Source organism: Adiantum capillus-veneris, unplaced genomic scaffold (assembly GCF_014529385.1).
Source record: "Adiantum capillus-veneris isolate H3 unplaced genomic scaffold, ASM1452938v2 Hic_scaffold_938, whole genome shotgun sequence".
NCBI classification, from domain to species: Eukaryota; Viridiplantae; Streptophyta; class Polypodiopsida; order Polypodiales; family Pteridaceae; genus Adiantum; species Adiantum capillus-veneris.
The window spans coordinates 1-57,083 of record NW_028221895.1 but is presented as its reverse complement, the minus strand read 5'-3'; the positions used below and the strand labels follow the sequence as shown (position 1 = coordinate 57,083).

At 45.1% G+C, this 57,083-nt stretch overlaps 1 protein-coding gene across 1 annotated transcript; it reads left to right on the top strand.

Annotated features, from left to right (window-relative positions):
- Positions 1-22,721: 22,721 nt before the first annotated feature.
- LOC147416474 (tobamovirus multiplication protein 1-like) lies at positions 22,722-40,409 on the top strand. Its single transcript, XM_086508331.1, has 6 exons — positions 22,722-23,342; positions 39,624-39,714; positions 39,796-39,848; positions 39,926-40,018; positions 40,127-40,198; positions 40,287-40,409. The coding sequence occupies exons 1-6, from the start codon at positions 23,193-23,195 to the stop codon at positions 40,392-40,394; spliced, it is 567 nt and encodes a 188-aa protein (XP_086364457.1). The 5' UTR covers positions 22,722-23,192; the 3' UTR covers positions 40,395-40,409.
- Positions 40,410-57,083: the final 16,674 nt, after the last annotated feature.

The window sequence follows — 57,083 nt, the reverse complement described above, 5'->3', positions numbered from 1 at the left end:
AAAGAGGAAGCAAGCAGAGGATGATATCGAGGAATATGAAGATTGCTTGGATCATATTGATTGTGAACAGGTTGTCGACAAGGATTTTACATCTATGCTTGTAGATGGACTGCATGAGGAGATAACTCCTACAATTTTGATTAATGTTGACACTTCCAAGGGTGATTTTCCCGAGGATGCTATGTATGAAGATCTACAGGATAAAATTGTTTTTCATGATCAAGCTGAAATCCCAACAGGTGAAAATTCATTTGATGATACAGGTCGAGAGACTCCCAAAGTTTTTCTTGATGGCTATGAAGCTAGAGGGGGTGATGATGCTGAATCATCCTTGATACGGCATAAAATGCACAGGATTTTTCATTTGCTTGGACAACGTACCAAATGTGGCTGGATTTGGATGCTATGCCTATTGATGCTTATGTCAGTGATGTCTTGGCTGCCAGTAAAAGGGAGTCAGATATCTTTAATGCTTTCTCATAACGAGCTTAAGTTGCCAACAGTTTACGGGTGTGGGTGCTGCACTATGCTTCAGGTGAAGCTGTAGTATATTGCGGAGCCCATCTATGCTATGTGATCTCAATGGTGTTTGATCCAGGAGATTCTAAGGATGTTCATAAGCAAATTCAATATGGATGGATACTGATCAGTATGGATAGTAATTGCGTACTATTTGAACCGGGGTAGCATATTTGCACCAGAAATGCTTGACGATGATTGATACAGGAATTGTATGCTCATGTGGATATTATGATGCCCCAATGTGTGGACAATTCCTTATTATCCCATTTGATCCTTGGGGTTACTAAGTGCAAGTTGCAGATGGTGAGGATACCAGATCCTGATGTAGCAGGCTACATGAGCAAGATTTGTTTTCTAGATTTTTTGCTAAGTTAGAAGTAGTGTTTCGTTTTGCATTAAATAAGATAACATGGATGGCTTCCTGCTAACTTCTGTGGACAATTAATAAAGTTTCTTCACATCTTTGAGTTGGTTCTGCTAACAGAACTTGAAGTAATAGAACTTGACGGCCTTCCGTGTGCAGAGAGACCAAGGCATACTTGAGCTTGACAGGGTTCCTTAAGAGAGAGCTTAATGGTCAAGCCATGTGCATCATTGACTGGAGCACCTGGCGGGGTTCACTAAACATGATTTTTATAATTGAATGCTTTGAAGATACGGCAGATACAGTTTAGAGATTTTTGATGGATGGCTACCTAATGATTAAGCTAGAACATTGATGATAGGGTATAAGCCTTATTCATTTTTCATACGTTTACCAGTTAAGTGAGTCTAATGATGGAAAGAACTTAAGTTACCGTTAGCAGATGCATATTGAAGTGCTATTGGCACAGACCGGAGGCTGTGCAGGTTCAGAGGGGGTGAATGTCGTGCAGCTCCGCAGCCAGATAGAGAAAAAAAACAGAGAAATGCAAGTTAAGCTTCTTTGAAGCCTACACATTAAGTGAGTAGTGATCAGGGCTTGATAAGAGGACAAGCTTAATAATTAATGTATGCCAGATGCGGCTTAGAAGGGCCAACAGATACCTCAACGATGCCAAAAAAAATTATGCTTGCAGAGACCACAAATGAGAGATTATGATCTAGAACTGTAGTGCTTGAAGTGCTCTACCGGCCTGTCTTTACGGCTCGTCGATTGGAGCTGCCGTGAAGAAGTTATGTCACTTTGAAGTTAAAGTCGATTGCAGATCCGTACGGGATTGGGCAACTGCAGCCAAGGTGACAGAGATGAAATGAATGCATGGGCCTTAAGTGCTCTACTTTTGGAGCACGTCGGTCTTTTCATATCAGTGATTAGAGTTCCGGTTGCCAAGATATGAGCCGTTAAAGATTCGACGAGGGTCGGTTCCGTGCCAGTCTGGTCGGCTCGGTCGAAGTGCTATCTAGGATTTTTTGACATTGACCAAGTTTCGGGACGTCATGCAACAATGGTTTGGTTGATATGTTGAGCTGACAAGAATTATGTACTCGAGTTTGCTTATAGCAGGAAATTTCCAACACAGCTATGGCTTGAGCAGTACGAAGTCGAGGGTTTTTGCATCTTAATGGCTTGCGGCAAGGTTTGCAACACTAAAATGAGCAATAAAATTCATGATGATATTCTCATTAAAAACCAATTGTTGTGCTTGGCAATGCGGTGCCTGGCAATGCTTTACCAATATGTATGCTTAATGGGGTGTCGACCCAAAGCAAAGCCGCCCAATGCTTGGCAGTGCTTTGGCCGACATGTATGCTAAATGTGATGCCCTTGCAAGCGTCTTGGCTCCCGATGAAGAAAACTGGCAAAGCCTTGGCTGCTATGCATGCCAGCTGTGGTGCCGTTACGAAAGCACAAAACGTTAATGTTGAGGTCTTAGTCGAGAATGTCGTCTTTTTTAATGCGATGATTGCCGGCGGTGCCTAGGTTGATATGCATGCCAAATGTTCTGCCTTTATGAAGTTTAAGGGCCGAGAGGCCTCCCATATGCACCAAACGCCAAGGGGCATGGCCACCCTCCCCAAACCAAATTAAATGGGCGCCCAATGGCCACCCAATAGAACCTGTTAAGTGTGAAGCTAAGCAAAGATGGCGCAAGCAAGCACCCAACGAGCGCAGGAAGAAGAAGAGGAGGACGTAGCGTGCGCTGCGATGCTCTGATGAGCGCGAGCCAGAGACGAAAAAGGATCAGGATGGCATAGCGCCCTGATTCGGTGCCAACCGCGACGCGTTTCATGCTGGTCAAATTTCATAGCTGCCACGTCATAGGCCCGGTTTCCATGCCACGTCAGTGGCGCCGGCTCCACTACTTAGGGAAAAAACGAGCTATTATTAGGGGCTTTGCATGCGAATTGAAGATATAAGGAAGGAGGAAAAGCCAACGAGGGATAGCAAGAAAACGAGGAGAGGGAAAAAGGAGTTGCAGGATAGAGAGTGAACGAGGATTGCAAGCCAAGGAAGGCAGGAGAGAAGAGCTTGGTCGAAGGAGACAGGGGCAAGAAGCTTGAACGAGGAAGAAAGATAATGAAGGAAGGAAGGGTGAGCTTTCGCTCTCGATCTCCAATGAAGCTAAGCAAAGAGGAGCTTTCGTTCTCGATCTCTAGTCCAAGCAAAGAGGCAAGCAAGGGGGAGCTCTCTCTCTTGACCTCCAATCCACAAGTTCTCTCTCTCTCAATCTCCAAGCCAAGCAAGGCGAGTTCTTCCTCTCTATCGATCTCTAATCCAAGCAAGGCAAAATATGTCTCTCTCGGCTTAAGCAAGTACGAAGTCTCTCTCTCGAGCTAGTTCTCGAAGCTTTGGAAGGCAACGAGGGCCAAAGGAGAGAGCAACCAAGACACCCAAGCAGTCGTAGGAGAAGAAAGGCAAACTCGAAACCAAGATTCGGCATAACAAGCAAAGCAAGGGAGTAAGCTTAAAGCAAGCAAGTAGGTCGAGAAGAAGCTTGTCGAGGCCGAAGCAAGCCGAGGTGAGAAGAGGATTACAAGCAAGGTGGAGGCTTGAGCAGGCTAAGTGAGAAGGAGATTTACAAGCAAACGAGAAGCTTGAAGTAAGCAAGCAGGCTTGAGATGGCGAGCTGGGTCTTGAATCAAAGCAGGAGAGGAGAAGGCATGCACTAAGGTAATAACTGAAGTTTGATGATCGAGGCAGTGAATTGAATTGAAGCTTGCAGAATCTAATGGAACTTGAAGCAGATAAAGCGACAAGAGAAAATTTCCATCACCATCATCCGTTAAAGATTGAATTAGCCTTTTGTTAAGTCCGGTGTATCTAACGGCCCGGTTAATACTGTAAAGCGGGAGCTTAAACTCCTCATTAGCAGATGATCCAAGTGACGGCGTTGTTAACAGCCCGCCTTGGCTAAGGACTAAGTTGTACTCAATTTAATAATCAATTAATTGATGATTGCGGTGATTGGCAGAGCTGTCATTGTCTCTTGTTCTCTCTCTTTCACACCTCCCACAGCCAGAGTCCCGGCGCCTGCCCGACTCACGTAGCGAACACATATCCCCCGACAACGATTTAGTTTGAGTCAGTCCCCCCTCTGAAAGGACCTTTATTATAATCCTCTCCAAAGAGAGGTTTGTTACAATACATGTTTGTGCTCTTATGGAGCCTTGCTTGAATCAAGAAGATAGCGTCTTCAAGATTCCATTGTAAAATTCTCACTCCCAAACCCTAAACACCCCAGCAGGGAGAAAGGAACTAGGTGGAAAGTGGAACATGAAGGTGGAAAGAAGTATTTTTCAAGAAAGAGAATTGATATTCCGTGTACATTTGCTCATGGACAAGATCTTAGTGTAGCTTAGTAATGGAATAGTAGGGATGGAGAAGAAGAAACTTCCATTGTCTTGGATTTGCATCCATAGCCAAGAGGTTGAGCATAGAGTCCGTCTCTAGAGCTTGTTGGATTGCGAGAGCACACACACAAGCGAGAGAGAGAGAGAGAGAGAGAGAGAGAGAGAGAGAGAGAGAGAGAGAGAGAGAGAGAGAGAGAGAGAGAGAGAGAGAGAGAGAGAGAAGCACAGAACACACAGAGTGGGTGGGGAGACTGTGAAGTGGCAGCTCCCCCTATACAGTATACTCACTATAATTATAGGGTAACAGTGGGCGGGCGCCCATGACCTGGGCGACCGGTCAAGGCAGGTAGGCTTTAACCCCAACAACCTCCCACTTAAAGGCCAATGTGCCTTTATGCAAGATCTACTAGTGTACAACCAATAGAAGGTGAGAGATTCTCTCAACATATGCCCACTGACTCTCGATGAGCTAGTGCATCCGGCTCTACTGATAGACAAACATCCCGCTGCGGAAGCCACACAGAGCTAGCTCCAAGCTCTGCAAAGAGTCTACAAGAGCTCATGCACTCCTGCAAGTATCGGTCCAATACTTGCAAACCTCCCCTATGCTCTATGCCGAGATCATTCATCGAACAACTAAATCAACCCTGCTGCAAATTCTCCCACTGCAGCTGCTATGTCGGGCCTCGAGATCAGCATCTCGTACATGAGGACACCGAACGTTGATGCAACCTTGGCAACCTCTGCCACCTCCAACTCAGAACTCAACTCATGGCAATCCTGTCCCCTATCATAGAGACCGTGGCACTCTGACTCCGAGCTCTGGAGTGACTCCTCATGCCCACCACATATCACATGTGTACCAAGAGTATCCATCTGTCCTGAATCTGCATCAAGCTCTGGCATAAGCATATCAAGAAATGACTCCACAATAGCCGACATCTCAGCATCCATGTGAGTCATCTCTGTCATCACCTCTGATGACTCATCCTGCTGTGACTCACTAGAGCTGTCCCACTCTACTTGTGCATCCGTAGACGCAACCTGCACAACAAGGTCACTACTAAGCATCCTGCAACCCACAAGCAAAAGAGACTCGCCTGCTCTCTCACTCTCTACCTGGCTGCATGATCACAGAGACAACACCGTCTCTCCCTGATCCACATGCAATGGGTAACCTGTACCACTCCTGGCACCTCTCGCAATCACTAGCGAACCCAAATGCATCACAAAATCTCGCTCTCGTAGCGAAATCTGACATCCACAATCTCTAAGCTGACCAATCGAGATCAAACTCACTGTCAAATCTAGTACATAGCGCACATGTCGTAACAAGTAAGATGCACCACTCGATAATGACAGTCTCACATCTCCTGCACCTGCTATCGCATGCACCGATCCATCGGTCAAATGTACACTGCCAAGCATCCCGCTAGAATAGCTACAAAACCATTCACTATGCGGCGTGACATGAAACATAGCATCTGCGTCTAGCAACCACTACGAAGGGAGTGCACTATCCACATGTATAGCATCTCGTGCATAGCTCGAGGTAAAAGTGACATCCCTGTCACTAGTATACTCCGACACTACATCTGCCTCAACTGGCAAAGCAACTGAGTCCATGGCATCACTACATACATCTCTGAGACTGCCATGCCTCTTATGATGTCGCATACGACGAAAACAGCTCCATCTAACGTGTCCAGAATGACCACAATACCAACATATCACCTGTCGGCGTACTCGTGAATGTACATGTCTCACACGAGTCCTTGATGACTCAGATCTATGATACATATCATGTAATCTGCGCCAAAGTGTTCTCGAAGTAGTCTCATACATAACAAGAGCATATACAGATTCCGCAAGGTGCAAAGAGAGCGTAGATAGTGCCATCTCCTCTAGCTCCTACCACTGATCGTCAGACATGTTTGAAGGTCTACCTGCATCACCACTCAATGGTCGATGAAACCCTCGTTGTGTCAATGCATCAAGCATACACTCTCTCCATGCTGCAAATTTTGACCCATCAAACATGCACATTTCGGAGAGATCATAATCTGAGCGATCATCTGTCTCTGCCATGAGCAGAATGTAGCAAACTAGAAAGCAAAACCACCTCACCAACAACACTTGGAAACTGTTTACAAATATGGCCAGAAACAAAATGTAAAACCTGTGAGACACACTCCAAAATAGAGCTCCCGCAATGTCAGTACAAGCCTCGCTTACTCTAGTATCACACTGCAATCTGTGAGCTAATCACCAAGCCCACACTGTGCGGTATCGATGCATACACATGCACAAATCTCCCACCTGTAGAGAATACCGCACGCAAACTCTGAGTGTAACCAACACTCTCAAAGCCAAAAAACTGAGTGCCAAAATCAAGCCAAGCTAAGCAAGAAACATGCACATTATGTCACAAAATACTGGGAAAATTTTGCCAGAATTTCGACGTAAAATGCTATCTAACCCAAAATAACCATAAGTTGATCAACCGCTCAACAAGAGCCAATGCGCAATCAATTAGCACTCAACATGCATGATCAAATCCCTGCAAATATGTGCATTAAATTGCCTGCACAAAACCTGTGCTACAAACCTCTGTCATAAAACCAGCCAGCAATGCAATCAGAGTGACCACCTGTGAGCGCATAAGCGGAAAACCTATCCGCAAGCAACAAGTCAATGCATGACTAATACCTTACGAACACTGTCACAACATGCATAAAACTCTTGGCACAAATCGGACAGAATCTTATTTGTATGGGGACTAAGTCACACCCAAAACAACAAAGGAAATAAGATGCCAAATCCTATGGCAAAAAATCTGGGAGTAGCTCAACCAGATCACTGAGCATACAAAGAGCTCCCGCAGTGTACATACATGAGCACAAACCGGCTAACAAGACACTGCCATGCATGAAATCGAGTCACTGTAGTACATCTGCCATCTGAAGAGAAGTCACATGTACACCTGTGGCAAAGCAAGGTACCAAAGCCAGTAAACAGGACACTGCAACACCTCTGGAACTGAAATCCAGGAGACTAGAGCGTAACAGCTCTCCACAATGTCATACATAGCCTGGCAAAGCACAAAACACGCTCTATGCCAACCCAGCACCTAGAGCAATTTGTAGTGCAAACCCTGTACCTGTACTTCATCTCTTGGCTTCAATCTGGACGAGCGTCGTCAATCTCCTGCGCACTCCCCTCCCTTCAGAGGGATGACTGGCTCTCTTGCAGCGAGGACAGCTTCCTCCATAGATCCACTTGCCGATTTTGGTTAGATAGAGTACCAGATCGTTAAAAAATCTGACACCACCCCAAATCTTCCCCTGTTGCTGCTGAAGATCACCTGTTCCTGTCTGTGGGTGTGGCTGAAATTCAGCCCCTGTACCTACCCGCCAGCTTGTGCTAGCCCTGCAAGTTGGTCCAAATTCCGCCTGCGAGCTCCTGCAATGCTTGCAACTTCGCCTCTCTGCTGCAAATGCGAGTGGGCTGAACTGAGAACTCACCCGAAGCTTATCTGCAAGCCATTGTATGGCTGTCCGCAAGCTCCCATTGCTCTCTCCGCAAGCAAACACTCCTGCAACCCTCTCCTGCAAGCTCCGAAACTGTTTATGGCTTCAAGTTTCCAAACGGTGCTGAGCAGCGCGACACACACACTAGATTGTGTGTGTGTGTGTGTGTGTGTGTGGACACTACACACACAAACCCCTTTGCAGAGAGTGCACAACGTTGCTTGATTTGGTCTTCAAAAAACCTCCAGCATTGCAGTTTTATTTTGAAGCAATTCCCCCTGCTCTGCTCTTACTTTGAAGCTCTTGCTTTGATTTGATGCAGGTCGTTGTAGACCCCCCTTGAATCTTGCTCCGAGCCTTGTGCAAGCTCTCGACTTTTGCTAGTCGACGTCCAAGCTTTCCAGCTATTTCTGTGCTTAAGCTTGCAATCGATTGGCTATCGATTCCGTGCTCGTGGCAGCTTCAATCGGTTCTCAAGCTACCCAAAGTTCTGCAGAGTCGATAGATCTCCTCATGCTCCCAAAGCTCTGCCCACTCTCAAGCTTTCAATTTGCTATCTGCAGAATATCTCATGCCCGACTCACCAAGCCCCAAAGCAAGCTCACCTCTCTACGGGTCGAGGCTGCTATAGCTGAGATCTGCATGCTCGCACACCGCAAGCACACTCGTATCGCTCCCGTCAAGACCGCGCGCGCAACCACGCACACACCATCGTCCCTAGCTCTGATACCACTTGTTGGATTGCGGGAGCACACACACAAGTGAGAGAGAGAGAGAGAGAGAGAGAGAGAGAGAGAGAGAGAGAGAGAGAGAGAGAGAGAGAGAGAGAGAGAAACACAGAACACACAGAGTGGGTGGGGAGACTGTGAAGTGGCAGCTCCCCCTATACAGTATACTCACTATAAGTATAGGGTAACAGTGGGCGGGCGCCCATGACCTGGGCGACCGGTCAAGGCACATAGGCCTTAACCCCAACAGAGCTCCCATGAGAGAGAGGGAGAGAGAAAGAGAGAGGTATAGGTTGCTTTGCCAAATCTTGGCCAATTGAGAGAGTGTGTGAGAGGAGCAAGGGCCCCAAAAGGGCAACGAGCCCTCTCTTATATAGCTATGCAAGAGTGCAACAAGTCTTAAGTTAAAATGCTTCACAGTTGACCAATGAGGTGGGAACACTTCCTAAAGCAACTCAAGCGTACTCTAGCACTTTTCCCTCTTGCCTTGCATGCTAGAAACCCCCCCCCCCCCCCTTCTTGGGACTCATCTTGGCAAGTGGAGACACCACACACACTCACACACACTTGTTTAAGTTCACACAAAGCAAGCATGTGTTGCCTTGAACATGTAGCCTAGTCAAGCTTAGTAAGCAAAGACTAGAGTACGAAAGAGGAAGGAACCATCTAACCTTAGTTTTTAGCTTTTCCTTTTCATTTAATAAAAGCCATAAACGTACCTTTTGATTAATTAGCTCAAGTGCAAGACCTTTGTACAAACCTTGATGAAACTGACCCAGGGTTATAGTCTACCTGCTAATTTAGGACCTGCAAAATTAGGATAATCTTTGGTTTTAAAAACTCACCCTTTGAACTTTAAAACTTTCACCTCCTGTGCAAAACTTTAGCACAGTTCTTTGGAGGTGTCAACAAGCTGCTCCCAGAACTTGCTAAATTTAGACAATTTGTGGCAAGTTAAAACTTCACCCTAAGGCTTCCTAGACTTCATACTTGGAGTCAAAAGCGTCATTCCAATGAATTGAGATTAGCACAATCACTTTCTATTTTTAAGGCTCCTATAATTGCTCTTGGTCATCTCCTTTGTCATGTACCTTTGGTCAAGGTTTCCTCGGATACAATTATCCTTCCTTGACATGTACATATGACTGAAATAATTAGTTAGCAATTACCCTTTCTCTTTTATGGACTTTCCCCCCTTTTGGTCCTAAGCCTTGACAGGGTTGGTTCATTAGCACTTCATCAATTTCATTTGTTCTCTTTTTATTTTCTCGGGACTTAAGTGGTCAATTTTAGTTGGAAAATACTTTTAGAAGGTTATAAATTAATATTCACGACATTACCTCTCCCTTAAAATCATAGTCCTCTTCAACTATGATGGGGTAGGAAAAATAAAGTCATAGCTAGTCCTATTGCTTTGTGTAGAGGATCCCTTTTTACCAGTCGGTGTAGCCAAAGTTGGTTGGTTCCATTGTCTAGACACCGGCAAGGCTGTGCTAGGCAGTGTGGAAAGGGAGTCCAACTAGGGCAAAGGGCCAGGGGCTATGCTATATAGTGGGTGGTTGGGTGGTGGACTCCTAGGTTCTAGTTCCCCTTGTCTAATATAGTGGGTGGTTGGGTGGTGGACTCCTAGGTTCTAGTTCCCCTTGTCTAATATAATGGGTGGTTGGGTGGTGGACTCCTATGTTCTAGTTCCCCTTGTCTAATATTGGTATCAAGAGCTTGGTTCTTTTTTGGGAAAGGCACAGTCGTGGAGGAGGGGAGCCACACAAACTTGCATGAGCAAGTTGCATGTCGGGGTCAAGGAACCGTGGAGCACCTCTCCCGTGAGGAGGACGACAAGCCGAAAATCCGTGGGCAACCCCCCTTGCAAGGAGGAGCCGCCGAGGTGGGACCTGCACAAAACCCAAACCTTACAGGCTCTACGGCATCGCGCCAGGTGGGGGAGTGTTTCTCGACCCAGGGCCGAAGCCCCTTGCACAACACAGTATGGCCTCATCTCCTCCCTCGCGCGCTACTGTAAGCGGCCATAGCCACTAAGCTTTTGTCTTTACACATTGCAAGGGCGCCCAACCCCTTGGGGATTAGTGGCCAAACCTTTTTTTTCAAGAGCAAGGGGAACTAGAACCTAGGAGTCCACCACCCAACCACCCACTATATAGCATAGCCCCTGGCCTTTTGCCCTAGTTGGACTCCCTTTCCACACTGCCTAGCCCAGCCTTGCCCTTGTCTAGTCCAGCCAAAAATGTCAAGTTAACAAAGGAGAGTGCCTAAAAGCAGGAGGACTCTTACATCCTTTGGAGATTCCCAATGGAAAATGGGAAAGCATCTCTATGGACTTTGTTGTGGGTTTACCAACTACTGTACGAGGTATGACTCGGTATGGGTGGTCGTAGACCGGTTGACTAAACTATGTAAGTTTATTCCAACCAAATCAACGGTTAAGACACCAGAACTAGCCAAGTTATTTGTGGACAATCTATACAAATTGTATGGTTTGCCAAGTAACATTGTCAGTGACCGTGATCCCAAGTTTAACAGTCACTTCTAGAGGGCTGTGTTTAAACGATTGGGTACACAACTGAACCTCAGTACAGCCGATCATCCAGAAAGAGATGATCAGACTGAACGAGTTAACCAAGTGCTAGAAGATATGCTAAGAGCATACGTCAGCAAAAAAACATTCAGACTAGGAAGAATACTTACCTATTCTCGAGTTTGCCTACAACAGTGCTAAGCATGTCACAACTGGATTTAGTCCTTTCATGCTCATGTATGGGTTTCAACCTAGGTCATCTATTACGGTGGGGTTGGCAAAGGAAAAGCTCCAAGAGGTTAAGGATTTTCTCCAAGACCACATGGATATGCTGAAACTCGCTCGTCAGAATGTCCAACAAGCACAGGATCGGTATAAGAAGTATGCTAATGAGAAACATCGGCAAGTTACCTTCGAGGAAGGGGAGAAAGTATTTTTACGTGTGCCAGAACATTCAAAAAGTTTGAAAACTGGGCCAATACCTAAATTATCTCCCCAATATTGTGGGCCTTTTAAAACACTCAAGCGAGTAGGTGATCGTGCCTACAAATTATTGCTACCTGCACATTCTTGTATTCATCTGGTGTTTCATGTAAGCTGTTTACGTAAGCGGTTACATGGGGATGACAATGTCATTGACCTGCAGATTTTGATTGATTTCATTGAACCTCCTACCTTACCGCATGAACCTAAATGTGTTCTCCGTTATCATGAGTTGCGTACATGTCATCATGTACGTCAACAGGCCTTAATCGAGTGGAAAGACCGACCTGAGGAAGGTGCCACTTGGGAAAACATTAGTGTTCTTAAGAAGAAGTTTCCCACTTTTGTTTTCGAGGACGAAAACTCTTCTTAAGGGGGGAGTAATGTCAAGACACTGGCAAGGCCGGACTAGACAAGGGCAAGGCCAGGCTAGGCATTGTGGAAAGGGAGTCCAACTAGGGCAAAGGGCCAGGGGCTATGCTATATAGTGGGTGGTTGGGTGGTGGACTCCTAGGTTCTATTTCCCCTTGTCTAACATCCATGAAGCAATCAATGAAGTGCTATGGGTGCCTACATGTGCATGACAGAGTGTTAGAGCACGTATAAAGGCCTTGGGTAGGCATGTGATTGCTGGAATGTATGTCTATAGTGGTTTTCTAGGCCAAAAGGATGCTCCAATGGGAGGCCAACCAAATTCACAATTTAAGGTGTCCAAAGTGTTCAGATTGTGCCTTGTAATGTGGTTCTTAAAGTGCTCTACGAGTTGGTCCAGATGGCTCCTCAAACGGAGCTACGGTGTGAAAGATATCACAGCTCAAAGTTGGAATGCTTTGCAAATCTTGATGGATAGGGCAGGTGCAGATGGATGGTCACGTGGCTGATGTCAGTGGATAGGCTTGGAGTGCTCAAGTTGTGGTGCATGCTAGCCTTTTGGAATCCTCAATTGGAGCTCATTATGGCTAGTTATGTCCAATTGAAGTTTGTCGGGGACCATTTGTGTGGTACTTTGACTGACTGGATAGGCGTGCCATCTGGAGTTTTTTTGGGCTTGCCAAAGTTCTAGAAGATTGTGTACAATGTGTGGAGTCAGCAAGAGTTGACGACCTGTTAATCGGAGTCACGTTTACCGAGATACATCTGGTCAAAGTTTGATGCAATGGCTAGAGGGGGAGTGCCATATGTTTTTTTTTTTTTCGAGCCCTAGGGTTGATGTCTTTGGAATGTCAAAAGTTGGCAGGGTTCTGAAGGATCAAAGTTGGGAATTCAGACTTATGCAAGGGCTTTACAAAAAGAGGATCTAACCCAAGGGCATGGTGTCGTGTCGTGGCACCTGTGTAATTTGAGCTTAAAAATACCCACCTCAATCTTAATGCTTTTGATGTGTGTGGGACCAAATGCTACAATGTACATAGTGTGATATATGCGAAAACAGATGCCATGGTTGCACGCATGTTCATACCTTGCCAGGAAAGCGAGGCCTAGGACGTGGCACCATTGCATGTTTTATCACATGCAAACATGCCTAAGTTGCTTTAATAATGTACAATTGTCAAGTGTTTCGAAGTGGCACGCTCATTTTACCTAGAAAGTTCAATGCGGGTGATCTTGGCCAAAAATAGTAGGTTTTGTGCGGGGCTGTAAATGATGTTTCCAAAATGCTTGCCAAGTGTAAAAATGAGGTTCAACATGAAATTTGACCCCGATGGGTTTTTTCCACAAATTTAGGGATTCTTTCTAGGTTGTTTGGCATTTTACAAACAAAAAACGTCAGTTTTGAGAAAATTGGACTAAAATGGCCATAATATGGTCCAAAATAGCAAAAAAAAAAGGTAAAAATTGGCTCAAAATTCCACATCAACAATGGTGCCGTTGTTGCTCAAGCTTAGAGTGAACTTACACAGCCAAGAATGAGCTCATTTGGGCATCTAAGCAAGGAGATACAGCCGCTCCAATCCAGAGTGCTAGCGTAGTCCCATGCTACTTCCACTACAAGTTCGAGGTTGTGAGGCCACCAATTAGAGTTTCTCCTCCTCAAATAACTACTTGGACTTCTTCAATGAATTTTTGAAGCTTCCATGAAATGGTCATGACAAAGAATTAAAGCGTCAATTTAGGGTTTTTAACAAGTCGAAAGAGCACTTTATCTGTGCAATTGGGAGCGAGGCTACCCCTGATCTTCACACACAACCAAGAGTTTTGAGTTGATTTTTGTTCTTTTTCAAAGTGAAGATTTCATTTCTGAACTTCTGTTCATTTTTTGTGTGTCTTTCGCTTCAAATATTTTGCAACTTTCTTGATTTTGCTGCAAACTCTCACAATCAGAGGCTGATGCTTTCCTAGTTGCACTTCGCACTTCTTGACACATTTTTGGTGAACATGGGTTCAAAAGATTCTTTGAAAGTATCAAATAAAATCTTTAAAGCTATGGAGAAATGAGAGCAATAGGGGGTTTGGTTTGATCTTGTCACAATGCAAATGTTTCAAACCTTTGTTGTGTTTGTTCATCAACAACAAACTGCTGAAAGGAGGGAGCTTTCCTCAACCAAAGCTCTGATTTAATGGTAAAGATGTAACAAAGTATCTTTGTGGGTATGTTAAGAAGATGGAGCTGCATGGAGTGCCCGAAGCAGAGATGGTACAAAGTTTTGAGCTAGCTATGGTTCCGGAGATCAAAGAGCATGTAAAGGAAATTAGAAATGAGCATGGGGCAACTTGGGAAGCATTCAAATTAGCCTTGAAGGAAGAGTATTTCATGGAGGACTCTGAACGGGTGACAAAGAGAACTTTTTTAGAGTGGGTAGTTAGGTCAAAAGAGGGACTTTCACCTACTGAACTATTAAGGGAATTTGAGCGACGTTATGATCAATTGTCAAGGACTAAAAAGGCTACCCTAAACTCAAAGAAGACAGGTCTCTTTTTGCAGGCAGTAAGCAAAGGGATTCTAGAAAAGTTAGAGTTACTACTTGAGGATAAGGATTTTGAACAGGGCTTAACGATCGAATGAGGTCGAAGATGTTATTTCATTGCTAGCTAAGCGACAATGACAAAGAGACAAGATGATAGTCAACCATACTCAAGCCTCGAGTGTTTTTTAGAGTCCCATAAATCATGTTATTGTGGTTCCAAAGAGTGACAAATCCATCCCATATGATATTGTCAAGGGAATGCAAGAGGTAAAGTTAAAGCTTACAAGGCTAGAAGAAAAGGAACAACCATCAAGTCAATCTACATGGCAAAGACCTCAAAACAAAGAAGGCTTTGTAAATAGAAGCATGGTGTGATAGTACTGACCATGGAAGGAGGGATTGTGAAAGTTTCAAAGATGCTTTGATGAAGGAGCTTGTTTTGTTTAAAGATGGCAAGATTCACTTGGGATATTTCTATCTTCAGAACCACATTGTTTGATCATTCAACTTTTCTAGATGAGGTTTAAGGTGGAGCATGTGGTGCCACACCCTTAGCCAACGATGACAATAGTTTGAGGAGGTTTTGTTGGAGTGTGGACTTCTCCTATCTCCATGTACTCTCCTTCCCTCATGGTAGTGTGGCCCTATAGATTTTGTCACTCCTTTGCCCTTTTGTGAGCTTGTCAATTACTATACCAATTTCTAGATAGGTTTGCAACATTTTATGGGCGGTAGTCTTGATGTTAGACAACAGATTTGTCGAGATCCTTTGGATGACAGTTTTGCACATAATGTCAACGTTTAGTGGGGACATCTAGTTCCTGCTCTTGCAGTCAGCAACATTTGGATGCTTCTTCCAAACATTCCTTATGAGAGATCCAACCCTAAGGCAACCCATTCCAATCGTCGTGGGCATGTTGCAGTTTCCCTAGCTGGTTTCTTTACTCTTCCTTTTAGTATTGGTGTCATGTTGTGTATTAGATATTGATTTCACAACTCAATAATGGGCATATTTCTTCAGCACAAGTACAAAGGAAAAATTGATGAAGATTTTAAGGAAGCGAGTTACAACAATGGGAGTATAGTTCCTCTTTTGAGTCCGTATATAGTTTGGCATATTGTATTGGATTGTACCTAGAGCGTTGATCTTGGCAGATGCAGAGGAGTGGTAGACATTTGGTTTGATCTCAGGGAGTTTGCTTCATCAGTAGCTAGGTTCTTTGTTGGACCCTGACTGCTTCTTTGGCAAACATGCTCCTTAGGTGATGACCTTTCAGGTCTTCCTATTTTTAGCAGTCCGAGTTTACCAATTGTGTGATTCTCTTTGAGTCTCGAGTTCCATAAGATTTAGGTTTTTCTATTCATTTACAGAGAAAGCAATTTTACTCTAGGTTATCTCAGATTTCTTTTCTAGTGGTACTCATTCTCTTTTCTCAGGATTGAGCGGGAACGGGGCTTCCTATCTCGGGAGGAATCCTCAGCTTTAGCTCTGGAGCTTTTAGTGACAAGGTTTTCTCTATTCCAATGTGGGGTCGAGTCAATTGTTACCTCGAAGCATACTTTCTCTTTCACAGAGGGCTTCTAGATTATTATCTTCAGTCAACTACCGATGCTCCATTCAGTGGAGTACCATGCAAGGTGTCTTCTACTCCTTGGTTTCCTTGCCCATTTCTTGCGGCTTCGGATGATGTGTTTTATCTTAAAATGCAGTTAGGATGTTGTTTTTAAGCCATTTCAGTGGTTGCTTTGTATTTCGGATTTGTGGTGTGATGGTTGCTCTTTTTAGTGCATCCAAGCAATATTTCCTATGCCTTGTCTTCCAAATTGATCCCCGCAAACTATACCATTCAGGACAACCTTATCCTTAGATTGGCATGTTCTTTTGTAGAAGTGGATAGTGGTCCTACTCGGACTAGGAACCAGTTACAATCAGCCGGTATTTTTCAAAGAGGGGAGACAATCTTCTTGGTTCTTCCAGATTTGGTTCCACATGTATATGTCCTTTCTTCAAAGAGGGGAGACATTCTTCTTCTTCCAAATTTGATTCTAGATTCCACATGTATATCTCCTTTTGGATCCACCTATCTCAAGTTATCCAATTACACAAGTTGAGACTATTGGAGAGTTATGACAATTATTCATGGTTCGAGTGTTCTCCCTTCAGAGGGGGACGTGGAGCCAGCTTGCGAGTTAGTTTCTCGTCGATTTGTGCAAACTACTTCCTTACAGTTCTCGTGGTTCCATGCGTAGTGAATAGGATTGACAGTCTATTTGGTGGCTTTCTATAGCACCTTGTTCTTCTCTTGCAAAGCTTGTGTGCATGGTCTCATGATCTTGTCGTGTTAGTTGCAGTCTCAGTACTTTTTGTTGGATGTTTTTTCCCGATTCAATTTGAGAGTAGGGTGATAGCCACTCGAGATGTATTCCAGACAGATGAAGATCAGTAGCAGTTTCACTTTTAGTTATGATGAAGCTCCTTCAAATACACTTTGTAGCTCATCATTGTATATGGTGGTTAGTGCAACTCTTGGGTTCTTTGTCATCAAATAGTTGATTTCTAGGTAGCCTCGGTTGTCCCATTCTTTGGACTTCCTGTAGTAGCTTGGAGATTTTGGCATGTAGTATTTGAACAGAGGTGCAAGTTTTTTATTATTTCCTCGAGGATGGAGCACTTTAGAGTTGGGAAATGATCTAGATACCATTAGTTTATGCCTTTACCCTTAGTTTTTGTGACATTTAATGGCCTAGTAACTTGTGTGTAGCGGAAAATAGCATGAACATAGTGAGCATTTCATTAGAATAGATTCCTAATGAGAATAACAAGAGTGCTTGGGTGGAGAGAGCAACAAAAAGCATAACACCTAGTTAGATAGCATGAACAATACTTCAAAAGAGAGAGAAATTAAGCAATTGACAACAGTTGAGGACCGGATTTGCATGGAGCCAGTCCCCCCTTCAAAAGGCTTTGTATTATGGTTTCTCCCATCAATAGAGACATTTTACGATACCTTTCTTTGTGTTCCTTCAATACTAGCTAGTGCTATGAAGATGGAAACTTCGAGCACTAAGCACAACACTTATTAAACACAACATCAATTCCCTTACGGTCTCAGACCCAAGACCTCACACACCTTCGAAGATGGTGAGAGCTAGTGGGGTATGAGAGTAGATTGAGAGAAAGAAGGAGTATTCTTACGAGAAAGATATACATCTCCTCACATAATCACTCTTATTAGCATAGCTTAGCTTAGTAATTAGCATCTTAGAGGAGATGAGCATGCATTGAAGCTTGTCTCTTGGTTGGATTTGCATCACAAAGCCAAGAGTTGTTGGTGTAGGCCTCCCTTCTCACAAGCTTGGAGTAGGTGGTAAGCTTTCCATTAAAGCTTGAGAATGAGAGGGAGAGAGTCTTCTTGCTTCACACATAGATTGTGTGAGTGTGTAAGTCAATAATCCTTTGAAAAATCAGGCCCCTCTCTCTCTTGGTCGACCCCTCTTGCTATTTGCTCATTCTCACACCTCATTGGACCTCCCCATGCCTAGCCAATGGAAATTAAGCAACATAAGTGATAGTCTTTTGACATGTGTCCCCCTTTCCCCTTTTGTGAGAGCTCTAGGTAATTACTTAATTCAACTAAACTCTCATTGGACCCCTTTGCCTCCTAGCCAATAGGAATCAGGCAAGCCATTGGGCTGCTGAATGCTCATTGGACCCCTTGGGAGACCATCCAATAGTCTTCTAGAGAGCTTAATTCTTATTGGTTCTTTTATTAAGTGTTTTTAAATTAATTAAACTAGATTTACTCTAGCCTAATTCTCATTGGTCCTCCTCCAAGGCCATCCAATAGGAATTGAGTACACCTTGTGGGCATCTGGGCTAGGGAGCTAACATGTGTCCCTTATTCCCTTTGTGTAAAGGGAGCTTGTGTGTGTGTGAGTTTCTCTCTCATCTCCTACTTCTAGGGCTCGCCCCCTCCTATGTAGGGATGGTTGAAGACTTTTGGGACACACACAAAGCATCCAATTTCCCTAGGCTTTTGACCTTTGGACACAACCTTTGAATTTTGGAACCTTAGCATTTTGGAAGTCTTAATGGACTGAACCTTAGGGTCTTTTGAGCCCATTTTTGCACATAGCTCTTTTGTAGACGGCCCTCCCTTTGGATCCCTATTTTCCCTCCTTTGGATCCCTATTGTGGCTGGTCTGCTAACTTAACCAATATTATAGCTTTTTCTCCCCTGGCACTTCCCCATATTAAATGATCAGTTTAACATGAGAAAATCATTTAGGAGAATTAGATATTGATTATTATGATAGTTTTGATGCATTCTCTTGGAGCAGTCAACAACAATACATTCTACAGATGTTGGTTGTGTGATTTGCAAATCGGTTGAGTTGAGAAGATTATTAATAGAGATGGATTAACTTCCAGTGGACAACATTATAGTTCTCGAACGTCTTTCGAGGGTAGTGGTTGGATGGTATATTGGCCAGGTACTATTCGACCTTGAAGCTCTCTAGCAGCTATCCTCGTTCACAAAGCTCTCTCTTTCTAGTTGCAGATTGCTCACTCTAGCTTCCTAGTATGTCTTCCTTGCCAGGAGCTAAGAGGGGGTGTTAGAGTTCATGCATCTCTTTGGATTTGTCCAATCTGTACCGGTTTCTCCCAGAGATAGGTGTTAGGGAGTGAGGGTTGTTTGGTGGCTATGCTCGGCCAGTAAGAGGTAGGTTTCTCATGTCGAGACATGTCTGAACATGTTTAGCCTTGGGTTTTGGTTTGGTTCCATGGCCATCTGTGCTCCTGCAGGCTGGGATTATTTTTTCCCACCCTTCTCATATTTCTCCCATGAGCCCTATGGGCATTTGCTACCCTCTCCTATTGTTCTGCTAATTTCTCCCTTTTTCCAAGGTCGTGGGGTTGGAGGACTCAGTCGGGTAGCCTGCCTTTGGGCCTATATATAGAGAAGGGGGTGGTGGTGGTGGTGGTTGGGGGGGGGGGGGGGGGTCATCTTGGTTGTACAACAATTCAGCCCTAGTGTGGGGGTGCCCTCTCATGGGTACTCCAGGGGGCAGTAGGTGGAGATCATCGACTACAAGCCCTAGCATTTTTCTCAACAAGTAGCCCTAATGTTTTTCACTCGAAAACCTAGCTTTTTTGCCTAGCAGCCCTTAGTGTTTTTTGTGAGCAACCATGACGGGGTTCGCAAAGAATGACGGGCTTCTCATGGAGGTGATGCTTTGCTAGGAGAGATGGGAAACAAGTCTTCCCCTTCTTGTCATCCCCTCAGGGCAGCCCATCCCATGATTATCTCAGTTAGAGGCATAACACCATCCTTGTGTGTCGGTCTAGGAGCACAAAGATTTCTCTCTCTCTCTCTCTCTCTCTCTCTCTGCCAGGAGGTGGATCAATGTTGGGGTTGTGGCTCGTGTTGTTTTCATGTCAGTGGTCTCGTGTGTAGGAGCAGTTGGCTGTGTTAGTAACAATTGCAAATGTGTGTACCTTGGGTCTAGCCGTGAGGCATGTCAGATATATGCCAAGACTACCCTTAGTCACTTGTATGAGCAGATTGTTAACAACATGGAGATAATTTCCTCTCTCTCTCTCTCTCTCTCTCTCTCTCTCTCTCTCTCTCTCTCTCAGATGTCCCGTTTCTTTCTACCTTAGTGATCTCTCTTCTCTACAGGTGCCTTGTTCATGTATCTGGAATTGCACGTTTTCTAGATCAAAGTCGAGGTGTCCACCGAATCAAGAGCCAGTTCTTGTCTTCATTGCATTTTCCGCTACCACCTTTGACAGGGTTACTATTGACATGTTCTATGCATCACGACATAGATGTGGTTGCAAATATGAAGCCCATTAGTAAGCCGCCTTACAGAATGAGTCATTCTGAGACTATCGAGGTGAAATTTCAGCTTGCTGACTACTTTCATAAAGGGTTTATTCAACCTAATTCTTCACCATGGGCATCTCCCTTTATGCAAGTGAAGAAAAATGGTAGTATGTGCATGTGCATCGATTACTGTGGGTTAATATGGTCACCATTAAGAATAAGTATGTGTTACCACGAGTTGATAATTTGTTTGACAAGCTCACCCATGCCCATATTTGGCTTGCTGATATACCTAAAACTGGTTTTTGAACAAGGTTTGGACATTATGAGTTTTTGGTTATTCCTTTTGGCTTAAGCAATGCGCCAATTACTTTCATGACATTCATGGAATGTGTTTTGAAACCATATATGGGCAAGTTTATCATTGTTTTTCTTGATGAGATTTCAGTGTATAGTGCATCTGAAGAATAACACTTACAACATTTGCTATAGCAACACAAATTATATGCTAAGGAAACCAAGTGTGATTTTTTGAAAGAAAAAATTCACTATCTAGGGCATGTAATCGTTGTTGTCGAATTACATATGGATCAATTGATTTGAAAGAGCTTCAGATTTTCTAGCGAGGTTTTGTTAAAAACTATGCCCAAATTGCTATTCCTATGGCTCACCAATTGAAAGCCAATGGCAAAGCATTTCATTGGGGAGAAGCTCAATAGCAAAGTTTTGATACACTTAAGGAGGCTCTAGCTAATGCACCCGTCTTAGCTATTGTGGATCCTATGAAACCTTTTGTACTCGAAACAAATCATTAGGAAAAATATGAACCCTAAAAGGGCCCTTTAGTGTCAAAGATGCTTTTGGAATATACTCTCTACACCAATGAAAATGGGCTTGTGGTCACGGTCCCACCAGTTTTTGCTTCTTTTTAAAAAAATGGCCGTAACCTGAGCATCTTAACTTCGAATTTGTCAAACCATATTGCATTTGGAACACATTGCCAAGCTCTTTCCATCGATATGTCACATGATATATGGCAAGTGTTGCCTATTAAGAAGCGAGGAAAGTGAGAAGTGTAGATACAGGGGTAATGCCATGTGGCCTTCTCAAGTTTTTAGAGTGAAATGAGTGAAATAGATATGGCAAACTCTCACTGTTGCAAGGAAGCAGTGCGATGTCCTCCCCCCCCCTCTTCTCTCAGGTTGACCGCCTTTCTTCTTCTCCTACCATACCCAAGCTCGGCAAGCTCTTGGGTTGTACCTTCCTCCTCACCCATATGCAGGACATCCAAAGTGCTCTTCAAACTTCGACAACCGGAGCTTGCAAGAGAAGCTAAGCCACTAGGCTTCTTGCACATCAACATGAAAAAAAGGAGACGAAGTAGTATCATGATGTTCACATCCATGTGTGAAGACATTACGTGGTCGCCATCTCATGAGGAAGGTTACATGGGAAGACAACCTAGATCAATCCGTGGCCGATGGTGAATCCAACCTAATAGACGTCTCTCTCTCTCTCTCTCTCTCTCTCTCTCTCATTGCATCAATGCCAATCCTAGTAGGACACCCACATCACATTCTTCAATAGGTATCTTCAAAAATTCCTTTGCTTTCATAGAAAACTTTGGTAAAAATTAGAAACTCCCTATTTGGTTTGGCACATCTCACCTCTCTCTATCTCTCTCTACGCCCCTTGTCATTTGTCTCTAGAGTGATGTTGATGGGTGTTGTCTTTATGTGTGTATTGTGTAGGATGTGAGTAGAGTTCATCTCCACCCTCTCTAAGGTGAGGGGGCCAATCTTGTGGCACCAAAGTTGAGGAGTGCTTTTTCCCCTCTAAAGAGACTTCATGTTTCGCCTACATCAACTTCTTTTCTCATCTGAATTCAATCATAAAAAAAGCTTGCAGGTCATGTCGTGCTTAGTAATTTGCCACTCCAACATGGAATTGATGCAAAAGAGTTGTATTGCATGTGAGGGCCAGTATTAGAGAAGGGTCAAACCAATCGCGCGATCACAGAAAAGTCAGCCCGTCGCTTTGACAAACGCTGAAGTAATTACCGAGCGCTGCATTATTGGGGTGTGCATTCGTTGGAATTAGGTGCTGCCATTCTACTAGCCCCCTTACCTTACCTCTTGCTAAGAAATCTGTTCAAGGGTAGGCTCTCTTCTCCATGTTCATGTACACGCGTGAGCCCTCAGATGCCTAAGCAAAGGTTTAAAAATGCCAAACCTCTCTCCGTCTTCAACAAATTAAATTCCATCGTAGGATCAGGGGCTGCAGCCGACGAGAGGAGGTGCAAGTTGCAACGACATGGTACCAGGGCAATGTTGTCGTAACAGCAACAGCGGTCGGAGTTTTGAGTATCGGAGACCAACAAGGACTTGTCCACGTGGCAGACGCCAATAATTATTAGACAGACGTGTCAAAAGCAGTAAAGGCCTCTGGCCCATCAGAAGCGTGGAGGGAAGCAAGGTTGCCTGATTTGGCAGGGCCAAGAAAGCGCGCTTCCTCTTCCACCTCCCTCACTGGCGAAGGCAGTTTTGGGTTGCCCGCTCTAGGGTTCCGCCATCGCCCGCGTTCTTCTTGTTTTCTTAGGGTTTTACTTGCTTTTCCCTTTAGGGATAACCCATATATATATAGAGCGGCGCAAAACATACATTGGCAGAGTCTTTTTTGTACGTTTCCTTGCCCTCCTTCCTGCTCAAGTTATCGGTTGCTTTTTCCTGGTTTCAGCGGCAGTTTTGATCCTTCCTTGCGGCTAACAACCTCTCTATGTTCGGATCCTTTCTACACTTCACCATATGAAGAATCAAGTGCCGGGGTGCCACCTCACATTTGCATTTTCCATTCGAGTGCTGTGTTAAACAATTACACAGGTCCACATGGAAGTCATCTGGATGCCTCGCCCCCATGCAGATCTCCCAGTTGTGAATTTTTTGAGAAACTGGTGGCAAAATGATTCAAGCACTTTGCAGGAGGTCGTCTTTTACACACTGTGCGCTGCGTACTCCCTTGTTGCCGTATTTGCATTGGTAAGTTGTTCTGCTTTTGTTTATGACACGATCACAGCATTGTTCTAGCAAACTTGGGGAAGGGCTCTTGTGTGGATGGCTTTGGTCTAGGTTCATGTGATGTGTGTATTTAAAGGAAGGCTGATTTTGGTGGTATATCTGCCTGAATGAACGAATAGTTTCAATGTGAAAGGGGCCCTATAATGTGATGCCATGGTTGTCTCGGTTACTATAATGTATGTGCTGTTCCGATGAGCTGCATTGATCTTTCAAGTGACTCAAAAAGCAGTTTTGGAACGTCCTGAAAGAAGTTGATATGCAGCTTCAGAAGATTTTCAGGTTTTGTTGTTTTGTTTTGATGAAGAGGTTGGTATGCACACATACATTGTGAAATAACATGTGATTTGCAACATGATCTTGTAAAAAATGATTGGAGCACCACAAATTTGTATCATGTCCTCTTGTCTTGCTCTAAGCAATATTATCATTGCTTGTCTTTTCAGTTGTTAATAGTGAAAACATTGCCTCGCCCTTATCATGGTACATGGATTTCTAAACAGTTATGTGGTGATAGTGGATTGTCAACTTTGGTCCATTTACCATCAATGCTATAAGTAAAATAATCCATGGTTAGTGGAGTTATGGGTAGGGGTTTGACGCAATTGCTTGGGCTAATTGTTTCATCTTCTGCCTGGTGGATCTTAGGGGCAAATTAGGGAGTGAGGGCTATTTTGTGTTAAGAGACCTTCCGGAAAGAAGTGATTGGTAGAAAAGTATCTCAAGTTTTCTGATTGTAATTGGAGAGAGTATCTTTTTTCTTAATCCGAGATGATTCCATGCAGTCAAAGTCTTTGCTTCATATTTTGATTTCATCCGAAGAGATGAGAACAATCTCTTAAACCTCACCCAATTGTGAGGTGTCTTGCTGTGCAGTAGAAGAGTTACCACGTCTGTGCATTGCCCTTGAGGTGGGTTGCTTCTTTTTGAACCTTGAAACCTTTGGAAAATGCCTCTTGAGAAAGCGGTGTCAGAGTGTTGGATAAAAGACAACCCGGAAAAAGCTTTGTATCAAGTTGGACACATTTTTTAATTCTTTCTTGCCCATTTTGACTTTACTTGGTTGGTGGCAGTCAAAGGCAGAGCCAAAGGTAGAGAATTTGTTATTTGAGTCATTCTCTTCTTGAATTGTCACAGCGCCTTGTGGTGCTCCGGAACTCCGTATTTTGATGCATTCTTTTGTTCGGCCGACTCTCTTCTTCGCCGCGAGAACTAAAACTAGAGTCCTTGTCCTCGAAGCGAACATGCCTACAATGTTTTCCTCTTGACCCCTTCTCTGCTACATTGGAAAAGGTGTGTTTTCATCCAAATTAGCCGGGAAAGACTTGGACTAGACTTATGTCCCTCGCGTGCCATTGAGTGTCCCAAACTCTTCATATGCTGACTCACTTCGCGCTCTACCTCCCTTTGAATTTTTGAGTGAGAATTGTCGACAGCGCCTTTTGGTCCTCCAAGACTCGATTCTTCGGTGCGTTCGTTTCTGCGACCAACTCTCTTCTTTGTCGCTAGAAATAGAACTAGAGTCCTTGAACACATCTACGGTGCTTTCCTCTTTACTGCTTCTTTGCTTGATTGGAAAAAGTGTTTTTTTAGCCCATGTTCCTCGTGTATTCGAGTGTCCCAAACCTTTTATAAACTTATTCACCTGGCACTAAGAATTCTTGATAGATCCTTTTTCTTTCTCCAGGACTCTATTCTTCGATGCTTCGTGTCCACGATTGGCTCTTTTCTTTATTTTTATAATTAGAACTAGTCCTTGTCCTCGAAGTGAACACGTCTATAGTCCTCTGCTAGATTTGAAAAAGTGTTTTCAGCTCAAATAGTCGTAGAAAGATTGGGACTTAGACATATGTCCCTTATGTGTCGTGGAGCGTCCTTTTTTTAACCCCAAGAAAAAGATCCTTCCATTAGTTAATAAAACTGCCCAATGGGCAACAATCTGCCCCTGCTAGAGACGGCTACATCAGCATGTGGAGAGACGCTCCCAATGAAAAAACAAGATATGCACAATAAGGCTAGTTTAGGAGATGGGAGGATGAAAAAGCCACACTGGTGGATGGTATTGCCATCCAGGCACACCATGAACCATGGCGAAGAAGGGCCCTAGGCACCAGAGCCGCAAGAAGTTCTCACGGTGCTCTTGCATGTGGTTGAAGCGCCCTGGAGTCTCTCAAACTGCCCCGAGTGTGTGAATCAGTTCTAGTCAAATGTCACAGTGTCTCTAGGGCTCTCCAGATAAACCACAGTATCAGGTGTAGATGAGCTCCCAACCATAGTTACCCGGAACGGGAACGGGAGGGTCCGGAACGGGGGGGGGGGGGGAATGGGAATGGGAACGGGGCCAAAACGGTTGACTAAAAGTAAAGCTTGAATTACCTTCATTCAACTTGGTCCCAAATCAACTCCTAAACAACCCCAAAACTGCCCTCAAACTGCCCTAAATATGTCCCCCAAATAGCCCCAGATTTGCCCCCAAATGCCTACTTTTGCCCGTTCCGCCCTGTGTTCTGTCATTCCGCCTCATGTTCCGTCCCGTTCCCCCGATTCCAGAACACCGTTCTAGTTACACTGTTCCGGACCGATGATCCGTTCTTGACTCCGTTTCAGGAATGGGACTCGTCCAGAACGCCGTTTCGGAACGTTTGGGCTGCGTTCCACCCGTTCCTTGTTACACTGCTCCTAACACCACTCTCTATCTCTGCATCTTTCCCGAGGGACTAGCTCAGTGGCTGGCTGGAGTGTGGATTGGCCCTCGTGTATCACAATCATCCTCCTGATTGAAGCCATTTCGAAACACAATGTTGGCCCGTGAGTGTGGACCAAGTTGCAACCCAATTGTACTGGCTGGCAATATAAAGTGCGGCATGAGCCTAATGTTAGACTTACACCACTGCTACTTCATAGGTCTAGGGAATACTTGTACGGCTAGTGTGCCTTTGGCCTGCTTGCCACCCTCTGTATATGCATTTAGACTGCTTGGTCCGGCCGCCCATTTCGTCGGGGCACGCTCATACTTTATTTATTTCTTGCTAGGTTGCGGGGGATTTTTCCAGGCTTTACCCTACCTCTTCTTGGGCACCTATTTATGGGGCCAAGGGGATACCCACTTCCACACACTCTCATCTGGTTATTGTATATAGGTCTTTTGCTCATGGTAGTCATGGGGGGCTGCTCGCCCCCTCTTCTTCTTCACGCTTCCGCACACTCGCGCTCACACCTAAGAATCCGAAGCCACACCTACTGCACTATGGGGTAGTCCCACAGATAGTGAATCACTGTCTCAAGTGGGTGGTCACAGGCGGCACATATTGCTGAGAGGTTGTGCACCAACCAACTCCCTACTGTAATAGCTTGATGTTCAACTAGCCACTAAAACATGGTGACTTTGCTCGGCTGCTTGCTGTCCCATAAGTGCTCCCAAAAACCTACCAAGAACTCGGAAGTGAGATTCTCCCCCTGCCAACGAGGCTTTTCAATAGGACGAATCTATCTCCTTGCTGTTAGCATGTGGTGATCCAACCGAGTTGTGTACCGGAAGAAAGGGATCCCCGGGTGATTGGTTTGAGTTAGCCTTGTCACATGCCCAAGTTGAAACTGGCCCGTAGGGCGGTAGACTTTAGCTTGCACCCGATCTTTACACTATTTAACTTTACTTTAACTTTACGACACAAAAGGAACTTCACGAATAAGCTTGTGATTGGAATTCAACACTTCAAAACAAAACAAGGCTTGGCATCTAGAGTGCTCCACCTGTCACCAGCGTGTGACTACTATCTATCCTTTTTGTTGATTTCTTTCTTATTATCTATTTACTTTCCCTTTTTGGAAACACCCCTCGGGAAATCTAACTGCCCTGCATTGCATAGCTAGTGTGGAACTGTCCAGAGGGAGTCCAGGCCTGAGGGCAAGAGAGCACTAAGGTTGGACAAAGACTATGGTTAGCCAAAGTGGGGTCATTGACTAGCCAAAGTGGAATCCTTTGCTACAGAGGCTACATTTCAGTTCTGGATGTGGCCGTAGTGTACAAAGAGGGTCGGATGACCTAGAAAGATACAATGGCAGCATCTCCTAAAATTTAGGGAACTGCTATTTTGGGACCTGAAAATGTGTTGACGTCATTACCTCTGGAATGACAAAGGGAACATTTTGTTGCTCTGCTGCAAAGTCAACTGACGCACCAGTTGAGATATTTTTAGCCGGGAATGCCCAAAGTCGGAAAATGTGCCATGTGGCACTCTGTGAGCATTCTGCTACTCCTGGCAAGAGAGGGGGCGCCTAAAATGAGAGAGGAGGCTGATTTTCAGAATTTGTCACAGGTTAAGAGCTATGGAGTGCTTGCTTTCCCTCTTATGCACAGTGCGGTGCCAGGAGTGATGCCCTGCACGCTACGCACTGCCCTCTCTCTCCCCTTTGGCAGTATGTTATGCCCCTCTAGTGGGCTCTTCATTTGACCAATGTACAGTTGTGTGGGTTCATGCGCGATTGCCGAGGCAAGAGCCTCTTGCACAGGTACTGGATTAGCTAGCGGCTAATCCCCCCGCAGGTACAGGTGAATTCGGAGAGGTTTCACGCCAGAAATCTCATCCGATTCAAAGGGCAAGTAGCCCTACAGGTGCGGGAGCTCGAGGACTTGCTACGGATGCGACCGGCACGCGAAACGGAGCCCGAAACAGTGAATTACAGCCTGCTGTGTATTTTTGCAGGTTTAGGGTTTTGGCCCTAAACGGACCCTAATACCCCCAGGAGGTTCGGGGACGCAAGGGGACCGTTGTACAGGTGATCTGGCGCATTTTCAGGCCTGAAAACAGAGAATTCAGCGTGCTGCAGATTCTCGCCAGGTTTTGCAAAGTGCCTGTATGCGTCGGGAAAGTCGGTCAATGCGTGGGAATACTGACTGTGAAGGGTCCTAGTACAGTTATGCTGCCGAAACCAGGCCGGAACAGTTGAAATTCAGCCAAGTTTGTGCGGGGCAGCTTGTAGGGATCCACAGCGTATATTCCCTCTTTTAAACAATAAAGAAGTACCGAAAGGACTAATAATGGGTGAAAGCTAAATCAAGGTTTAAAGTAAAGTCTACCGCCCTTTTTGGATTGAACAGGCCGGTTTCATGGTTCCATCGACGGGATTAAATCACTTTTTCCCATAGAAATGAGCCTTGGTCAGTTTTGGGCTTGAAGACACAGGGGATCATAGACCAGACACAGTGAATTGCAATTATGGCTGACAGACCAGATGATGTGACTGAAGAGGTTTCCTCTTCACAGGGTCAACAGACACATGAAGTGGGTGAGTCCTCAAGACCACCACAGACAGATGACGATATATTCAGGACCCAGTTGGCTACTGCTGTGGCTATGTTCACACAAGTAATGCAGAACCCGAGGTTTTTAGCCTTTCTTCAACCTCTTGTTCCGTCTCAGCAAGTTGGGTCACTGGATCATATTCAAAAGCCTGTTAAGGCTCGAGCACAGGTGATTCATACCGCACAGTCAATGGAAACACCTGTACACTTGACGGAGAACATGCAGTCTCCACAACCTATGCCTAACGTGCAAGAACAGGTGGCTGAGATGCCAGTATTTCAAGTTGTACCAGTTCAGCCCGCCACCTTTCAGCAACCTATAGCTGGTTCTAATGGGCAGGGAAGCAACTTACAGGCTATGCAATAGGTCTTCCCACCACCTTCAGTACACCCTGGCTATTTTGGAGGTGGATCGGTATTCCAGAGCATGGCTGGTCATGCACTTGGAATTCAGTTTTACACGCCAGGAACAGTGTTCGGGAGTGCTCAAACAATGATGCCTAACCCCATGTATGGTGTCACAGGCATGCTACCAGGGTTTCAAAACACTCAGGGCCAATTTAGGATGCCACAAGCAAATTTTGGTATGGTTGGAATTACAAATCAGCAGCCAAATATGGCATTTCCAGGTCAAGTTAATAGCGGCCAAGGAACACAGATGAACCCTAATAGTGTTCCCATGTTTCAGTCACTTCCATATGACAATTTAACGCCGTTGGAGAGGCCAACTCCGTACAAAGAAGGTGGCAAAGGTGTGACTTTCACGACCTTTACAGGGTTTGATGACAGGAAGAAGGCTCTCTCATTCCTCCAGCAATTTGACAAGGCCTATGCAGGGGGCAATTTTACAGAGGCTTCAAAGGTCCGCAAGGCAGCCACTTTCTTGACAGGGAATGCGGGACAATGGTGGACAACTTTATTGCTTCAAGGGCAAGCTCCGTCCACATGGATTTACTTCAAGCAGATTTTTGCAGCAGCATGGTTATCTGATGACTTTGAAGCAGATGTCATGACAGAATGGCACCAGCTAACTGCTGCTACTTGCAGAAATCTGGATGATTACAATCGGAAGTTTTGGAAAGCTCTACTTCCAGTAACTTCTTATAGGTTTGTGCCATTGACAGAACAGATTGAAAAATACTGTTGTGGCCTACCCAAAGGATTGAGAAAATACTGCACGAAGACAAAAGTCACTACTTTGACGCAGCTCATCGAGGTAGCAAACACTGGCAATGGTTTGCTCAAGGGAGAAGATTGTGAATTTAACACTGGTGTCAAGGCAGGATCAGGCAAGAAAAATTCAGCCAAGAAGCACGTTCCCAATGAGGCTCCTAAAGGGACTCAGGAGTCAGCCAACGCAGGGAAAGATAAAGCTACGGCTGAATCAGAAAAGGGACCAGCGAAGAAATGGAAAAGATGTTTTCCTCGCAAGTCAGAAGAGCAAAAGAAGGTCCTGAGGACAGAGAACAAATGCTTTATATGTGAGTAGCCTGGCCACATTGCTTACAACTGTCCTACAAAGAAAAGGCCAGCTGATTCTGATGACAAGGAGGACAAGAAAGGAAAGAAGCCCATGGCTGGTCTAGTGCTAGATATGGTGGGCAACAAGCCAAATTCAGATGCAAGTGAGCTTTGCAGAGCATGGGGAAAGGTCAGGGATCAAACAGTGCTTATCTTCTTTGATCCAGGTGCCAAAGCCAACTTCATTTCCCCAGAATTGGCTTCAAAGTTGGGAATCAGACCTGAAGAGATGGGGTATACAGCAGAGGCAGGTTTGGTATGTCCTGGCCATACAGAGGCTGTGACACCCATTATTAGAAAGTTGCGTCTACATATCCAGTCCTATGTAGATGCTGAAGAATTTTACATCATGCCACTGGACGGATGTGATGTGTTGTTAGGTATTCCTTGGTTGTTTCGTGTACAGGGAATCCTGGATGCCTACAACAAAAAGATCACTGTACAGAGCAGAGGAAAGACTCACATTCTGGATGTAAAGCTTAAAGGGGAGTCTATTCCTACTGTATCAGCTTTTGCTATTACTTCTGTAATGAAAAAGCATCTTTTTGCGTACTTGGTTTTTGCACGTGAAGTGTCAGATTGTGATGAATCAAATTTATCGGTGCTGGATAAAGAAAGGTCAATGTTTTTACAACAGTATAGTGACTCCTTTTCCGATTCATTACCGTCTCAATTACCGCCAGAGAGACCCGAGGACCATGCGATAGATTTGGTGCCAGGCAGTAGCCCACCAAATAAGCCTCCGTACAGGGTTAGTGCGGCTCAGCAGAAAGAGATAATGGGCCAAGTACAGGAGCTGTTAGAAAAGAGGCTGATTCAGCCCAGTTCATCTCCATTCTGTTCTCCGGTGTTGTTGGTGCAGAAAAAGGATGGCTCATGGCGTATGTGCATAGACTACCGTGCACTGAACAAGAATACCATCAAGAATAGGTTCCCTATACCTAGAATTGATGATATTATGGACAAATTAGAAGGAGCAGCTATGTTTAGCAGGATAGATCTAAAGATTGGGTACCATCAGATCCGCAGTAGATCAGAGGATGTGCACAAGACTTCTTTTAGAACGACGTTTGGCCTCTACGAATTTTTAGTGATGCCCTTTGGTCTCACAAATGCTCTTGCTACGTTCAATAGGATGATGGACAAAATTTTCCGTCCACACCAGCAGTTTGTTGGTACATTTTTTGATGACATGATAGTCTACTCAAAGAATGAAGAGGAGCATAGGCATCACTTGGCCATTGTGTTCAAAGAGCTACGCAGTCATAGGTTGCTCATCAATGCAAAGAAAAGTGAGTTTTTTCTGGAAGAGATTCACTTTCTGGGACACATTGTCTCAAAGGATGGTGTCAGAATGGATCCTGCAAAAGTTGAAGCGATCAAGTCATGGCCAAATTTGAAGACGGTGCATGATGTCCGAAGCTTCTTGGGACTATGCTCCTATTACAGAAGGTTTATCCGAAATTTCGTTGAGATTGCTTCACCTTTACATGCTCTTCAAAAGAAGGCAGTCACCTTTAGATGGACACAAAAAGAGATTTCAGCTTTTAATCTCTTAAAGGAAAAGATGACTTCAGATCCGGTCATTGTGTTGCCAGATCTTAGGAAGTCATTTGTGGTCCAGTGTGACGCCTGCGGTAGTAGCATTGGTGCAGTGCTAATGCAAGATGGCAGGGTAGTAGCCTATGAGAGCAGAATTTTGCAAGGGCCAGAGATGACCATGCAGGTCTATGAGAAAGAGTTACTGGCTGTGATTCATGCGCTCTTAAGTTGGAAACACTACTTGCTAGGTGTAGATTTCGTTGTCCAAACGGATCATCAGACCTTGCAATACTTCTTGACACAAACAAAGTTATCTGAAAAGCATATGCGATGGGCAAATATTTTGTCCATGTTCCATTTTCAGATTGTGCATGTGGAAGGCAAGAAGAACGTTGTGGCTGATGCCTTGTCAAGGAAGCCACAAATTTCAGTTGTGTCAATTCCTTATCATCATGAACTTGATGATATGAGAGAACAATATGAAAATGATGAAGATTTTGCAAGGGTCTTCGAGCAGCTAATGCAAGGACAACGTCATGAACACTATCTTCTTAAAGACGGGTTCATGATGATGCATGGCAGATTGTGTGTCACAAAGCCATTGCGACGCAAAGTTATGGCAGAGAGTCATGTCCCACCGTATGCAGGGCATCGTGGTATTGATGCTACAGTTAAAGCGGTTGAGACATTCTTCTATTGGCCTACATTGAGAAGGGATGTGGATGCCTTTGTGCGAGAATGCCTAATATGCCAAAAGGTCAAGTTTGACAGGCAAAAGGCACCAGGGTTATTGCAACCACTACCTATTCCAGATAAACCATGGGAAAGTATTGCTATGGATTTTATCTTTGATCTTCCGAGAACGCAGACAGGAAACGATGGTATTTGGACCATTATTTGCAGATTCAGCAAACAGGCTCATTTTATTCCTGTCAGGAAGAAGATAAAGCCAGATCAGATGGCACGCTTGTTTATGAGCAATATTTTCAAGTATCATGGCATGCCACAGTCGATTGTTAGCGACCGTGATCCACGCATGACAAGTTTGTTCTGGAGAGGCTTGTTTGAGAATATGGGCACCACGCTCAAATTCTCTTCGTCATTTCATCCTCAAACAGATGGGCAGTCAGAAGAGGCAAATTCTACTGTCCTAGATTTGCTGAAGTGCTATGTGTCAGAGCATAAAGGTAAGTGGGAGCAGTATTTGCCATTGGTGGAGTATGCATACAATAATACAGTGCATTCATCAACTGGCAAGGCACCCTTTGAGATAGTTGAAGGTGGCAAGAAAGTTCCTCCCATACTGCATACAAAGGACAAGATATTTGAAGCAGATAAGTATGTTCAGGACATGGATGAAATGTACAAGAAGGTCAAAGTGGCCTTAGAAAGGACTCAGGCAAAGCAAAAGAAAGCAGCCGATCGTCACCGTCGTGAAGTGGTATATTCACTTGGTGATTGGGTGCTTTTACGCTTTGAAAAGGCAAGGTTAAAGAAGATGAAGGGCAAGGAAAGACTGTTTCCAAAGCTCAGCATGCGTTACTATGGGCCTTTTCAAGTGTGCGACATAATCAGTGATGTTGCATATAGGCTGAAATTGTCTGACAGTTGGAAGATTCACAATGCGTTTCATGTGAGTCTTCTCAGACCCTATGTGGGTGATGTGCCAGAAGATATGCCAGCTGAAGATCAGCCGGAAGTCGAGGAACTTGACGAGATCTTGGTCCCTGAACAGATTTTGGCACACAAAGAAAGGAAAGTGAAAGGCAAGGTTGCTAGGCGTTACTTGGTAAAGTTCAGAAACTATCCACCAATGGATGCTAAGTGGATGGAAGAAGGTGAACTTGCAGAGTCACCAACTGTGTTATCACTTTACCTTGAAGCCTTCGATTTGCAACCTACCTTGACTCCTTGAGTTTCAAAGCTACATGGATTGTTAGTGTGACAATGGCTTCTGAAACAAAATGATGTACATGGTATTTAAAGTGCGCTCAAATCAAATACCTGCTACATGAATGTTAGAGCTGTACAGATTGTCAGTTTGGCAATTGCTCTTATGGAATGTCCAAAAGTTTGGTTAGTGCTATAGAAGTGAGTATTTCTTGTCAGTTTGTCAAGGATACAGTGATTGCTTCTATTGAAGAGTACATGTGTAACTGCATTCTTAAACTGTCGGTTTGGGTGTGCTCGAAAGTGTTACGGGATCCAACGTGTACTTTAAGACAGTGGCAAAATGTGCAGCTACCATTTTGTCATTGGAAAGTTAGTGACTCAAAGCAATGGCAGAGTGCGAAGCTACCACTATGTCATTGGGACAGGGTTCACACGCAGGCAATACATGAGTCGACGAGGTGTTGAATACACCAGGGTTGACAATGAGCATGTATGTGTCGTATATGTGTCGACAGGTGTTGAATACATCAGTGTTGATAGCAAGCATGTACGACATAGATGCAAACGAGGACGTTTGACATTTCAAGAGGGGGGTATGTCACCAGCGTGTGACTACTATCTATCCGTTTTGTTGATTTCTTTCTTATTATCTATTTACTTTCACTTTTTGGAAACACCCCTCGGGAAATCTAACTGCCCTGCATTGCATAGCTAGTGTGGAACTGTCCAGAGGGAGTCCAGGCCTGAGGGCAAGAGAGCACTAAGGTTGGACAAAGACTATGTTTAGCCAAAGTGGGGTCATTGACTAGCCAAAGTGGAATCCTTTGCTACAGAGGCTACATTTCAGTTCTGGATGTGGCCGTAGTGTACAAAGAGGGTCGGATGACCTAGAAAGATACAATGGCAGCATCTCCTAAAATTTAGGGAACTGCTATTTTGGGACCTGAAAATGTGTTGACGTCATTACCTCTGGAATGACAAAGGGAACATTTTGTTGCTCTGCTGCAAAGTCAACTGACGCACCAGTTGAGATATTTTTAGCCGGGAATGCCCAAAGTCGGAAAATGTGCCATGTGGCACTCTGTGAGCATTCTGCTACTCCTGGCAAGAGAGGGGGCGCTGAAAATGAGAGAGGAGGCTGATTTTCAGAATTTGTCACAGGTTAAGAGCTATGGAGTGCTTGCTTTCCCTCTTATGCACAGTGCGGTGCTAGGAGTGATGCCCTGCACGCTACGCACTGCCCTCTCTCTCCCCTTTGGCATTATGTTATGCCCTCTAGTGGGCTCTTCATTTGACCAATGTACAGTTGTGTGGGTTCATGCGCGATTGCCGAGGCAAGAGCCTTTTGCACAGGTACTGGATTAGCTAGCGGCTAACCCCCCCGCAGGTACAGGTGAATTCGGAGAGGTTTCACACCAGAAATCTCATCTGATTCAAAGGGCAAGTAGCCCTACAGGTGCGGGAGCTCGAGGACTTGCTACGGATGCGACCGGCACGCGAAACGGAGCCCGAAACAGTGAATTACAGCCTGCTGTGTATTTTTGCAGGTTTAGGGTTTTGGCCCTAAACGGACCCTAATACCCCCAGGAGGTTCGGGGACGCAAGGGGACCGTTGTACAGGTGATCTGGCGCATTTTCAGGCCTGAAAACAGAGAATTCAGCGTGCTGCAGATTCTCGCCAGGTTTTGCAAAGTGCCTGTATGCGTCGGGAAAGTCAGTCAATGCGTGGGAATACTGACTGTGAAGGGTCCTACTACAGTTATGCTGCCGAAATCAGGCCGGAACAGTCGAAATTCAGCCAAGTTTGTGCGGGGCAGCTTGTAGGGATCCACAGCGTATATTCCCTCTTTTAAACAATAAAGAAGTACCGAAAGGACTAATAATGGGTGAAAGCTAAATCAAGGTTTAAAGTAAAGTCTACCGCCCTTTTTGGATTGAACAGGCCGGTTTCACCACCCTATTGGCTCCATAGACTGGCGTCCCTTTCGGTATTTCTTTCTTCTTGTTACACTTGAGAAAAACTTGTAAACAACATGTGTACAAATGATTTAATGAGACCTTCATACTTTTGTCAAACAATGTACACTTCTATCGCATTGAATCTTGAAGTGCTAGCTCTATCATCACCCCTCTTTTGAGCACGTGTCAAGCCCTTTGACCTTTGCTCTACCGAAGTGATCTGAGTTGGAGAATACATGGCTGTAACTTGTAAACCAAAAGCTTCAAGGTAAAGTTGCAATACATTTGATGACTCTCACAGTTCACTTTCTTCCATCCACTTTGCATCCATAGGTGGATAGTTTTTGAACTTCACCAAATAACTGTCTTGCAACTTTTCCCTTAACTTTTCTTTGTTTTAGTCTATCCTTTAGAAGACTCGGTTGAGTCTTTTAGCCTTCTCTGCATTTCCTGACCCCTCGGAAGCTTCAATAGTCACTTTTGCAAAGGACCTCTTTGCTGAATTTTTCTTTGACCGACCCCCTTTCACGCCGCCCTGAAATCCACTGTCTTCTTCATTAAGGCATGACTAGGGTTGGCAACTTCCATAAGCTGAGTAAGGGTGGCCACTTTATTCTTTATGAAGTAATTGCTGAGCCCTTTAGGCACCCCACAACAATACTTCTCTATCTGCTTTTTCAGTGGCACAAACCTATAGGAAGTTACTGAGAGCAATGCTTTACAGATTTTCCGATTGTACTCATTTAAGCTTTTGCAAGAAGCCGCATTGAGTTGGTGCCAATCCGTCATGACATCGGCTTCAAATTTATTTGACAGCCACGTAGATGCAAATATTTGCTTGAAGTAAAACCATGTGACGGGTGCCTGTCCTTGCATCAACAAAGTTGTCCATCATGAACGCGCATTTCCTTTCAAGAAAGTGACAGCTTTCCTGACCTTGGAGGCCTCTGTAAAATCCTCCCTCTCATAAGTTGTATCAAAGTGCTGGAGGAAAGTAAGAGCCTTGGTTTTTCTTGAAATCCACTGAAGGTATCAAACTTCACAGTTGCAATACCTTCTTTGTATGGTTTTGGGCTTTTCTAGCACTCCCAAATTATCATGAGAAAGTGTCTACAACATGGGCATTGTAATAGGAATCATCGGCTCGAGTCATTGGTGCCTGTTGGTCGGAAAAACCAGCCATGCCAAAATTGCACCCCAAACTGGCCCTAATGGCTCTGAAACCCTTGCTGCATGCCAATCTTACCATACATGGGGTTTGGCATCATGCCCTGCATACCCCCAAAGACTTTTCCTAGGTTAACTACTGGTTTCCAGATGCATAACCAACCATGCTTTGATACACAAATCCACCCCCCGAAATACCCAGGATGTACCGTGGGTGGTGGAAAAACCTATTGCATAGCCTTGAAACATAGATGGTGGTGGAAAAACCTGGTGCATAGCCTGGAAACTGGTTCCCTGTCCATTTAAACCAACATTTGGACTCCGAAAGGTGGCTGGCTGAAGTGGTATAGCCTGTGGAATTGGCATCTTAACCACCTGTTCGTGGAAAGAAGGAATTTGCCTTGGCGCCCCAATTGACTCCGAAACATGCAAGTGCTCCTTGCTCGGACGCATAAGGGACCTGGGCTTGAGCCTCAACGGGCTTTCCTGCATGAGAAAGTTGTTGGTGGCACTTGCAGAAGTTCCATAAACCTAGGATTCTACACGAACCGAGAAAACACATTCACAACTGCAAGCAACTGCATCCTCAATGCATCCTGAACTTGTGGAGCATTCACATCAACAAAAGGCACAAAGAGTGGTGGCCGTGAACTTAACCTCGAACACTGGAGGTAGAACCTGTCTGTATTGCGAAGAGGAACCCTCTTGCCTAGCGTCATTTGTCGTGTTAGCCATAGTGTAATTGCAAGTTCCTGTGGTTTGTGTCTTCGCCGAAACCAACCAAGGCTCACTTCTTGAGGAAAAAGTGATTTTGTTCCGACAACGGAACCATGAAACTGGCTGTAGGGTGGTAGACTTTAGCTTTCACTCGATCTTTACACTGTTTAATTTTACTTGAACTTTACGACACAATGGAACTTCATGAATAAGCGTGTGATCGGAATTCAACACTTAAAACAAAACACGGCTTGGCAGCTAGAACGCTCCCAAGAAGACAAGGACACCCTGTTGGCCCCAAAGACTGACGCCCCTTGCGGTATTTCTTTGTTCTTATTACACTTGAGAAAAACCTGTAAACTTCTACAAGCTGTCCCACTTTTATCGGGTTGAAATTCCCCTACTCTAACCCGATTTCGGCAGCATAACCACAATAGAAGTCTCCACTGACAGAATTCCAAGTAAATGGTGACTTTCCACACACTTTACAAAACCTGGCAAGAAATTACAGCACGCTGAATTCACTGTTTTTGGCCTCCAATTTGCACCAAAACACTTGTTCGGTCGTCAAGCCAACCATTAGCGCTCTCTCTTTTAGAGATGGGACACGTGCCAAAGCTGGCACGAGTGCACAAAACGAAGCAAAGGATGAGCTTGGAATTATAATCACATCATTGCACGCAATTACGTACACTCCACAGATGACTGTAAGACTTTATCAAGCCGCATGGAAGGTTTTAGAAAAGAACTTCGGGGCTAGGAGAAAGAAGAGTAGGGTGAGCCGTAAGCAGGACCTCTACAAACTAAAAATGGAGCCCGATGAAGATATAGCGAGTCTTCATGTGGTAGCATGTGGAAAAGATACCTTAAGTGTGTTGTAACAGGCTTGGACACTCCAAGCGAGAAATCTAACAAAAACTTCAAAAATCAATGAACTTTGAGAGAGAGAGAGAGAGAGAGAGAGAGAGAGAAAGCCCGGCGTAGTTCCGTGCCCAGAGGTATTGGCCCCAAAGTTTGGTGCCCCTTTTAGTATTTCTTTATCATTAATCTTTGCGGAGTACACCTCCCGAGGGACCTTTGCTCTCAGACTCTTGAGTCCAGATGCTATGCAGAGTGAGGCCCCAAGGGTTCTATTTATTCTTACAAGGGATGCCCCAAAAGCAGAGGCCTAAAAGCAATTAGTTCAAAAGCAGTCAATCCCAAAAGCATCTGGTCCAAAAACTGCCCTAAAAGCACTCAATGTAAATCGCAGAAATCAATACAACTTGCCACGTGGCATGTCAGCGCAAAACAGAGGGGTCCGTACTATTGCCACGTCAGCATTCCAACGCAATTTGCGGAGATCCGTACTGTTGTTCATGTCATTTGAACTGGGTAGTTTGCCACGAGGGTAATTTCTAGAGGGTGTGGACTCACCTAAACTTAGTAAAAGGGTGCATAAAAGGGCCGAAAAGAGTAGCCACGAGCTCTCTAGTGTATTTGGCTGTTTTGGAGCCTCTTATGATGTCATACAAGATGCTAGATGGGATGCCTATTCGAACTCTAAATAATGAGCCTCTTTGTGTTCACTTTCAACCAATCTAGTCATCATTTTGTGCTTGCACTCTACTCCAATCTCTATTGTGTGTTTTAAGTTGTGATTAGCATGTCAATACCATGAATAGTTCTCTCTTTTATCCTCCCTGATCCCTACATACCTCGCTCTTAAGCATCTTAAACTGCACAAGTTCAATAAACAAAGAACCGTTGAATTTCTTAGGGCTCTGAGGTGGATCTCTCCTTTTATTGTGCTGAAGCACTTCAGCCCTTTTATTTCAGTGCGGATCTTTCTAGTGCTTATGGAGAGTAGCGAAATGTGTTATGTAGGTATAATCACATGCTTACAAATGATATGCAACTGGTTTCCATCAAAGAAATGCAACTTAAATACCGTGCTAGGCATGGATGAACATTTCACACATTTCACATGTTTCAGCTCGTGGCACTTTTAAGTCTTGGATAATAAGTTTGTTGTTGATTTTTTTCTCTTATGGGGTGGTCTACTTCATATGATAAAGCTGCATTAGTGTTTTGGTAATGAGCGTTTTTTCTGTCGTAATGATTTCTTTTGCTAAATGAGAATTTCTGTTTGTTCTTTAACCTAGATACAATTGATACGAATTGAGATACGAGTACCAGAGTATGGTTGGACCACACAAAAGGTTTTTCATTTTATGAATTTCATAGTGAATGCTGGTAGGTTACCTTTGCCTAGCCATTTTTATGTGCGTTCAAGGAGTGATTGAGTATTATATCTTGGCACTTTTCTATTTACAGCTCGTGCACTGGTCTTTGGCTTTTACAAAGAAGTTTTCTCGTTTAAAGTTCGAGTAAGGATCTTCACCTCTAAGGCTCTTATCAGATAATGCAAAATTCGGCCAGGCCTTGCTTACACTTCTTTATGCAGGTTTTCAGGGTTATTCTCCTGGAGTTTCCAGGACTTCTTTTTTTCTCCACGTATACTCTTCTTGTTCTTTTCTGGGCAGAGATTTATCATCAGGTAGGATTTTATTCAGAAACAGCTGCGGAGAAAAACAATCTGCAAGATGGTTTGTACTCATACTTGTAATATCAATGCATGGCATTGCTTATAATGTTGCTATGACAGGCTCGAAGCATGCCTACAGAGAAGCTTCGTCCCGGTTTTCTTGTAATCAATGGTGTCATCTACTTTATACAGGTTCTATATGTTTGCTCTCAAGTTGATCGCATTTGGCTTGTTTTTCAGCTACTGACATCACTGTTTGCTGCGTGTCAATGGTTTGCAGATTGTGATTTGGCTTTGTGAATGGATCAGTTACAATGCTGTTACGCAGGCGATTGTGAGGATATTTTTTGCAGGTAAACTATGCGCCGATTGTTGGGATGTATATTGAAGGGCTCTAGGAAGTTAAAACATGCGCCAAAGTGATTATTTGAGGTGCTTTTGGTTTCTTTTATTGAAAAAAGAAGTATTTGGGTGAAAAAGATGTTGTAAAATCTACTAAATGGGCTTCACCCTACCATGAGGGGCAAAGAGGGGGAGACATCCCCAAAATAAATAAAGAATGATATCCCAAAATGATAGACAAAAGATCTGCCATGGCTACATCAAAGAATGGGAGGGATAAAGAGCCAAATAGGTGGCGTGTAGTGCTAGGAGAGACCATGCCCCACTGTAAAGAGAGGTCCTTGGCTGTTACAAACTTAATGAAGGCCTAGTGCTGTCTCAGCCCTGTCTGAGCTGCCTGGCATGCTGCTATCCTGTCCTCTTGACTGTCCCAAGTCGTCACTGCAAGTGACTTGGGCCGCCTTTCGATAACACAGAAACATCTAGCCCTCCAAATGAGTCAGAGGCCCATGCTATTGATCAACTCCCATCTGAGAGAGAGAGAGAGAGAGAGAGAGAGAGAGAGAGAGAGAGAGAGAGAGAGAGAGAGAGAGAGAGAGAGAGAGAGAGAGAGAGAGAGAGAGAGAGAGAGAGAGAGAGAGAGAGAGAGAGAGAGAGAGAGAGAGAGAGAGAGAGAGAGAGAGAGAGAGAGAGAGAGAGAGAGAGAGAGAGAGAGAGAGAGAGAGAGAGAGAGAGAGAGAGAGAGAGAGAGAGAGAGAGAGAGAGAGAGATGTGAAATGAAATGAAATGTTATATTAACGTCTTCAAAAGGCCATAATGACCTATGAGACCCGAAAGTTACAAAGTGGTGGATCTGATACAAAGTTACAAAGTGGTGGATTTGATACAAAGTCAGAGTAACAAAATAACCTAACAACAGCACAAAACAAAGATATATACTATGGGGTCCTAAGTTGGTCGATGTGAGCCAAGCAAAAAACTAAGCAAAATGGGCGGCTTGTTGGGATAGCTGACCCACAAGAGATCTAGCATCGTTCGTCCTCCATGGTTAGTAGTCTGATCGGGCGTCGTGCATGCCTGGCCAGCATGCTCCGAATTTTCTATCGTAGCCTCCGACGATGCTGTGTAGTTCTTCGTAGTCGCGGGCGCCTGGATTTCCCCAGTTCAATCGCTCGGTCAATCAGTGTGCCTCTGGTGTGAGACGAGGGGGAGCTCTGTTGTGGGAGTGGCTCTTGCGGCTGTCCCGTGTCTGCTCTGAAGAAGTATGTGATCCGTCTTTGAGACTGGCTAGCCTCGCCATTCATCAGGCTATCTCTGTGTCTGCGCAGCTCGAGCAAGAACAAACCCAGACATCTCTGATCTTCGTATCCCATGACTCTTGAGAGTGGTCCAAAACCCTCTCTGAACAAGCAATGGAAGCGGCCTCGTATCTCGTAGTAGACGGGGCAGCAACATGTATAGTGTAGCTCTGTCTCAGGTTCCATGTTACACAAGGGGCATGTCCTGTCCTCTTCTGTTACCCCGCTGTATCTCCCAGTCTCAATCTGCAACTGGTGAGAAGATGTGCGTAACTGGCCAATAGCACATCGTATCCCATGAGACAAGTGGGTATCCATGTATCTGGGTCTCGCCACAAAACCATCTTTCGTAAGCTGGAGAAGGTGGTCTGTGTAGAAAGCCATCTTCGTGCCCAATTCCTGTGCTGGTTGTATCCATGTCCTCCTGGTGTCTAGTTGGGTCAGGTCTTGGCGGATGAGCTTGGTGATCTTTGACTGTGTAAGAGTGAGAGATGGTGCATCCAATGAGTAATGGAATGGTGGCAGCCTGTCTATGCTGAACCCATGTGCCTGAAACCATGATGTCATCTCCCCATACCAACATGTTGTATCTCCTTGTATGGCTAACTGTCGAGAGGATTCAAGTGCTATGCGAGCATATCTGTCTCTAGCAAGTTCCCATGTGCGGTTTATGAAGGAGACTGATCTGGTGAGCGCCTCCACCACAAGTGGGGGGGCCGCTAGCTCTGCTCGGATGATGGCCCGTGGTACTGATGCCTTGGCTCTAATGAGCCGCGAGATCATAGAGACGAGAGGTTTCTCCATGTTCCCCCATCCGTCTGAGCGACCCGGCCTCCCGTGGTGATCCAGTGAAGGTCCCCATATCTCGGTTCCATAGAGCAATGCTGAAGCCACCAAGGTGTCAAAGAGCCAGAGCTTCGTCCGGGGCTCCTGAAACTAAACCTGCGAACACATCCTCTCCAATCTACCCAATGCTGCGTGGGCTCTAGTAAGTCTGGTCTCTGCTGCTCTTTTGAGTGAGAATGCAGGTCCGCTAAAAACCACTCCAAGGTAAGTGTAAGCGTCTGTGTACTCCACCGTCTCCTGGCCGTATGTGAATGTAGGTGCTGACCTCCTGATCCAGTGTGGGGTGGTATTAAACACCATAACCTTGGTTTTACCCAGGTTGACAGACAAACCACTTTCGTAGGCAAACGTATGCAAAGCATCCAATTGACGTTGCATTCCCTCTGGGGATTCGGAGATCAACACTTTGTCATCAGCATATAACAAATGTGGAATCCATGTCCCTGCCAACTGAGCACCTTTATCCCCATCGTTGTAATGTAGTCAGAAACCTCATCCACATACATACCGAAAAGAGTAGGAGAGAGCGAGCAGCCCTGCTTCACCCTAATAGTGGAGTGAACCGGTGTAGAAAGTCCCTCCGGGGTGCGTACATGCCCTACTACTGATCTGTACAATGCCATGATCCCCCAAATGAGTTCTGTGGGTACTCCCATTTCTTGTAATCTGCGCATCAATCTAGCTCTGGGTACCGTGTCGAAAGCTTGGTGGAAGTCCACAAAGCTACAATAGATCCGTCTCCCATGAGATCTGCCTTCCTCGATGATGGCCCTGAGTGTTAGGATATGGTCAAGAGTAGAGAAGCCTCTCCCGAATCCTGCCTGCCCAGTTGCACGTATTCCTTCCCTCTCTGCCCATCTACTCAGCTGTTGCTCAAGAATGGATGCATACAACCGTGCCAGTGTGTGACCAATCACAATAGTGCGATAACTCCCGGGCTCCATGGGGTCTCTTGATTTGAAGATAGGTACGATCATAGATAGGCTCCAAGTGTTCGGTAGGCCCTCACACATGGCCCGGGTAAACATAACTGCTAGAAGCTCTGCTAGTAGGTCTTTGGCATGCATGAAATGCTTAGCGACTAGGTCATCATGATCATATGCTCTCCCCGTCTTCATCCTGTCAATAGCTTTCTTCACCATCTCCGCGGTGAAAAAGACACATGCGTGTGGGCATGGATCGGGGGGGTTGGGGAGGGGCGGCTGTCCATGTCAAACGGGAGCGCATAACAATATAAAATACATTCGGATAAATAGGATTTATCACTTATTATTGAAGCCAGAGGATATAGAGAGAAATAAATAGAGAGAGAGATAGAGAGTGAGAAGATCGACACAGTACTGGGGACCAGAAGATGGGCTGGTCCCCCCCCCCCCCCCCGTAATAGTATCTTTATTACTGAGGAGAAGTCTATACAAGCACTTGAACCGAACGTATTACTACGTTCGTTCTAGACTAAGACTTGATGGTTCACGGAAGCCTCAGCTTCCGATTCCTAGGGCAAAACCCTATTCCAAGGAACTTCAGTTCCTTATTCCAATTCCTCGAGAATCAAGGTTCTCGCCTCTAGATCTCACCTTCCAGACTTAGGGCATGACATCCCTGCAAATCTCTTTTAGAACTCTATTTCCAGAGTCCTCTTCCCGTAGAACAACTCTGCTTTCCCGGACACGAAGTCCTTACTTGGGAATCCCAACTTCCGGATCACAACTTGAGAGACTACCTCTCTCCGATACGTGGATCTACTTCCCAAACTCGGGTCTAAAACCAATGGGTTGATCTGGCTCTAGTTCCTCAAAGCGCTTTTCTCCTGCAGAGGCTCATACATTCCTCTGCTCCTACTCCCTCACTAAGAGGAAGTACACCTGCAAATGAATACTCAGAGTTCATAACATGAAAATCGTTACCTTCAAAGTCTCGACGCTCGAAACGCAACTCCGTTCTCGAAAAGCAATTCCCCGGAAGAGATCTCTCCATAGAAAATCCTCTCTTCCAATCCTACACACAAAAGAGGTGTGTTCTCGGGTTCCTTCTCGTAAATCAGCCCCGTCTACGATGTTTTTATGGGCTGAAAACAGAGAAAAACAGCAACTTCTCGCGATGGAAACACGCTCCGTAGGCACTTCTTCGCGAGGGAACTCGCGCACTGGGTCTTGGCGACATCTGGTACACTTGGGGCAGCCATGGGCATCACCGGCAACGTCTTCTTTACGGATGAAATCTGCAGCAGCATCTCCTCCTTGCAAAGATTGGTCTTCCCCTCTGAGTGAGGGCATGTGATGCTTTTATAGCTCCTAGCCACGGGCACGAATAGCTGCTCGCGTAGAGATCGCGGCCGTTTTCTTTTTTTTTTTCAATTTTTTTTTTTTGTTTTGCCAGGGAAAGAGAGAGGGAAAACGCTGGCTGATCTGTTGCCTTATTTATCAGATGGCTGCCCACTTATTAAGTGGACGGCCGGCGTATTTTAAAAATAGTTTGAACCTGCCCAAAAACTCAATAAAACCTTATAAGTTAAAAACAATGCTTTCACATCACTTCCCAGGCGTCCCTGGATGCAATCACATGCACAATTGCAATGCAGACATAGACTTCCTCGCAGGAAAGCATCTGCTTTCCCGAAATTCAATCCCGCTTTCTCAGAAAGCATCTGTTTTTCCTCAAAGTTTCCTCTGAACCCATCTTCATTCAAGTGCTTGCTTTCCCTTGCAGTTCAGAATTTCCTCCCGACTATGGATATTCCCTTTCAGATGCACCCGTCACCCACCTTGTGATGCATCAGGAATACCCATCACCTAGTCCTTTCCTACCGAACTTACGGTACAATCTCATGGAGCCAGCACAGTGGACTATGTCATGGCACAACCAAATCTCATCTCCAATATCCACGATCTCACAGTTGGGCCCAGACCGGTCGGGGTGGCAGTGGATCATGCTCTGGTGTCAATGACCATCTCCTTCCAGTTCAGTGTAGCACACAGGCCACGAGTAGCAGCGCCTACTCGCTACACATTCACACGGGAGACGGATTCTGTATACATGGACGGAATCTACAGACGCCTATGCACTGAGGACCCGGGGCGACCTCTAGAGGAGCTAACTATTATACTGACACAGACATTACATGAGGTAGCAGCAGAAGCATACCCACACACCCAACCTGAGTAGAGCCGCCGATCAAGGAGCATGCCTCAGAACAGCTGGTACGATGAGGAGTGCCGCCAGACTAGAGCCAGACTTCAGAGGGAGGTGCTTTTGGGGGATGTCACTCACAGACAGTCACAGATTGACGTCCGACGCCTGCTGCGGCGGAAGAAGAGGACTTTTTTGGCTCGACTTGAGCAGGATCTATATCAGCTATTCTTGAGTCAGGACTCGCGTGAGGCATGGCGGCTCTTTCATGAGCAGTCCCCCCCCCCCTGCTATTTCCTCCAAAGAGACCTGGGGTCAGTACGCATCATTTTTGTACACAGTACCTGGACTGTTGCTAAATTGGCTTTATCTTACAGAAAAATAATTCTAAATGAATTATTGGATTTATAAGTGAGAGGGTTTTCTGACTTGGAACACCAAGGAAAAATAATTCTAAATGAATTATTGGAATTTTAAGTAAGAGGGTTTTTCTCACTGGAGACATCCGAGTAGAGAGTATTCCTAGTGCGTCGTTCAAAGTAATGACGAGAGCACTGAGAACGGAAATATCTGTAAGGCCACCAGGAACGGGTACTTCTGATGCGTCACATCGAATGGGTGACAAGGAGCATCGGGAAGAAGTATCCGACCATCCGGGAACGGACATCTCTGATGCGTCATAGGATGGGTGACATAGAGCATCGCGAAGGAGATTGTACTGTAAGTTCGGTAGGAAAGGACTAGGTGATGGGTATTCCTCATGCATCACAAGGTGGGTGACGGGTGCATCTGAAAGGGAATATCCATAGTTGGGAGGAAATTCCGAACTGTGTTGGAATTGTGCACAAGGAAAAGCAAGCACTTGAATGAAGTTGGGTTCAGAGGAAACTTTGAGGAAAAACAGATGCTTTCTGAGAAAGCGGGATTGCTTTTCGGGAAAGCAGATGCTTTCCTGCGAGGAAGTCTATGTCTGCATTGCAACTGTGCATGTGATTGCATCTAGGGATGCCTGGGAAGTGATGTGAAAGCATTGTTTTTAACTTATAAGGTTTTATTGAGTTTTTGGGCAGGTTCAGACTATTTTTAAAATACGTCGGCCGTCCACTTAATAAGTGGGCAGCCATCTGATAAATAAGGCAACAGATCAGCCAGCGTTTTCCCTCTCTCTTTTCCTGGCAAAACAAAAAAAAAAAAATTTGAAAAAAAAAAAAGAAAACGGCCGCGATCTCTACGCGAGCAGCTATTCGTGCCTGTGGCTAGGAGCTATAAAAGCATCACATGCCCTCACTCAGAGGGGAAGACCAATCTTTGCAAGGAGGAGATGCTGCTGCAGATTTCAGCCGTAAAGAAGACGTTGCCGGTGATGCCCATGGCTGCCCCAAGTGTACCAGATGTCGCCAAGACCCAGTGCGCGAGTTCCCTCGCGAAGAAGTGCCTACGGAGCGTGTTTCCATCGCGAGAAGTTGCTGTTTTTCTCTGTTTTCAGACCATAAACGTCGTAGACGGGGCTGATTTATGAGAAGGAACCCGAGAACACACCTCTTTTGTGTGTAGGATTGGAAGAGAGGATTTTCTATGGAGAGATCTCTTCTCCGGAATTGCTTTTCGAGAACGGAGTTGGGTTTCGAGCGTCGAGACTTTGAAGGTAACGATTTTCATGTTATGAACTCTGAGTATTTGTTTGCAGGTGTACTCCCTCTTAGTGAGGGAGTAGGAGCAGAGGAATGTATGAGCCTCTGCAGTAGAAAAGCGCTCTGAGGAACTAGAGCCAAATCAGCCCAGGGGTTTTATACCCGAGTTTGGGAAGTAGATCCACGTATCGGAGAGAGGTAGTCTCTCAAGTTGTGATCCGGAAGTTGGGATTCCCAAGTAAGGACTTCGTGTCCGGGAAAGCAGAGTTGTTCTACGGGAAGAGGACTCTGGAAATAGAGTTCTAAAAGAGATTTGCAGGGATGTCATGCCCTGAGTCTGGAAGGTGAGATCCAGAGGCGAGAACCTTGATTCTCGAGGAATTGGAATAAGGAACGGAAGTTCCTTGGAATAGGGTTTTGCCTTAGGAATCGGAAGGTGGGGCTTCCGTGAACCATCAAGTCTTAGTCTAGAACGAACGTAGTAATACGTTCGGTTCAAGTGCTTGTATAGACTTCTCCTCAGTAATAAAGATACTATTACGGGGGGGGGGGGGACCAACCCATCTTCTGGTCCCCAGTACTGTGTCGATCTTCTCACTCTCTATCTCTCTCTCTATTTATTTCTCTCTATATCCTCTGGCTTCAGTAATAAGTGATAAATCCTATTTATCCGAATGTATTTTATATTGTTATGCGCTCCCGTTTGTGACAGTGGTATCAGAGCATGGTCTCCTCTCTTTCTCTATAAAGGAGGACGACTTTGGGAAGATACGGGAAGAAGCCATGACAAGCCAAGAGAGAAGTAAGCAGGCGGAACCCTAAGTCCTGCAAGGAAAAGATTGCAGAGTTGAAATTTTTTTCTCTCTACAGAAGTCGACACAAGACTTGGGATTCTCTGAGAAGGCGACAAGAGCATGATGCTCAAGAACCTAGAGAATCTAAGGAGCGGAATGCTCGAGATCCTTCATAATCCAGAAAATATCCATGAACATCAATCCAAAACCATAGCCATGAAATCCAATCATTCCGGGAAGGATATGAAGAAGGTCTCTAGACCTCATAACACTCCTGTCAAGTTTGATACTTTTGACGGAAGGGAAGATGTCCCGAAAGCTACCGCTTTCATTCGACAGTATGAAGTTGCCTTTGTAAACGGCAATTTCTGAGAAGCGTCGAAGGTGAGGCATGTGACGAAACACCTCAAGGGGATTGCAAGTACTTGGTGGTATACCAAGGCTCTGCAAGGAACTTACAACAAGACTTGGATTCAATTCAAGGCTGAATTTTCTAACAAATTTTTTTTCCTCTACGCTTTGAGGAAGGCATCCAAGAAGATTGGGATCGGTTTGCGGAACACGAGTGAGTCAAAGCAAGTAGTGGTTCACTCTTGCCAAGGTAGCTCCACTCTGGACCCTTTCTGAGGGAGGAAAAGATTAAGAAATTCAACAAAGGATTTTTGCCCGAATTTTGTAGACGCATCTGCAAAATACTTTGCAGCAGATGGTAGAGTCAGCAATAAAAGCTGAAAGTGTACACCCTAGTGTACATAGAATCCAATCCCCGTAGTGGGCCGTGAACCATTGAACACAGAAAGTTTGGAGTAAGGGAATTAAATCTAACGCCTGAGTTATTGAATAGAAGACCCTTGAACTTTAAGTGAGAGGACAGGTTTTTAATCAAAATTACATCTTTGAGGAAATCATAAAGTGCATTGTGCTTGTTTGCTCTTTTGCACGAGGTATGGTTATGTCTAAACCGGGACTACTCACTCTCGAGTGTTTATGAGAGCAGGATCAAATTGAAACATTGTTTTCTGAGATGAATTGGTTTGCTTAACTAGCCGGAAGGTCAACTATTGATCTGGTATCCCGTAATCTTGAACAGATTATCTGCTACTGCGGGTAGGAAATTATGAAGGAACCATCCTGAGCTTTCAAGCAAAGAAAAGCTTTCATTAAGCTTGAATACTCTTTAAGCCCACACCCCCTACCCGGTAAGGGAAGATATGGTAGTGCTTTTCGCACAAGTGAATGAACACTCTCTTTACGAGAGAAGGAACAAGCGACGACTACGGCCTGTGCTCAAGGAATCCAAGGATTGAAATCCTACATGATTTGATGAGCGGGTTTTGCTCTAAGATCGAGCCAAGGGATCGTCAAGTTGAGCGTCTTCGCCCTAAGGATCTTACGAAGGGAAGGTAATTTCCCAGGTTCACCGAAGCTCTAACATAGCTTAAGAATTATGTACACTTTCGAGTACATGGATAACACACAAAGATGCAGACCTATGCTAAGGAACTGGACGTGAGTTTGTTATACTCTCTTGAGCGCCAAGGATATTCCGACACTAGAATCTCTATTTGAGATGTGTTTGGTAGAAGGAATTTGAGTTTCTCTACGGAGAAGAGGTTTTCTGATGGTCGTTGATCATTGAGTACGCTATGTGCTTTTACCATTACAGTAGCAACTTTTGGTTGCGGTATATGTTTCTCCATGAGCAGGTCAAGCAGCATTTACACGCTGCTGGAATAAATTCGAACTATTTTGTTCGTAAGAATATAATTCGCCAACCATTTCAAAATGGTAAGAATTACAAATGGGAGAATATCCTTGAGAATCAAAGAGGGTTCGCTCTATTGTGAACGAGGTTTGAACGTACCTTCAGAAAATGCTATGGCTAGAATCTTATTTGCCTGAGATTTTGCAAGTTGTCATTGATGCTCGCAAGGTGAATCATTTTTTACGATTTTGTAAGGAAGAGACGCTAATGGGCGTCGGGAAAACACTGCTGGTGGTAATAACTCGCAGGAGGAAAAGATTGGAAGGAAGTGCCGCTGTGCACAAAGAATCTTCGGATTGGAGCCATCCGCCTACGTTGAGCGACGGCCCAGAACAAGAACCAAACTTTGTTTGTGAAAGAAAGACGTCGAGCTTAATGCTCTATGACTTGGGCATTCCCTATGTGGGAGGACACAAGAGGTTTAATACCCTCTAGACTAACAGCGCAGGATTATGCGCAAGGACAGATACCTAGATTGATCTCTAGGAAGATTATTCTTCTCGAATTTGAGAAGACGGAATCAAGTTAACAGAGTCTCGGATAAGGAAACTTTGGATCAAAACAATTGGCTAACCAAAGCAAAGGCTCCGGAATAAGAACTTACTTTGATAAGATGGCACACTTTGTCTGCCTCAGGAAGATTCACATGAGCTTAATGCTCTCGACATGCCCTATGCGAGAGGACACAAGAGGTTTAATATCCTCAGAACTAATAGCGCAAGGTTATGCGCAAGGGCAAAGACCTAGATTGATTTCTAGGAGGATTATTCTTCTCGAGATTGAGAAGGTGGAATTGAGTTAACAGATTCTCGGATGAGGAAACTTTCGATCTGTTGGAAAGACGCGAATGATGAGTTCTTACATGGCGCGTAATTTTGATGATTGGTGAAGGATATCCTCGAGGTACTAGAGGAAGGACATGAACCGGTAAGGTAAGTATTGAATGTTTGAATTTCTGTTTATTTAATTTTAAAGTTCTCTTTTGAGAAAGAACCAGCTCAACTCACCATTGAGTAAGATTTGGAAATTTTCCAGTTTCTCCCCGGGCAGTTCAATTGGACCTCTACAGTTGAGGACAATTGTTTATAAGTGAGAAGGATGTTGCTAAATTGGCTTTATCTTACAGAAAAATAATTCTAAATGAATTATTGGATTTATAAGTGAGAGGGTTTTCTCGCTTGGAACACCAAGGAAAAATAATTCTAAATGAATTATTGAAATTTTAAGTGAGAGGGTTTTTCTCACTGGAGACGTCCGAGTAGAGAGTATTCCTAGTGCGTCGTTCAAAGTAATGACGGGAGCACTGAGAACGGAAATATTTGTAAGGCCACCAGGAACGGGTACTTCTGATGCGTCACATCGGATGGGTGACAAGGAGCATCGGAAAGAAGTATCCGACCATCCGGGAACGAACATCTCTGATGCGTCATAGGATGGGTGGCATAGAGCATCGCGAAGAAGAGGGGAAGCATGTAAAACCTCCCGCAGCAAGAAATCTCTGTAGGCCGTTCAAGATGGCCAATCCATGTGCAGTGCCCATGTCTATCAGGTGTCGCCCATACTCAGTATATTCCATATCGTGTGATAGTCTGGAAAGGTCCGTCTCTACGACATCTAGCTCTCTTAGCATCTCCTCTGAAGTATCATAAAACACTGCTTGGTGATGGGCAGTCCTAGCATTGAAGTTCCCTAGGATGATAATGTCACCGTCCCTAGAGAATTCCCATATGTCATTGTCCAAAATAGAGAAAGGGGACTGTCCTCTGGGTGATGCATAAATTGATGTACTCGGGGGAAAGTAGCAAATAGCTAGATAGAGGTATCTGCCTGTCTCTGCTTTCAGTCTCACCCACATGTACCTAGCTTGCTCGTCCTGCGGCCTATATGTATCAGTGGCTGTAGATCCTCTCTAAATAACACTGCCACTCCTCCCGAGCGCCGCCCTCTGTGCTCTGAGCCTCTCTCCTGTTTGTAGGCTTTCTCCCACCTGTATCCACTGATGTGAGGCATGGATTGTCCAGGGGCTTGGTGTGTCTCAGAGTAAAAGATGATGTCTGTCACGAGGACGTGGCAGTTATTAACCATGTCACAGAGATGTGGCAACTGCTAACCTTGGTTGTTGGTTTCTTTCCAATGGGGTTTATTTTATTTATTTTGAGACCCTCTTTTTGAAGTAGCAAACGATCGGACATTGTATGGCCAATGTGAACGGTAGATTCACCCGCAGACGGGAAGTGGTCGGCACTGGAATTCGTATGGTAAGAGGATGTCTAGGCTCAGAGCAAGATCATATAGGTCCCCCCGTCGCACTTAGCAAGTTGGTGGATACTAGGAAGTGAACTCAATTAAGGCGTAAAGTCAAGGTGGGACTACCAACAAAAAGTATCCGACAGTTGGGCCACATTGCATTTTTGGATGCGGTTCCAATGAGGATAGATGGTCAGAAGACCAGTGGGAGCCCAAGGGAAGCATCTCCTAAAATTTAGGGAACTGCTATTTTGGGCCACGAAATGTGTTCGCGTCATTACCTTCGGTATGACTAGGGAAACACTTTACAACTCTGCCGCGAAGTCAACTGACGCACCAGTTGAGATATTTTTAGCAGGGAAAGCCCAACTCGGAAACTGGGCGACGTGTCAGCTTGTGAGCGATTCTGCCACTCTGGGAGGCAAAAACGAGCTGCATATCATCAAAGGGGGCGCCATTTTCAGCCACAGGCGGATTGCAACAGGTACAGAAGCTATGGAATGCTTACCTTGCCTCTCTATGCACAATATGGTGGTGAGGGAGTGATGCCCCGCACGCTACATACTGCTCTCTTTCTCCCCTACGTGCAGTTATGTGATGCCCCACAAGAGGGCTACTCATTTGACTGATGTACAGTTGTGTGGGTTCATGCTTTTGTGCCGAGGCAAGAGCCTCCTTGAGCAGGAACAGGGGTAGCTAACTGCTGCTCCAAAGCAGGCACTGGTGAGGGTCATAACCTCACCGTACAGGTGCAAAATCAGCGCTGTGTATGCGCTGTAATTTGACTGTTTTTCAGCCATACGGACGCCAGGATCATTGGGAATCGTGCCCCACTGGCAAAGGACAGTTAGGGGACTGTTTGGGGCTGAAAATAGGGCAAAAACCAGTAAATACAGCGTGCTGAATTTACTGTTTTTGGACAGGAATCAGAGGGTATACGACAGTGCAAGCGAGAGAGAGTTCAGGGGAATTGGTTTCGCACAAGTTTTGGGGCTGTTATGCTGCCGAAATTTGGCCAAATCAAATGGTATCTAGGTGGATACACGTGAAGGATTCCCAGGACCTTACCTTGTAATTTACCCTCCTAAAGAATAAAGAAATACCGAAAGGGGCGCCAATTTTGGGGCCTACAGGTTGTCGGCGTCTGCTCGGAGCATTCTAGCTTCCGAGCCGTGTGTGAGTTGAAGTGTTAACTCCCGTCGCAGGTTCTCTTTGCAAAGTGCTCTGTGTGTGTATAAAGTAAAGAATTTCGGGTGAAAGCCAACGCCTACCGTCCCACCACGGGCCGGTTGCAATGTCTCTTCCAGTAAAGCTATCCTCAAAAGCATCCACATCAAGACGCATAGATCCATTGCAGTTCCAGGCAGCTACTTTGAGTGTGGTCCCATAAGTCTCGCACCGTCATGTGGAGGGTCGCTCTAGTATTACCACTTTTCCGTCTCGGTAATAAGCGATCTTGCCTTTTCCCCTTGCCGCTCTAATTATGAAAACTGCGCTGATGCTTTTTAAGGAAAGATTTTGGAGCTAATTGCTTTTGGGACTCCTTGCTTTTGAGTTTATTGCTTTTGGGGCTCTGCTTTGGCATCCCTTTGTAAGAATAAAAAGGGCCCAAGGGCCTCACTCTTCAGAGCATCTGGTCGCAGAGTCTGAGCGCAAAGGACCCCTACGGGAGTTCTACTTCGCTCAAGATTTAATATAATAAAGAATGAATCTCTCTCTCGTGTCGCGACATATTCTAGACTGGGGGTGCCCAAGTTTGTGATAATAGTATCAGAGCACGAGCGATTTCTCTTCTATCGGGAAATCCGAGCCTTCTTCTCGCGGCACATATGGATTCCGAAAAGAATCAGACGACTCCACCTGCCACCTCGAAAACAGGAGGCATTACGAAAAAATTCAAGCTGATAAGCAGAGAACGAGTACGGTTCCAAATCCTTGAGAACCAAGGTTCTCGCCTCTGGATCTCACCTTCCAGACTCAGGGCATGACATCCCTGCAACTCTCTTTTAGAACTCTATTTCCAGAGTCCTCTTCCCGCAGAACAACTCTGCTTTCCCGGACATGAAGTCCTTACTTGGGAATCCCAACTTCCGGATCGCAACTTGAGAGACTACCTCTCTCTGATCCGTGGATCTACTTCCCAAACTTGGGTATGAAACCCCTGGGCTGATCTGGCTCTAGTTCCTCAGAGCACTTTTCTCCTGCAGATGCTCATACCTTCCTCTGCTCCTACTCCCTCACTAAGAGGAAGTACATCTGCAAACAAATACTCAGAGTTCATAACATGAAAATCGTCACCTTCATAGTCTCGACGCTCGAAATGCAACTCCGTTCTCGAAAAGCAATTCCCCGGAAGAGATCTCTCCATAGAAAATCCTCTCTTCCAATCCTACACACAAAAGAGGTGTGTTCTCCGGTTCCTTCTCATAAATCAGCCCCGTCTACGACGTTTAGGGGCTGAGTCGTGATGGAAACACGCTCCGTAGGCACTTCTTCGCGAGGGAACTCGCGCACTGGGTCTTGGCGACATCTAATACACTTGGGGCAGCCATGGGCATCACCTGCAACGTCTTCTTTACAGCTGAAATTTGCAGCAGCATCTCCTCCTTGCAAAGATTGGTCCTCTTCTATGAGTAAGGGCATGTGATGCTTTTATAGCTCCTAGCCACGGACACGAATAGCTGCTCGCGTATAGATAGCGACCGTTTTTTTTTTTTTAATATTTTTTCCGCTCGAAAAAGAGAGAGAGAAAACGCTGGCTGATCTGTTGCCTTATTTATGAGATGGCTGCCCACTTCTTAAGTGGGCGGTCGGTCACCTTTAAAAATGGTCTGAATCTGTCCAAAAACTCAATAAAACCTTATAAGTTAAAAACAATGCTTTCACAGCACTTCCCAAGCATCCCTCGATGCAATCACATGCATAGTTGCAATGCAGACATAGACTTCCTCGCGAGAAAGCATCTGCTTTTCCGAAAGGCAATCCCGCTTTCTCAAAAAGCATCTGTTTTTCTTCAAAGTTTCCTCTGAACCCATCTTCATTCAAGTGCTTGCTTTTTCCTTGTGCACAATTCTAACACAGTCGGAATTTCCTCCCGACTATGGATATTCCCTTTCCGATGCACCCGTCACCCACCTTGTGAGCATCAGGAATACTCATCACCTAGTCCTTTCCTACTGAACTTACGGTACAATCTCCTTCACGATGCTCTGTCACCCATCCTATGACGCATCAGAGATGTCCGTTCCCGGATGGTCGGATACTTCTTTCCGATGCTCCCTGTCACCCATCCGATGTGACGCATCAGAAGTACCCGTTCCTGGTGGCCTTACAGATATTCCCGTTCTCAGTGCTCCCGTATTTACTTTGAATGACGCACTAGGAATACTCTGTACTCGGATGTCTCCAGTGAGAAAAGCCCCCTCTCTCTTAAAATTCCAATAATTCATTTAGAATTATTTTTTCTTGGTGTTCCAAGCGAGAAAACCCTCTCACTTATAAATCCAATAATACATTTAGAATTATTTTTCTGTAAGATAAAGCCAATTTAGCAACACATAGTATGCCAAATTTTTGACCCGACTCCCGATGGCTGAAGTGCATACTCATTGGCAGAAAGCTATTGTCACGTGCACATCTAATCCTATATGTACGTGGACAAGCTACTTCATGACATGGGTTCAGTTCAGTTTAGTTAGCCTAGCTTAGGAAGTGATCTGGCACTTTTGTGAGTCTGTTCGTAGACCGTGCATGTCCAGACACTTACGAGTAGATGCATATCCTCTGGTTGCACACATCATGATCATCAGATTTCCATCAGAACCCATCAGGAGCATTTTTACAGTGCATAGACCTATTTTCCCTATTTTTGACATTTTTCACTTATTATTTTTAAGTGACTTTTGTTGGGAACTGGGTAGGGCAATTTGACTTGGCAAGTATGTAAGAAACCCTAGCGCTAGCACTTTCTGGCAGAAGAGGCAGCAGGAACTTCGCGTTCAACAGGCATCTTCTCAGTAGGAGCCCCCCAAGATGCCCTAGCATTTTTGCATCACAGCAAGGGCCTAGTGTTTTTCCCACAGAACCAGCCTTGGCGTTTTTGGCATGGAAGATCAGCCTTGGCAACAACAAGATACAGCAGATCAGCCCTAGCGTTAGCAGATTTCCTCAGCAACACAGATCAGCCCTAGCGTTTTTGATCAGCAAGAGGCCTAGCGTTTTGCAGGTCTTTCGCGACAGAACCCAGAAGAACACCAGCGTTTTCAGTTTTCAGCATAGACTCACAACAAAGCAACCTCGCAGATCTTGCCTTCCTGCAGCAGATCCTCGCCGCACGGTCAGATCCATCGAAGTTTGCAGTTTCAGCCGGAAAACGCAGATTTCAGCATCTGCATTTTCAGCGCGTCGTCGTCGCATCGTCGTCGTCAACATCGTCATCGACATAGAGTTAGAATTCAGCAGATAAAGATTTTGCAGATTTCAGCCCTTAGCATTTTCAGATTTGGCCGTCTCGTCGTCATCGACATAGCCAGCAAGTCCAAAGCATTGTAGAGATTTGTGCAATCATAAGTAGACCGCTCTCGCCATAGAGATTGGGCCTTCGGAGGAGGGTTTGACAACATTCTGGTGTCGTATTCTTCTCTCTCTATCTCTCAGTCTGCTCTCCCTTCCGTAAGTAGAAGGAACCTTGAGCACAGTTCGGAGCACTATCTTGAGCAAAGTTCAACATTCACTTCCGCTGCACCTTAGATTGGTATTAGAGCTTTGGCAGTGTTCTGTATCACTCAAGGAAAGAACCACAAGAACCACATAATTTTTTTTACTTGTTGAGGTCGCACGTAACCAAGTCCTCTTGGGCATGTCAATTCCTAAAGTGTTTGTGTTTTTGAAGAGTGAAGGAAACCCAAGAAGAGGGCTTGTCCAGCCTCCCCTTGTGCCTCTTTTCACTCATTGAGAGCGGACCGTGTACTTAGCGGCCGGCCAATCGACGTGAGGTGGGAAAAAGCAACCTTGGTGTGAGCGCAA

Bases quoted from the DNA above. Each gene is read 5' to 3' on its own strand.
- LOC147416474 (XM_086508331.1), top strand. From the start codon at position 23,193: ATGGAAGTCATCTGGATGCCTCGCCCCCATGCAGATCTCCCAGTTGTG. The intron at 23,343-39,623 runs GTAAGTTGTTCT...TCTTTAACCTAG, and splicing joins TTGTTGCCGTATTTGCATTG to ATACAATTGATACGAATTGA. The intron at 40,199-40,286 runs GTTCTATATGTT...AATGGTTTGCAG, and splicing joins GTGTCATCTACTTTATACAG to ATTGTGATTTGGCTTTGTGA.